The sequence below is a fragment of the Spermophilus citellus genome (genome assembly GCF_964194105.1).
Source record: "Spermophilus citellus genome assembly, chromosome: 14".
Classification (NCBI taxonomy): Eukaryota; Metazoa; Chordata; class Mammalia; order Rodentia; family Sciuridae; genus Spermophilus; species Spermophilus citellus.
The window spans coordinates 26,279,975-26,352,063 of NC_138194.1; the positions used below are offsets into that span (position 1 = coordinate 26,279,975).

At 38.5% G+C, this 72,089-nt stretch overlaps 1 protein-coding gene across 1 annotated transcript; it reads right to left on the reverse strand.

Moving 5' to 3' along the window:
• Nucleotides 1-27,978: 27,978 nt before the first annotated feature.
• ALKAL1 (ALK and LTK ligand 1) lies at nt 27,979-48,775 on the reverse strand (the record flags this gene model as incomplete). Its single annotated transcript, XM_081266238.1, has 4 exons — nt 27,979-28,049; nt 29,101-29,181; nt 31,584-31,637; nt 48,589-48,775. The coding sequence occupies 4 exons, from the start codon at nt 48,773-48,775 to the stop codon at nt 27,985-27,987; spliced, it is 387 nt and encodes a 128-aa protein (XP_081122364.1). The 3' UTR covers nt 27,979-27,984.
• Between the last annotated feature and the right edge of the window lie 23,314 nt (nt 48,776-72,089).

Here is a 72,089-nt window from a genome sequence, read left to right on the forward strand (position 1 = left end):
TAATTGGACATATATGGTAAAGAAAATAAGGATGGAATCCAGAATGTGCACAGGTATAGAGATTGTGATCACGGATTCGTGCTTCCTGGGGACAGCTTAGTAGAATGCAAAGTGACCACTTACTGGAGTTTCTATTGGGGGTGATGAAAACTCTCAGGCACTAGGGATTGGTGATGGCTGCACAATCTCATAAACATACTTAGTATCACTGAATTGTACACTTTAAAATTGTTATGATGGCAAATTTAGGTTGTGTGTGTTTTGCCTCAATTAAAAACGGGAAGAGAAAACCCCCTATTGGCTTCACTCAGGGACCACACAAACTGCTACAGGACTTGGTGGTAACCCATGTCTGATTCTTTGCCCTAGAAGTTATAACAAACCAGTGGGAATGTATCCACGTCCTCTTTCTCAGAAGTCGGCTGAGTGCACCCTAGATAACCTTTGAGGTCATAGGGCCAGCCTGGCCAGACACCACACAAAAGAAGTCAAAGATATTTGACTGTAGTGGTCAGGGATTAACAAGATGGTAATTTATGATAATACACAATTTTTTAATTTTTTTGTTTGTTCTTTTTAGATATGATAATACATATTTGTTAATAACAGCAAGGAAAACACACAGTCAATATCTACTTTGTTGCTTTAAAGTTTTACATTTCATTGTTTAGCATCAATACTATCCTTTCATTAATTCATGAGGAATCTGTTTTCTTTCTAGATGATAGATTTTTGGAAAGAAAGAACTTCTCACAATTACTCCCTGTATGGAGTAATACCTAGAACACAATAGATTTTCAATAAATATTGAACAACTGAATATATGACTATCTTTGCAATATTCATGGAAAGGAGTGTCTCATTCCTAAAGAAGTCAATGGATGAAATTTAGAAAATCTTCACCAAGAGACTACATCCTTGTAGTTGGGAAGTCTATAGATTTTTATGAATGAGAATGTCTACTTTTTCTTGACATTCAAGGACATATGGTACAGACTGCATATGTGGGTAGTGCTGTAGAATTAATGACAATAGCATTTATTAGAGTAAGTTCACATTTGTTTTGTTTTGTTTTTCTAAGCTGTAGGTGCTTTCCTAGCCCCTCTGAATCTTGTGACTAACCTCAATTTTGTTTGGTTTCTAATGCTTACAAAAGGCACTTAGTTATCTGTTTTTGTCTTGAACAGATTTACCGGGTTAAGTAAAATAGAGTTCTTTGGCAAAAGAAAAACAAAAAGAAAAATCAGAGAGCACAGACTGAGAGGGACATTTGTGAATTCCACTGTTTGTTGCTTGATTTATTGTAATCCCAGCAACTCAGGAGACTGAGGCAGGAGGGTTGCAAGTTTGAGGCCAGCCTCAGCAATTTAGTGAGACCCTGTATCAAAATAAAAAATAAAAAAGGATGGGGATGTATCTTAGTGGCAGAGTAACCCCGGGTTCAATCTCCAATACCAGGAAAAAAACAAACCCAAACACTCAAAGTATGTATATATGTATATGTGTGTATATATGTCTGTGTGTATGTGTGTGTTGTATATATGCATACACATTAGTATATATAATAGTAAATACATGGCATATACTTGTACAGATAATGTATATATATATATGTATATTATATATGAAATATTAATATGTACACAAACTTATTTATTATTACTAATATTGGCTCCAAATATTAGCAAAAGTGAATGATTCCTTGTGCTTTACACAGCTCGTTTAAACTTGTTACTATTTCAGGAGATTGCAATAAGCTGAAATTAGGATCCCACCATATAATAGAAGAAGCATCTTAGTATTGACTTTGCAGGGTCATGTTTTCACAGAATGAGCAAAACAAGATTTTAACTGCATTTGTTGTTGTGATGTTTTTGAAATTCAGCTAGGGAAAGTTAAGGTTGAGATTCATTGTCAGGCACTGTGCACACACCTGTAATCCCAGCTACTGGAAAGGCTAAGACTGGGGAGCTCAAGGCCAGTGAGCAACTTAGACCCTGTCTCAAATTAAAAATAAAAAGAACTGGGGAGGCAGTTCAGTGGTAGAGCCCCTCTGGGATCAATCCCCAGTACTGAGGGAGAAAAAAAGTAGGGATTCATGTATCTTGGGATTGGTGGAATGCATTTGTGAGGTTAGCACCACTTCTATATAAATAAATAAAGGGGCACTGCCTTGGTACAGTAGTGGCTTCTGGGAATACTTCCACCACTCACCGTGGCGACTCATGCAGTTGACGCAGGTCATGAGAGATGCTCAGACACAATTTTGTCTCTTACTCTTGTCAAAAAAAAAAAAGTGTCTCCCACTTGTAAGATTTTTAGATCAGACCAAAAGTGGCAATAAATTACAAATAGAATTAATAAATCGGTTCCTTCATTGTGTAAAGAAATTAATAATGTGAACATTGAAAACAGTTTACATGCTTTGCTGATTTGAATGATTTGAAATAAAAACCAGCATCTTTCTCTTTTTCTTTTGGTTCTGGGGATTGAACCTAGGGGCACTCACCCCTGAGTTACACCCCCCCCCCCGTCCTTTTTATTTTTTTAATATGTTGAGACAGGATCTAACTATGTTGCCCAGGCTAGCCTCAAACTTGCCTTAGCCTTAGCTCCTCCTGCCTTAGCCTCCCAAATCACAAAACACCAGCATCTGTGAGGATAACTGTAGTGGATAGAATAAAGGGACCCTCAAAGTTAACCCTGTCCTAATCCCTGGAACATGTGCATATGTTATAGTCCAAGGCAAAGGGTGATTTAATTTGCTAATCTGCTGACCTGGAGATAGGAAGATTACCCTGGATTTTCCAGATGGTCCCAGTGGAATCAAGAATGTCCCTGTAAATGAAAGAGGGAGGCAGAAGGGCCAGAGTCAGTGGAAGATTGGAAGACATCATGCTTCTGGCTTGGAGGAGGGATAAAGAAAGCACAGGCAAGACACACAGGCCCCCTTTGGAAGGTGCAAAGGCAGGCAAATGGATCCACCCTGGAGCCTCCAGAAGAGCCAAAGCCCTGTGGGTACCTTGATTTTAGCCTACTGAGTTCCATTTCAAACTTCTGACCTCCAAAAAAGTAAAAGAATACATTTGTGCTGTTTTAAGCCGCTAAGTTGCCTATAACCTGTCACAGTTGCAAAAGGGAATCAACACAATAAAATAAAACTTAAAATACTTCAACAGGGGAGCTAAGGCTGTGGCTCAGTGATAGAGCGCTTGCCTCACATGTATGAGAGGCACAATAAAAATAAGTAAATAAAATAAAAATAAACAAATAAATATAAATAAATAAAATAAAAATATTCTGTACATCTACAAATAAAATATTTAAAAAAAAAAACTTCAATAAGGGCATCCCTGGCCAACGGGCTAGGTTATCAATAGTTCCAAGAGCAATTACATTAGTCTCTGCACAGGAAAACCTGAAATACCTTGAAATCATCTCATATATAAAATATGGTTGATAGTTTTCTTTACTTTGATAACAATCCTGAGATTGTAACATTGAAATTTCTTAAACTTTTAATATTACATAAGATTAACATTTAATCTTAATATAACATTAACACTAATATTAACAAACAATAGTATAAAAACAATTCTTACTCAACCATTCTATAGATAAATTTCAATTTAATTTAAATTTTCTGTAGAAAATCATAATACATAATAATTTCATGTAGAGAGGCAATTAAAAGCAATGAGGGTCAAATATGGAAAAAATGACTATTAGGTATGTCAGGCAATTAATGAGAAGATGATGCTACTTTGCTGGATTTTCTGACATTGTGACATTGATCTGCTTTTTAAGTATTTAAATAAATATGTAAATTTTCTAAATAAATAAATATGTAATAAGTAAGTATGTAAATGTATATTCTAAATACTTCCTAAGTAAATATATAAATTCTTCTAAATAAAGATGTAAGATTTATTTTAAATAAACATATATATTTTCACCTCATTTTGTGTCTATAATTTTGTATTCTTTTTCCAAATTGTGTGTCAGGCTCCATAAAATCCAGATTCTCCCCGGACACCAGGTTCTAGGCTAAACCACAACATGGGGTGTCTCACCCTGCTCTTGCTCCATCGGGGCCTCTCTTTAAATACAAGGGACCTGGGACTTGGAACAGCCAGGCCATCTGTCCCTGGTGGTGCAATCATCTCAGAGGAGGAGTCTGCAGCTGAACCGGCCTGTAACTCCAAGACCTGGGCACTCTGTCACAGAGCCAAGGGTTTCACAGTGTGGTCCCTAGACCTGCATGCAGCCTCTGATCTCCTGGGAATGCGTTAAAACTACCTGTTTAGGCTCACTATACAGAGTTTAAGAACCATTCCTCTGAAATACAGCCTTGAAGAGCGACACCACACTTCGGTGCACACACCTCCAGTCCTCACAATCTGTCACGATTTCCCTGGTATTAACCAAGGGGCCACTCAGCGCTCTTAACAAATCTTACCCAGTCCTCGGTAGAATTATGCCTTCTGTTTGCTCGCTGAGGATAAAGAATCAACCGGGTAGCAATCTCTTGGCATATGTTAAGAACTGACGTTTTAACTAGAATAATATAGGAAGCTGTTCTGGTCCGGAACGTCTCCAGCTTTTCAAGAGCAACTCTGGCTAGGAGGCGCCATCTTGTGGAAGAATATGGGCACTGCATTAAAAAAATACCCGTGGAGTAGAGAAGTTTTTTAGTTTTGGTTTTGGTTTCTTGGTCTTTGTGGTTGTTTGGTTTTTCCTCCCATCTATCACAGACTAAATTTACTTTTGCAAAATGCAATGACATTTTAGAAAAATAAAACATAAAAAACACAAAACATGCAAACTATATTTTGGGATTCTAATTGCTTTGAAAGTTTCTAATGTCTCCTCTCATCTGTCCTCAGCTGGGGTCAATAACAATGTGCAGACCAGCAGGGGCCCACAGTTGGAGAGGTGCTGCACTACTCAATTACTGAGGAGTACAGTGTGTACTCTGGAGAAATATTGTCTTTGCAGAAAGAATTTCCTTTTTTCGACTTCAGAAAGAGCAAACATGCAGTGGTTCTGAATTGACCAATAACCCACGCAAGAGGTACTCTCACCCAATCACCAGGCACCCTTAAGAGTTCTGGTATTATTTAAACTTTTTAACTTGTTTTTTGTTTTGTTTTCCTCTTTTAAAGAGTTCATAATTCTTAAACAGTTGTGTTGCTGTGAGTTAACATAAGGACATTAAAAAAGAAAAATCTCTACATCTATTTTATTTCTTTTTATTATTTACTCACATTTAGCATTTTGGTAGCATTTAAACAATGCAGCAGTTTAAAACTGAATATAATGGCTAAAAGTAAAAAAAAAAAATAGGCATTTGGGGCTTTATTTTTTAAATCTAGTTGACCACTCAATTGGCTGATTAGAGACAAGCCATCCAGAAAGGAAGCAATTAGCATTATGGAAGGCAGATATAAACATCAATTTGTATCAATAGATGTTAAAATGATGTCCAGAACAATGAAAAATCAAAACTTGAAATAAGGACTTTTACTTAACTTGCCTAAAATGTGTTTGAAAAGATTAAAAGAAGCAAATTATAAGTAATCACAAGGAATGATTATCTAAGCAGAAAATTTATTATGACTCCAGAATTTATTTTAAGGTGAATTTTCTTCCTTTTTAATATCTCTACAGCACAAACATTTACGACTTCTAAAGTTTGCATCCTTAGCCAAGTGTGGTGGTGCATGCCTGTAAACTCCAGCAGCTCAAGAGGCTAAGGCAGGAGGATCATGGGTTCAAAGCCAGCCTCAGCAACTTATTGAGGCCCTAAGCAACTCAGCAAGACCTTGTCTCTAAATAAAATACAAAAAAAAAAAAAAAAAAAAGGCCTGGGATGTGGCTCAGTGGTTAAGCACCCCTGGGTTCAATCTCTGGAACAACAACAACCCAAAAATTGCATCTTTGTAAGATGACTAAAAGCTCTAAGCTATTCACCTATATTTAATGAGTTTTTAAAATTGTTTTCACATTTGCAGATTTAACAAATCCTTACCAAAGTTCTATTGCTTCTAGTTTTCAACTGTTTATAGATTTTTAAGGGATATCTAATTCATCTTATTTAATTAAATTAATTACAAATAGAAAAATCATTCAATGCTACTTGTTAACGCATTGTAAGAAGTTCTTTATTCAGGGCCATAGCAGTAGGTACAGACCCTTTCCATAGGGTGTTGCAGTGAGGGAAAGAGATTGGGCTCAACTCCAAATACAGCCTGGGCATGTGGGAACTTAGAGTTGGGTGTGGGCTTAGAGAACAGAAATTTACCAAGAGGAAATATCAGGGGTAAGAGATTCTGCCTGAACCAACCAAATAGGATTCTCATGGGAGACAGACCAAGGTGATCAGACATCTCCTGGGGAAGGTGGAGAATGAGGAACTGAATCAGATATCGAGAATGGTCAGGGTCATGGAGGGAGGTTTTGGTAAACTGACTTAGCAGGATGTTTTATAGAACTGGATTTTACAAATACACAGATGAACCTGGAAAAAGGTTCAGATATGTGATTAAAGTTCAGTCACACTCAGAATCTTTGCTAATGCCCCCTCTTGTTTAAGGAAGAAAAATGAATAAGAGAAAGAAAAATAAGACGAGAGCAACACAAATTGATTGTTGTGATCAGTGGCCTCTGTTCTTCAAAGACCAACGCTGAGCCACCTGTTGGGACTTGGTGTCAGGGTTTATCTGCTAGATTGCACTAGTAGTTATGCCTGTAATGAGGAAAAAAAGTCTATAAAAATAAAAGGAAAATGAAGATGGATATGTAGGACTCCAGTTTCTCAGTCCAGAGGACAACCAGTTGAGATTTTTGGACTTCAGCTTGAAGTATCTTCAGATGGTGGAGTAAGGGTGACAGTGACCATGTGACAAATTCCCCGTTTTGCAGGTTGATATCTGGTGATGGCATCAGGGGGGCCGATAAACTTTTTTGGTGGTGGGGAGTGGGGTATCAGTGATTGAACTCAGGGGCACTTGACCACTGAGCCACATCCCCAGCCCTATTTTGTATTTTATTTAAGACAGGGTCTCACTGAGTTGCTTAGTGACTCGCTTTTTGCTGAGGCTGGCATTGAACTCGAAATCTTCCAGTCTCAGCCTCCCAAATTGCTGGGATTACAGGCGTGTGCCACCATGCTGGGCCCCAATGACCTTTTGAGTAATCTACACAATAGCCTTGGGTGAGTTCACTTGGTGGACTGTTAATTGCTCAGAGAAATGGATCAGGTTGAGGCTCATCTTGCCCTGGATTCTTTCCCTACTTCATTCTGTTTTTCCTGAGTTCTTTACAGATTTCCCTGAAGCTCTCCCACAGTGAACCACAGGAACCCCACATTTAGGCTTTTTCTCTCTGTTAGCAGACCTGAGACAAAACTGCTTACTTGTCCAGGTCATTTGTGACTTTTGGTGTCTTCATATGACTTTTATAATTCCAGATCTTGTGTAAATTGAAGCTGAATACAGTTCTCACCAATATAGTCTCTGGATGCTAGATTAGGCAATAAAGACTGCAGAGAAATTGCAAGATGAAATTCAAGGGCGCAGAGGGAAGAGCAAGCACCCGGGGTGCTTCATTCTCAGAGATGCAGAGATGCAAAGATACAGAAGGGCACAGGCTGGGTCCAGTGCCCAGCTGGGACCAACTGTCCCTCCAGGCATTTCCCTTGTTGATCTCAGATTCTGCATAGTAGACTGCCTTCTAGACAGAGCCAGCCCTTGATCTCCCTCAACAACTTTTTTTTAAAAATTGTTTTGGGGTTTTGCTTTCTGTTTTTCTTTTGAGTACTGGAAATTGAACCCAGGAACACTTTACCACTAACTTACATTCTCAGCATTTTTTTAATTTTTAATTTTGAGACAGGGTCTCACTAAGTTCCTAAGGCTGACCTCAAACTTGCAATCTTCCTGCCTCAGCCTCCTGAGTCTTCCTCTTATTTATAGTGGCAAAATAGATATAATATAATATCATTTTTTTTTAGAGAGTGAGAGAGGAGAGAGAGAGAGAGAGAGAGAGAGAGAATTTTTTTTTAATCTTTATTTTTTTTTTTAGTTCTCGGCGGACACAACATCTTTGTTGGTATGTGGTGCTGAGGATCGAACCCGGGTCGCACGCATGCCAGGCGAGTGCGCTACCGCTTGAGCCACATCCCCAGCCCTAATATAATATCATTTTTAACTACTTTTAAGTATACAACTCAGTGGCATTAAGTATATTCCCAATGTCATGCAACCATCACCGACATCCATTTCCAGATCTCTTCCCTGGGCTGTAACTCTTACCTTTAGACAATAACTCCCCATTTCCCTTTCCACCCCCAAGCTCCTGGCAAGCACCATTCCACTTTCTGTATCTCTGCATTTGACTACGGGAGAAACCACACATAGGTGGAACCGTACAGTACCTGTCTTCTTGGGATTAGCTTATTCCACTGAACATTGGAGTTGTTTCCCTCCTTGACGATTGTGAATGATTCCCTTCTGTTTGGATGCCACATTTCGGGTGGCATCTGTTCATGCATTGTAGGGTTGGGCTGCCCATCATATTTTGAAGGTCCATCTTTAGGACCTCTTGCATTTGGAGTCCCACCTTCCATGCATGAAAGCCAGAACTCTCGGGCATGTGAACTTGGCTCTGCCAATCGGATTCATCCATGCAAAGCTATTGGGAAGGGGGCAAATAAGGAAGGAGGCTCAGTGCAGGATTTCCATTTGACTTGATTACAGCAGCAGTTCTGTCTTGGGGCATCTGCCAACTGGCAACAGTGTCTGTTGCCAGGAAGCACTCTCCCTGGGAACAGTGAAAACCACAGCTTCTAATCCAGGACAGAGGCAGTGTTCTGGGCTAAATTTCGCTCTCTGCAAATTCATATGTTAAATCCCAAACCTAAGAATGTGATTGTATTTGGAGGTAGGGCCTCTAAAAGGTAATTAAATTAAAATGACACTATTGGGATGGACTTTAATCCAAAATGCCTGATGTCTTTATAAGGAGAAGATATTGGACCCACACACAAAAAATAGACAACAAGGGTGTTCATGCACAGCGAAATGTCCATGTGAGGACATAGGGAGAAGCCACCATCTGCAAAACAAGGAGAGAGGCCTCAGAAGAAATCTGCTGCAGTCTGGCTGGGCACAAAATAACCGAGCCACCACAAAAGCCTTGTAGATTCAAACAGCAACTCTTTATTCCCGCACTCTCACCAGCACTCTACACGCACGCATGTTCTGGGAAAATCCACACCCTCCACCGGGCTCTGGGCTCTGCCTACCAAATACTCTCAGAATCCCTCGAGAACTCAATTGGGAACTCAAGGAGTGGGCGCCTGAGGCAGCAGGATATGCCCTATTCCCAGCAGGATCCACCCTAAACCTGGATCCACCCTAAACCCGGAGCCACCCTAATCCAGCAGGATCCACCCTAAACCTGGAGCCACCCTAATCCCTGAGCAGGGTCACCTTTCAAGCAAAAATGCCATGTCATTCCTACTTGGCTATGGCTCTCAGCAGAAATCAAACCTTGATCTAGGATTTCCAAATTCCAGAACTGGGAGAAAATACATTTCTGTTGTGTAAGCTTCAGTTCATAGCATTCTGTTATGGCAGTTTTGGCAAACAAATACAGGCAGAAACAGGACTGATTCCCTCAACCAGGAAGGACAGTACTGGTTTCCCATGTTCATGAAGACTTACCCCAGAGGCTACCTCCAGACTAACAGCTCAGTGGTTTATCTAAAATCGTTCTTTCAGTCAGGAATCACTTAAGGCATGCATCCTTAGGTAATTGTTTCTGTGAATCTCTGTAAGTAAAAACACTGATCAATACATACATATTAATGTATACTAGGTGGGGAAAATCTGGAGCACTTTCACTTTGGACTTTTGTAAAGATACAAGAGAGAAGTTTAAATTATGAGCAATAGGATTCCCACAGAAGACTCAGAAGGTCACTCCTTTCTTGGGACTTTGATTTTCTTTGAGGGCTCCTCCTACTGTCTCTGGCTTCCAAAGCCTATTTATTCCCAGACTTAGGTGAAAGGCAGCTATCTGCCCCCTCAGCTTGGCTCTTCTCTTGCTTCAATAAGGAAGAGCCTTTCCCATAATTTAAATCAAAGGGAATTCCACAAAGTAGATTAGAGCTGGGTGCAGCGGCGCAGGCCTGTAATTCCAGCAGCTCAGGAGGCTGAGGCAGGAGGATTGCAGGTTTGGGGCCAGACTTAGGAATTTAGTGAGGTCCTGAGCAACATAGTGAAACCCTATCTCTAAATAAAATATTAAAAAAGGGCAGGGGATGTGGCTCAGTGTTTGAACACACCTGCGTTCAATCCCAGGTTAAAAAAAAATTAGAAAATTGACACCCATTTCACAGCTCAGCTCAAGAATACCACATGATTTTTGTCTGATTACAAAATAATATTTTCATCAAAATAACTTATATGGCATTTTCATATAAAACTGATATAAGAATTCAGCAGAAATCCTAGATTGAAGAGAACTCATAAATGTTCTCCGGCAATCAGTCAGTTGAATTTGAATGTTTTCCTCCTTTTATTCATTTCTCCAGTTCATCTTTAGAAATAACCTAAAGTTCGGTTTCTCTATCCCAGCTCTATTGGACATAATTAGAATTTACCAACTATAAATGGAAATGTGATATTATAGTTGCAATAATGTTTTATTATCCTATCTTAAAAATTATTTTGGAGACTGGGTACAGTGGTGCATGCCTGTAGTTCCAGTGGCTCTAGAGGCTGAGGCAGGAGGATTCTAAGTTCAAAACCAGCCTCAGCAACTTAGTGAAGCCCTGTCTCAAAATTGAAAAAAAAAAAGAGAGAGAGAGACAGAGAGAGGGTTGGGGAAGTGGCTCAGGGGTTGAGTGCCACTGGCTTCAATAACTGGAACCAAAAAAAAAAAGAAAGAAAGAAAATTATTTTGGAGGATTATTCTTTTAATAATTTTTCTCGGGGCTGGGGATGTGGCTCAAGCGGTAGAGCGCTCGCCTGGCATGCGTGCGGCCCGGGTTCGATCCTCAGCACCACATACCAACAAAGATGTTGTGTCCGCCAAAATCTAAAAATAAACATTAAAATTCTTTCTCTCTCTCTCTCTCTCTCTCTCTCTCTCTCTCTCTCCCCCCCCCTCACTAAAAATAATAATAATAATAATAATTTTTCTCTTAACCAAGGGTTAACAATTAGAGCAGCAAGACAAGCCCTGAAAAACCTCTATGCCTTATTGTCTATGTATTTTCTCTGCTTTTTTTTTTTTTTCTACAATGGCAAAGTTTGAGTATTTGGGACAAAATCTGTATGTCCCATAAAACCTAAAATACTTGCTATGTGGCTCCTAATACAAACTATACAAAAACTGAAAAGATTACTTAGACTCATAATGTTAAGGCATATCAGACTATATTTTCATTTGAGTGAAAGAATATAAAACAATAAATTTATAAGTTTGTTTCTCTTGACTATTTCTTATCTTCATTAAAACTGTATTTTTAAAATGCTATATGATGAAAATGAATAAATTTTATTCACAGAAAATTTTTATGTAATTTGTTTACTAAACATGAGGCACTATGATATTATTAGAATTAGATTGTGATTACTTACACTTACATATTAAAATCTTTAAAAAAATGACTCACAACATTTTTAAAGGGAAGATAATGGAAACAAAAATGAAATTACTGGCAGTAAAGGAAAAACTACATAGATATACAGGGATTTTTCAGGAAAATGGGTTAACTATCAAGAAATATTGTTAGGGCGGAGGAGAACTGGGATTGCCCCAGAACGTGTGTTGAGGCCTGTGTGAGTTCGGGAATAAAGAATTGCTGTTTGAATCGAAAAAAAAAAAAAAAAAAAAGAAATATTGTTATATTTAATCCTTTAAATAAAAGCATTGCATTTTCTGTATGAATTATCTACCTCCTGCTAAAATAAATGGGAAGACATTAAATTGAGGGGTTTCTGATACCACAGGTTCCTATGTAAGCAAACCAAAGCCTAGCTCAGAATTTGCAAGAAAATGAAACTTAAGCTCAGCCCATCACGGGGAGCCAACTGGGCATTAGTTACATTGTCTTGAACTTCCCACTAAGGAAGTACAAATAACACCATTGCTTAAATTTTAACCAATCAAGTGATTTCCTTGCTCTGGGCTACGGATTGGGATGTACTTTGTCCTCACCAAACTCATATTGAAATTTGGTTGTCCATATAGCCATTTGGGGAGGTAGGTCCTTTAAGAGGGATTAATGTCTTTTTCAAGTGACTAGATTCATTTTGGGGGGAATGAATTAGTCCCTGTGAGAGCAGGCTGTTATAAAGCATCTGATTCCCTGTGTCTCCTCCCCTTCTCCACATACCTGCTCACTCTTCTTTTATCTCTCAGCACATGATCCTTCTGCTTTCCTGTAACACTAAGCAGGGGCCCCCATCAGAAGCATCTGTGTGTCCTATATGGACTTCCCCTCATACTTTGGTGGAGCCCCATACCACTTGTATTGTCTATTCATGAAACACTGTTTGCTCAAACCCTTTAAACTTTAATGTGACTCAGTTTCTCTTTTAACCATACATTCATATAGAACACATGGAGAACTGAGAATCTCCTGAAATGAAGTGTTTTCAGATACACTTTCCAGTGTTTCCAGGCACGTTAAAAATTGAAGTCAGAGTTTCCCCATGAGAAAATTGTGGGAAGTATTCTCACAACTGTGACTCATAGAGTCTAGAGGTAAGATTGGCTCCCTTCTGTAGGTACAGAGATCACCGTGTACTTAGGGATGAATGATCATGTCTTGTAATAGGGATATTGGATGAAGCCAGAGAGAATGTAAAAAGAGATATTTTCTAAGCTGTTTCAAAGGAAAAATTCTCTGGCTCTTGGGAAGCATTGGACAGTGAATGCATTACTGATCAGGGAATCTTGGAACAACCGTTGAGTTGAGAATGACTCTAACTACTATTAGATGACCTTGGTGCTGCCATTTATGAAAAGACAGTCTACTCCAGGAAGCCAGATTCTACTGTCACCAGGTGGTATGCTACTGAGCACTGGTTCTCAGAGGATGAGGAGGTAGTCTCCCCAGTTGCACTATGTAGATCTTGTACTATGTAGAGTTTATCAGAAGGGACCAACATGAGCTATTCAGAGAAATTTGAACCTCTTGTGGTAGTCAGATTTTCATTGATGTGACCAAAATAACTGATGAGAACAACTTAGAAGAGAAGTGTACTTTAGACTCATGGTTTAGAGGTCTGAGTCCATGGTTAGCCAACTCCTTTGCTCTGGGCTTAAGATGAGGCAGAACATGTCCTCCATGACAGAAGGACATGGAGGATGTGGCAGAGGCAAGTTGCTTACCTCATGGCAGCTGGGCAGGAAAGAGAGAGAAGAAGAGGCCAAGGACTGATACAGTTCCCAAGACCATGCCCACTATAACCTACTTCCCCTTGCCATAACCCACCTGTCTGTAGTCACCACACAGTAGTCTATGTGAACTATTAAATGGATTAATCAACTGATGATATTATAGTTCTCATGATGCAATCCCTTTACCTCTGAAACTGCTGTATTACTTAATGGATGAGTTTTCCATGGGACATCAGATCAAACCACAACACCTCTGTAGGGCATAAATAACATCTTCTTCATCTACAAATTCCAAAACATTGCCAGAACATGTTGCTCAGAATTCACTCAATAGATGTCTCAATAAGTTATATTAGGTACAATCACTGCCACTTGTTCTGTGAAAAACATCTAAATTCCCCCACCGTAAAAATACATTTCTATATTTAAGAATACATAATAAACGCTTCAACTTTCTACATTTGTGTAAGATCTTAAAATGGCAAAACCAGAAGCAAGATAATCCTGTATCTTCTTTTTAAGGTTTAATTACTCATTTAACAAGCATATATTAAGTACCTACTTTATGCCAGGTTTAATATTAGCACTGCTGAAGCAATGGTGAGTAGCTTCTGATAAATACAGCTACTGTCTGGTGGGGAGAAACAGATAAAGTACTATAATACCAGAATGTGATTTGTTATTTTGTGATTGAGAAAATAATAATAATAATAATAAACATCAAGGCCTCCACAAATTAAGACCTATCTAGTCTTAATGAAATGCTATTAAGTACAAATGGTTCCTTACTTTTGATGCTTCAACTTAACAATTTTTTGACTTGACAGTGCTGCAAAAAGCGCATTTGTTAGAAATTGAACTACAAGTTTTGAGTTTTGAACTTTGATATTTGCTGGGTTAGTGATATGCAGCAAGGTCCTCTCTCACAATGATGGCAACAGCTGTAGTCATCCATAGTCAGCCACATGATCACAAGGGGAAACCACCACGACCCTACAGTGGAGTGTCCGTTTTAGTTAGGAGGACTGGAGAGTTACGTATTTTAAGTATACTTTTGACCTCTTGTATTTCAACTTAACCATGAGTTTCTCAAAACATAACCCCACTGTAAGTTGAGGAGCATTTGCACAGATTCTTTACCTATATCACTTGAGAAATATTTTATATTTCTCTCAACTTCCAACACCTAAAAACTGCATTCCACTGAAAGAGCTCTCCCATTTATCACAAATCGGGCATCGTAATAATGACCAATCTTTGTAAATTTGTCAATATCAATGGGTGTGTGTGCCTGTGTTCAAGGACTACTCAACAAATATGTGCCTTAGCTTATTTAAGCTATTTAAATAAGGGACATATTTGCTGAGTAGTCCTTGGGGAGTTTAAAACGGGTAGCACATCAGAAATCACCAAGAGCCTTGCTCATGGGCAAAAATGGTGTTTGCTTAATTTGGCAGTGGCCAAGATTCTGAGACAAATCATTATGATTTTGATTCTCTGATTCTAAAAGAGGATAGGATACCATCTTCTTTTTCATAGATAAAAAATTCACATTGGGTTCCCAAGAGGACCCATCTGCTGCTCCCTTTGAATTTGGTATTCTCTTCGAATCCCTTGAAGTCTCTCTGGAAAAGAGAAGCCTATTAACGTCACTTTAAGTACAATCTCACTCTCATCCAGCTTGCCATGGTCCCACCTTAAGAATGAGGCCACGGATACCACTGGTCAACCATCCCTGTGTTCTTCCAACATACTATATTTTCTAAATTTTCCAAAGGGGAAACAAAAGTCTACTCTCATAAATCTTCCCTGTAGAGGAATTGAGAATAACATATGTAGACACTTCCTTGTCCAGTAGGTGGTAGTTAATCCCCACACCACCTCTAGAGGCCAGGATAGAGTAAGGGACTTATTTCCAAGAAATCCAGTATGGAAAGGCAAGCATCACAATTCTGCAGTGCAGGGACTTGGCAGACATTGTCTTCACCCAGTGAAAGGTTAACATCACTCGGTGACACCATGTGGATTTGATCCCTACCATGTGTAACAAGACAGAGCATAACCTCTGCAGTGTTCACTCCAAAAATCGAATCAGGAAGAAAACATCAGAAAAACTCAGGTTTGGTAACAGTTCACAGGATCCCAGCAACTACTTCTCAAGCCTGTCAATGTATTGATGAGAAACTGTCCTAGAAAAGAGGGTCTAAGGAGCCATGATGACTTCATGCAATATGGTAGCCAGAATTGAATCCTGGAGCAGGAAGGGGAGGTGCAGAGAAAGCCTGGTAGAATCCAAATAAGGTTTGGAATTAAATTAATAGTAACTAAATTAAATTAAATTAAACAGTAATTAAATTAATAGTAACTAATGTCAGGGTCTTCATTTTGACAAATTAAGAATGGAGGAATCAAATAATCTTTGGTGTTTATTAATCTAGTTATAACTTCAAACTTTCAATCATTATCAACAGTCAACATAAGATTTTAATGATGGGATCATGTGAAGGGTGTCCAGGAAGTCTATACTCCTTTTTGCAACTTTTATATAAATATAAAATTATTCTAAAATAAAATATTTATTTTTTAAAGTTTGTGCTTATAGAATTTGAATTGATAATTCAGAAATGATGAGATAACAAGAAAACTCACATAGCATAATCTATCCATAATTAATATATAGAAAATAGGGAGAGGGCTGGGGATAGAGCTCAGTTGGTAAAGTGCTTGCCTTGCATGCATAAGGACCTGGGTTCAATCCCCAGCACCACCAAAAAAAAAAAAAAAAAGAAAGAAAGAAAGAAAGAAAATAGGGAGGTATGACTAGATCACTAAACACCGGAGATATTTTTGCTCAGCACAATCAGAGCAGAAGAGCATCTCTCATCACTTCATGACTGCATTCATTTCTTTTTCTGGACATTTTACCTTTAGCCATACCTTGGTACATTATTGGCTGAGCAAAGCACCAACAATCATGATGCTTGATCTGGTCATGTTCAAATGCAAAGGTGAAACGAAAATACAAAGCAAAAATTACAGGTTGGGCATGGTGGCATATGCCTATGTCCCTGGTTATTCTGGAGAATGAGGAGGGGAGATTTGGTAGTGGGAGGCCAGCCTGGGCAACCTCATGAGACTCTGTCTCAAAATAAACAAAAATTATGTGTCTCATGAAAAAAAAAATGATTGGAGATTAAAAGTGTACTATGGTCCTGTTATCATTCAGAAGACAGGTGGCAACATTATCTATGTCTAAGCTGATGTGCTAGTTTTTTTGTCACTATGATAAAATATCTAAGAAAAAATCATTTAAAGGAGGAAAGATTTAATCTATCTCATGGTTTCAGTTGTTTCAGTCATGGTCAGCTGGTTCCTTTGCCAGGGGCCTGTGGTGGGCAGAACATCATGGCAGAGAGGGTGTGGTGAAGCACAGAGAGAGAGAGGGAAAAGAGCCAGGGACAAGAAGTATCTTTCCAGGCATGCCCCAAGTAGCCTCCTTCCTCTGACCATGTACCACTGTCTATGGTTTTCACTACCTCCCATTAATATCATCAAATTATTAATCCATCAATAAACTGCGGATGAGATAGAGCTTTACGGATCCAACCACTTCCCAGAAGCTCCACCCCTGAACATTGCCCACTGGGGACCAAACCTTTAACATATGAGCTTTGGGGAACATTCCAGATCCCAACCCATAACAGTTGAGTGTTCAGAGTCAGCAAGCGCTTTTGTCATTGAACTGACAGCTTGGCCCACGCTGTCACTGCACAGGCCACAAGGCTACGTGGAGACAAAGCAGAGGGTGATTTGGGAGTATGTGTAGCAGAGGGTCCTTCTTTGTGTCCTCTTTGCTTTAAGTGTTGGAAGTGGCAGGCTCACAGCATGTCACAACCTGGGTTCCTGTTTCTAGCTCCAGGTAGCTCCTGTAAGCCTTGAGTTCCACCAGTGCCTCCCCTCTGCTTACTCACAAGTATCTATTTCTGTTCATAGACGGTTCCCTAGATAACCAAAGCCTCTTTAAATCTTCTCTGCTTTCCCTTCACTCTCTCCCAGATACCAGTCTTCTGTCGCTGCTGTATCCTAGACTCACAGCTAAGATTTTCTACATGCTTTTGCCTTTTCTGGTAATGACTTTGACTTTTTTTTTTTTTGTAATGGAACTCATCCTCTCTGTCCAGACTGATCCATGAGCCCCTCTTCCAGTCAGATCTGTCCTGATGTTACCACCTGTACCTCACCACACAGAAGAGTAGCACTCTCTGAATTCATTGAAACCCAACTAGAAGGATTCCTATTATTTGAAACAATGCGATACTGTCCGAAGCCTATCAGTCTTACAGTCAAAAAATTGGGAGCAAATCCTAACTCTGCTGCTTATTCTCTGTATAAACTTGAGGAAGTTATTAAAAACCTCTTGGCTTCTGTCCTTTTATTTTCAAAGTAAGTCTGAACACTGATATCTATCTCATAGAACTCTTGCAAAATCAAATAACATAAGAAAATGCTCAATCTAATGTTTTGCATGTAGTATATATTCAAAAATAAATGGCTATTGTCTATGTTTTACTCTAATAAACTCCACAAAATAGTTTCCTCTAGAACACAGATCAAAATTTTCACTTATTTATTGATACGGCATATTTCAAGTCATTCCACAAATGCCTTAAAGCTGCCGAACGGGAATTCTAATTGTGGAAGCTGCTATTTCAATAACAATAACATAACTCTGAATGATGATGGAGGAAGACTCTAATTCTTTACAGCAAACCAAGTACATTCCATGAGTCCCTAAAGGCCCTTTGCATAGTGATGATAAATCAGTGATGCAGAGGAATTAGTCAAGTAAACAGAAGTCAGCTTCTCCATTCTTGCCCCTATGATAGCTTCTCCTCCTGGCATGTAATTCAAGCAAATACATTAAAAAGATATGTAATGTTTCCAAGAAGAATCCAGGAATGTGAGTGTACACCTGTAGTCCCAGCTACTGAGGAGGCTGAGGCAGGAGGATTACTCGAGGCCAAGAGTTCAAGGTCATGGTTTAGATCCTATCTAAAAAAAAAAAAAAAAGAAAGAAAATTTAAAGTTCTCAGGAGACAGAAGCTTTGACAGACTACTAGAAATGTGCACCTCCTGTGCACCTCAGTGGACAGCAGGGAGAAGCTCATTCTTTGATGGCAGCAGATGATTCAATCTGAGGGAGTCAGGTTTTCCCTGCCAGAAACCTTCTCTTGGGCTTTGTGGGGCTAGGGATAGAGCTCAGTGGCACAGCACTTGTCTAGCATGCCTGATACCCTGGGTTCCACCCCCAGCACTACAATAAAAGAAAAAGCCCTTTCACTTTGCAATAAAAAAACAGAAAGCGAGCATTTTTAATTTGAAAGTTGATTCTTTTTTTTTCTTTTTTTTTATTGGTTGTTCACAACATTACAAAACTCTTGACATATCATATTTCATACATTAGATTCAAGTTGGTTATGAACTCCCAATTTTACCCCATATACAGATTGCAGAATCACATCAGTTACACATCCACATTTTTACATAATGCCCTATTAGTAACTGTTGTATTCTGCTACCTTTCCTATCCTCAACTATCCCCCCTCCCCTCTCCTCCCATCTTCTCTCTCTACCCCATCTACTGTAATTCATTTCTCTCCTTGTTTATTTTCCCGTTCCCCTCACAACCTCTTATATGTAATTTTGTATAACAATGAGGGTCTCCCTCCACAGTGTCCCAAGTTTATTATTAGGGGTCCAGGAGTTTTCCTATTCTAATACCTGTCCTTCCTGAGGCCAAGATTTAAACCCATGACTTACATTAGTAACTCATACCCATAAATTATCTTTTTTAAAAAATTTAACCTAAATTGGATTGTTTCCACTATTTGAACACAGACACAAATCTATTTGATAAAATTTAAAAACTAAATATTTGGGGATGTTCTGCAAACACTAGGAATTTTTCTGTTTGGGGCAATAGAATCCACTAGGGGAGAGAAAAGCATTTAGCTGAATTTTTTTCCAATCCATAAAAAGCAAATTCATGCTTAATTTTAAATGACAACTAGCTCTATTTTGATCCAACAAAATATTCATTGTTGTTGTTTTTTTCCCAAGGAGTAAAAGGTTGATTGTTGAAAAGAGTTTGAGCCTTATTCAGACATGTTTTCAAAAATTCTGTTTAAAACTGAGTTCATAGCTTTACAAGGAGAAGCCCTAGCTGGGGATGTTTAGGTGTGCCTGACACTGGGATAAGGAGTTGTAGATGCTATGAGTTAAGGGTTGTTGTTCCATTTGCAGACTGGGAAATTAAACTTTAGAGAGACTAAGTAGGCTGCTCAGGATTACCTCACTGGAAAGTGGTGGAACTCAAAATGTAACTTCATGGCCACTGTTCCATCCTCCAAGTAGCTGTAGCTACACATTCACCAATCAGTTCCATGAAAAATACCTGTCACATTGGCATAGAACCTCCCTACCAAGGACATGGGAGGACAATTGACAAAGGGTGAACTACAACTAAGTATGGAAATGTTCAGTCTAAGAGACCCTTTTGCATCTATTTAAATTAGCATTTTGTAAATGACCATGACGATACAATGTTAGGCGTACATCTCATAAGCATAAAGGTTAGCTTGGGAAGACAGGCACGGAAAAAGATATGCTGTATGATTCCACGGATACTAGTTCAGAGGAAGACAAAGCTAATCCATGGTGCTACAAGTCAAGAGAGAAGTTACCCTAGGTCTGAGGGGATAACCGGAATGGGGAACAGGTGGCTTCTAGGATGCTGATCTTGGCCTGTTCCCATTGGAGTGCTGGTCACATGGGGGCGCTCACAGTGCACAAAGTATAATCATGCCTGTACTCTCCTGTCAGTATGTTATCCTTCAATTGATTCATTACAAATGAAGATACTGGACTTGGGATGTGGCTCAGTGGCAGAGCGCCTGCCTAGCATGTGTGAGGCCCTGGGTTCAATCCCTGGCCCTTTAAAAAAAGGAAGGAGAAGATACTATCTGGTGGCAGAATGCATATGAGGAGATTTTTAACTACACAACATACCAATGCCTGGTCTGAATCACATCATTCATTCATTCCTATCATTCTGGCCTTAGGAGATTCTTGTCCCTAAAGGATTGCAGTGATCTTCTGACTAGGGTTTGGTCCTGGGTCTCCCCCACAGGACTCTACTGGGAACTGTCATTTCAATCAGACTTTGTTGGCATGCCAAGGAGGAGGAATAACCAGCTCTCTATGCAACTAGAGTTAGTTATAATATTGTTATGAAACTCGTATTTCTTAGTTATCTATTCAACACTGAAAGAACTTGCATTTGAACCAGAGGTTAATAACAATTTCATATTGAAAGTAATATGAGAACAACGGATCAGCAGAGCACCTCTGCCATTTTTCTTAGGCATCCTTTATCCCAAAATCCAAAATCTGAAATGCTCCAAAACCCCCAATTTTTTGAGAAGTGGAAAATTCCATACCTGACCTCATATGATGGATCACAGTCACAATGCGGGTTCATTAAAAATATTGTACAAAATTACCTTCAGACTATGCATATAGGGTATATATAAAACATAAATAAAATGAGTCCCATCACCAAGGTGTCTCAGTTGATCCCCATATCAATGAGAAAATGGAGGCACAGAGGTTTAGTAACTCATTCAAGTTCATACAACTAGGATTTGTTTGTTTAAAATCAACCCAAAATTTCGCATGACAAACATAAACTTTTGTATTTATTCAAACACCTTAGTTCTTTCTCCTTTATTTTGGAATCCATCCCCTCCTACCTTCTTAGAAATCTGTGCTACAGACTTGCGCCTCTCATTAATATTTAACAGGACCAAACTTCTGACCAAGGACTCCTGGGACCTTGCATTATGCTGGCTCTTCTCATCCAGGTAGCTCAAGCTTCTTCAACAGCAACCTGTACTCATTGCCTCTGCTTCCTTATCTCCGCTCATTTCTCAACTCATTACCCTGGAACCTTTGCCCAAAAACTCACTGAAATTGCTAGCTCCTTCTTCCAGGGCTGGTCTTCAGGCCCTGTCTGGCCCTTTTTTGCATCTCTCTCTGTCCTTTATCTCCTAGACTCCAAACAGTTAAATCAGTGGTTCTTAACCTGCTGGACTTTATGAGTGTTTCTAAAAATTTAACGAAAGCCGTGGATCCTTTCCTGAAGGGTGAAAAATGAAGCATGGATGATATAAAATAACATATATAAATATATATATATATACACACACACACACACACACATATGAATATATATGCTGTCCCTTTGTATATGTGGGATATTGGTTTCAGAATCCTCTGAGAATACCAAATCTTTGGAATATTAAGTCCTTTTTTATAAAAAGACTTTATAAGTGGTATATTATGTGCATAGAAACTGTACATATTTTATATGCTTTACATCATCTCCAGATTACTTATAATGCCCACCATAATGTAAGTGCTATGTAAATAGCTGTCATACTGTGATGCTTAGGGAAAATTGACAAGAAAAAGCCTGTTACATGCTCAGTTCATGTGAAAATTTTTTAAAAATATTCTGTATGGGTGTAGTATTGGGGATTTAACCAGGGCCTTGTACTTTACTACTGAGCTCTACCCCCAGCCCTGAATATTTTCGATTGTCATTTATTTAAATCTGAAGAGGTATAACCCAGAGATGTGGAAGACTGACTGTACATTTATACATATGTGTGCATGTGCACATGTGTGTGTTCCACACACCTTCAGGGGGAATCACGGGTCCACTGACAGTGGAGAGCTTTGGAGAACTAGAGCTTATCTCTAGCCCTCATTAGGGGAGACGGCCACTGATCCGCTTCCTTTGTGTACACAAATACGAGCTTTAATTTGTTTAAAATTGGAATTGGTGGTCTTTTCTTTGTGTTGGGGTTCAACAGTAAGAATCTTAACCCAAACAGTGATTTAATCCCCTGCTAAGGATTAACTGAGTGGTAACTGAAGTGGTAGGGTGTAGCTGCTGAGGTGGGAATTGGGAGTGGTTTGGGAGTATATATTTGTGTATATAAGCAGTAGACCCTCTCTGCTTTCTGATCACCAGTATGTGAGCTGCTTCCCTCTGCAATACTCTCCAGCCATGATGTTCAGTCACACCTTGAGCCCCGGGAAATGGAACCAGGCTTCTATGGACTAACTGAAACTGTGAGCCTTGAAATACACCCTTTCTCCTCTACAATTTTGCTGGTCAAGTCCTTTAGTCACAGCAGTGGAAAAGCTGACTAAAACAACACCCAAATTGAAATATTCATCAGATGTCAAGTAATAGAGTTAAAAAGGGCTCAAACTTTTTGATTTAACTGGCCCATCATATTAAGTTTTCTAATTAAATGCCAATATATAAAAGTTGAGATATTTCTCGTAAAAACCCAGATTCTAGCTTTCCTAGAGAAATCCAAAGGAAGTCTGCATTCTAACATGGCAGCAGAGGCCAAAGCTAAAACCCTGCCTCCACCTTCAGACTATGTCTATGGCCCAATCAGATCATTCCTGTCAATCACCTGGCTTACAGGCATATGCATTATCACCTCCAAGTTTAAGTGGCTCTAGCAGTTTAAACACACCATATTTGTATCTATGAGTTGCATGAGTTGCATAACTATTTGCAAGGATAGAGGTGAAGCTGGCAATCTTATAATCCTGATAAACACCATGTTCTTACATAAAACATAAAAGAGTCTTGATGAGTTAACAATTGCTCAATAGTGTTTCATAAATCATTGTCTTTTTTCATGATGAGTTACCATGTGTTCTTTAACCTCATTCATTGGAGTACAAGGTAATTATTTATTATTTTATCACACAAAGTGTCTGCTATGAGTCTGGCACTGTTTTAGGCTCTAGGAATCCTTCAGAAGGCAATCTCTTCTCTTGTACACCTTATTCATTGTGGAAGGATAGATAAGAAAGGAACAGATATCATTAATGCAAAGACTGATAAATGATAAGAAGCAAATTATGCAAGGAAATGTCAGAGAAGGTTACTACAGATAGGGTTAGATTTTCCAATCAATCATAACATATGAAAAGTGATAAGACACATACACTGCCCACCCCTCAGAAATTAAAGCACACTTCTTCTCTCCAGGAGCTATCAAGGGCTAGCTGTAGTAATTATATCTTACTTTTCAAAGTAAGAGATGTAAAATAGAAACTGAAGTGGAAGGTTAGATAATTATAGATAGCTCAAAGCTTAACTGTTATCTTGCCTAAATCCCTTGGGTCCTAGTTGAGAATAACCCACTTAGTTCACCTAGCTCTAAATACTCTGGGGGAAAACATTGTTAACCTCCTGTTTTGCTGCTTAGATGATATCATTTCTCTGATGTGTGAATGTTACTTTACTAAGTAACCATGAAAATTTTATCCTGCTCATCTCTCAATCATTCATTTCCCCATGAGAAAATTTTCTCCATGGAAACAAATTTTTAAAATCTCTTTATTCATGACTCTCTCAACCTTTCTATGTTTAAATTAATCCAATGAGAAAATGAATGTCATGTAGTAAAATAAACATCCCATTAACTAGAAATATTTTTAATCAATCTGAGTGGATTAAATATATAGAGAACAAATTTATGGTGCACATTAGTCATCTATGAGAATGTTTAAATCTAATTTCATAGAACTGCACCTGAAATAATTGACTTTATTGAAATCATACTAATGATGAAGTCCATGGAGGGTATTTTCAGTCTCTTCCGAATACTTCTCACTTAAGTTTTTATTGTCATTGTTCAATAGTCTCTTCACCTTACTAAAAATAGTTCTCAATTCTTTAAGTAGTTATATGCAAAAACCACTTCACTTTTTTCCAAATGTAGTAAAGAGTTATAATTACTATGGTAAGTGCAATGAACTGAAAATATAGTATTTGTTTCATTCTTCATCACATAGCATCCTGGCAGGATCTCTCTCTCTCTCTCTCTCTCTCTCTCTCTCTCTCTCTCTCTCTCACACACACACACACACACACACACACACACACACACAATTTTTTAATGATAATTATTTGTAAATTTCTGTCCACGGGCCAAATAAAATAAAAGTGAAAATCGAGAACATAGCTTTATAATATTTGTAAATCCAAAGGTCATTTCTGAGTCTGCTCTTCTGATGAACAAAGGAGTATGAATGTTACATAAAAATACACACCACAGGCTGAGTGACAGAGACCAAGGGTGCTGAAAAGCAGAAGTGATGGCTTCCAGAAAGAACAGACACCTGTCTTCATGACATCCATACCAACAGGGCAAAGTGGCAAAAGCCAATGTTTGTGCGGCCTATGAACTGATAAGAAACTCATGCTTGGGGGCTGGGGTTGTGGCTCAGCTGTAGAGCACTTGCCTCACACGTGTGAAGCACTGGGTTTGATCCTCAGCACCACATAAAAATAAATAAACAAAATAAAGGCATTTGTCCAACAAAAGAAAAAAAGAAGAAAAAGTAAAAGAAAAAGAAAGAAAGGAAGGAAGAAAGAAAGAAAGAAAAAAGAAAGACAGAAACTCATGCTTTGTCTACTCTTTAGATGGATGGTATTTTCAACTCCTTTGTTGTAGATTTCCAAGTTTTTTTTTTCATTGTTATGTTTAAATGAAATTAATTTAATGTGTCAGGGCATTGTGTTACATTCTAAACAGAGTACCCAGTTTTCTCCATCCCTCCCATACATCTCTCTAGTCCAAGACATTTAGATTTCTTTCTATTTATAAAACAGTAATACCATATGATCTAACATAAAAGAGTAATACCATATGATCTAACTTAAATAACTAAATCTCTAAACACTTAAAAAGGCAAAGATTGTCTTGGCGTTATTAATTTAGAAAATACATATTCATATACATCTACATGTATAGTAATCATGTTTCAATAGGATAGCCTCTGCCATAAACACCTTTCATTAAAAAAGCACAAATTTTTCAAATTTCAGTTTTAATAAAATTCATATTCCAAATTCATGTAAATAAAGAACAAATTATTTATAAACGTACTTAAATATTATTAAATAAGAATTATAAAAGTGGGACTATAGATGTTGACAAACATTAAAAATCATACACAAAAAGCATCACTGCTTACTGGCACTCTTGGACATGATTCACATAATGTTCATATGGAATGTCAATCATATGAGAAAATAATATTCTTAGCAAAAAATAAAATAGAAGAGCATAAGTTTTAACATTCGATTTGCAAAATGTGATTTAAACTCTGCTTTTAAAAAACTATAAATTACTATTCCACAAAGATAAAGTAAGAAAGATTCCATTCTACAGTAGCACACAGGTGATCTGCTATTTCTGAAGGTCTCTTATTTTACTCAGGTTAATATCCACAAAGTAGAAATTTCATCTCTTTTTACATTTAGTATGATTCCAGGCACTTTTTCTTTAAACTGGGTTTGTATCCTTAAGAAATGCCTGTGAGAGAAAAAGAAAAATATTAATTACCTGCTTTCAACACACATAAAATTTATACTTTTAATAGTTACATGTTATTTTGCTTAATAATCTGTGGACTCTTAGGATTAGAATTTACAGTCTAATCCTAAAAATACAGACAAGTGTGTTTGTGGAGGAGGAAAAGGTCTATTAGAGACACAAAATGATTTCCCTATTAAAGTTTTATGATATGTAGAACAGCCCCCAAATGAACTTGATATCACCTAACTCATAAAAATTCCTAAAATTGATTTATCTGAAATACTGTGATTATAATATCTTGTGAAATAAATAATTAAAAATAATATCACAGATAATTGCAGAAGGAATAACTAAATCTCTAAACACTACAATGAATCATAAATATCATCTGCCCTCTCTGACTTTAGTCCCACAAAAATGTAGATTTCTGTGGAATATTTTATTTTTTATTTCCTTTTTTTGGTGGTGCTGGGAATTGAACCCAGAGCCTCAGGTATGCTAAGCATGTACTCTACCACTGAGCTACATCTCTAGCTTCATATTTTAAATTATGATATAGTACTTGTTTCAGGGAAATTTTCCATTTATTATATTGATTTAAGGACTTGAAGTTTACTTATTTACATAAAATATATTAAAAACCAAGAAAGAGATAAATATGCCTTGATGTAGGTCAACAGCCAAATGAATTTTCTTGATTTATTTCTGTTTTGTATTATCCAAAAGCTTTGAGACACATTGAGAGTAATCAACAGAAGCACCTTCCCACTAAATGTTAAAATGATCTAGCTCATTTTCTTAACTGTAGGCATTCAGAATTAATAGTGCTAATTAGTATTAATTTATAACGATAGTCTTTAAAATAAGAATAACAACAGCAACAAGTCATCCGAGTTGCCACACATACTAGTAATTTGGGCACTAAAAGTTATAGCACTTAAACATTATGTTTGGAATAACTATTAATTTCTGTAATTTAAGTTTCCATAAGAATTCATTAGAGCAACTTTTACAACACGAGATATCATTGTTCAGAAAGTGAGGTCAGAATTGTTTCAGTAATTGTCACAACAAACCTGTGAGATGTGTTAAGTAAATCCCTGTGAAATTATTTGGGATATAGCGAGTTACACTGGCCAGTGTGAGATATTCACGGAAACTTTTAGAATACATGTACTTCATGGTTTCCATTCACCATCTTAACAGACTGAGGAACCTGGTTCTTAAAGGGACTTGTCCATGGTACTGAAATGCTGACCAGAATATGTTGACTTCATACTACACTTGAAAAGAACTAATGAGAAAAAAATATTTGCAAAGAAATAAATGTCTTTCAGTATTTTGTATAGATTTTGGTTTTGTAAGTAAATGCTATAATTTACATGAATCTTTTTATGATTGAATTATTCCCTAGGGTTCCTATGGTAATTGAACTAGAATGAATATTCTGACTTACCATTTCATTCTTGTCAAATAGTAATCTAAAGCAGATAATCATTAAATGTTTATTATATTCTTAATCCTTTGCTTTCTCTTCCAATTTCCAATATCTTCTTACTCACTCTATGTAAGCCAACATTTTAACATCTATTTTCATTTTATTATATCTTTTGACCAGTTAAGAAAATATAGACCTGTAAGTATTTCTGTTCATCTAATATCTATCTGTATAATGTTTTCACACAACAATAAAATAACACCAAAACCTGTTGAGTATTTTTTTTAATTAGGGCTGGTAAGGTCGCCAATATGTTATTCATCTTATTTAATGTAATCACTACAGTGGACATTTTAAAATTATTTTTTTTATCAAATAGCATATTTTGATCAAGTTAAAGCACAGTGAAAAATCCAGATTAAGCTCAGTAGGTATGGATATGATCAACTCCCTGGATTCTTACATTGTTCAGATTGTTCAAATTTTGGTTAGACTTTATAGGGTTGGTGATGTAACTCAGTAGAAATAGAGCACATGCTTGCTTAGCATGTGGAAGGCCCAGAACCATCAATTTTTAAAAAAAAAATTTAAAAAGACTACTAAACAGCATAAGAAAAATACATAAGTACATACTCCCAGGGTAGATTTTCTAGGTCTGCGAGCAGAGTGGACTCACTGCCAATCTTGTTAGCAACCTGGCACATCTTTTGTAATCTAGGAGAAGGAGTAGAAGGTAGATTAGGTGTATAGTTACTATAAATATAAGGAAAATCATGTTAATCATTGTCATTAAATCACATAACAATATCTATAACTTAAAAAGCACTTAATGTATGAAGTGTGTAACATGGATTTTTTTGCCCATTAATTGCCCCAGTAACATAATAGAAAAGTGTGATTGATATCTCCACTTTAGAGATGAGAAAAGAGCCTCAAAGTGTTACTTCTCCCATAGCTGGGAAACAGTTGGGAGAAAGCCTGAGCTTTCTGCCCCACACTGCTTTATCTAGTGATTTTGCCTTGAAGCCAATGTGAGCCATTGGATGCAAGTTGTTTTTGAAAAACTTACAACAAATCTGACGCAACATCCTAAGTAAAATTAAGTATTTCTCAAGAAAAGCAATGTAGTTAATAAGAAACAAATTGCTTAAAATTTATTTTCTTTAAAGGAAAGTTTAGGCTTGGAAAGAAATTTAAAAACAGCCAACTCAGTTACCACACATAATCATACTTTGGATATTTTAAATGATAACACTTAAATATTACGTTTGGAATCATTAAGTTCGGTAATTTAAGTATCCAAAAGAATTCATTAGAGCAACCTTTATAACACATGCTATCAACATTCAGAAAAATCCAGCACCCTTTGTACAAATGACATGATATTAAAAATATTTACTTTAAAATAACTTAGGAGGAAATTTTGACTTATGCTCCATAATCATCTTACTTTTTTTTTCATTTATGTGAGAGAGCACTTTATTTATGCCAAGGAATTTGAATAATGATAAAAGGCTTCAATCCTAACAAACACTTTGGTCTTTAAGGAAATCTGCTATTTTCAGATTTGGATATATTCCCAGCTAGAATGTGATTTTGTTCTTATAGTTTTAACAGCACACACAAACCTTAAGTACTGTCAATGTTATAAATAGCATCTCTTGCAATGTTTAGTCTATTATGTCCCACCCGAAGACAGTTAAAGCTTAAATGACATGCATTTATTGCTGGATAGGATTAAAAAAAAACTGTCCAAGTGACTTACAGGCTGGCACTGAGCAATCCCTGGTATTGTGATACAGTCTGTGGAAATGTTTGCTACATTCAGCCGAAAATGTGACTGGCCCTAGAGGGCAGGAAAAGAATGCTCATTATAAACACAGGCATGTTTCCCAAACAAATTGCTAGCACTTTACAGATGGAAATAATATAACTGTAGTTTACATCTTGCTTGTCCTTAAAAGAACTTGCTGGAGAGTCCTTCCCCACTTCCCCGCAACCAGACTCTGTGGGAGGTAATGAGTTCTGATCTATGAAAAACAATATAAATTCATTCTGCATTCTCAACCTCTCACATAATGGAACCTTTGCTTCCAATAGAACCCTCTAGAATGACTGGAAGGTAAAAACACCAGATAGAGGAAAGAAATATGTAGAGAACAAAGTAAGTGGTTACAAAGAATATAAAATCAATATCCTTGATTTCTACTTTTCGTTCTCCAATTTTTTTTATTTAATAGAAATTTATATTTATATGCAGAGACATTTATTCCATTTTAAAAAATTAAAGTGATGTGTGTGTTTAATCTTAGTGTCCAGGACTACCATAAATTGGGCAAGACCTTGAGACTTCTCTCCATCTGTTCATATAAATTTCTGATAGACTTCATCAAAACTTTCATCCTTCCAGCTGGAATCTGCTTTTTATGGAGACTCCACAGTCAGGACAGTCATACTGAATACCTGACACTCATTCATGCAGTAGGCGGATCTTCACTTGATCTTCATGACACTCATATTAAACTTAGTTAACAAATATGGCCCTCAGATTTAATCAAGTGGGAAAACTACAAGGAAAAACTACATTTCTCCCCACATGATAAGTCGGAGATATAAAACAATAAAAGGTAGCTGAGATGATTAGGAACAGAAAGGCAATAGCGGTAACAAGGGTAGACTGTTGGTAATAAGTTTAGTGATTTTTCCAAAACTTGGGGCATGGGATGATTTGAAAATAATTCACAAAGTTGATATGAAGAAGAATGAAAGTGTCAAGAGAGAGCATTTTGTCTGTGCTTAAGATGTGGCTTATTACTGAGCATATCTGTAATCTCAATGACTGAGGCAGGACCATCACAAATTTGAGACCAGTCTCACAAATTAGCAAGACTCTATGTCAAAATTTAAAAAAAAAAATGTTTAAAGGGCTGGGGATGTATCTCAGTGACAGTGTCCTTAGGTTCACCTAGTACCACAAATTAATGAATTAATTAAATTAAAAATAAAATTAAAAAGACGTGGCATACGAGGGCTGGGGTTGTGGCTCAGTAGTAGAGTGTTTGCTGCACACGTGAGGCACTGAGTTCAATCCTCAGCACCACATAAGAATAAATAAATAAAATAAAGATATTGTGTCCATCTACAACTAAAAAATATTTTTAAAAAAAGATGTGGCATATGAAAGTCTGTCTCTCTTCTGTTCCAAAAACTTCTATTGTGCTCCATTGGCTGGGAACACAGTCCACTGTCCTCGACATGTGTTGGGCACCTGGGGTCCGGATATTTGTGGTTTGGAACACTGACCACAACCTAGCCCTGTCACCATGGTAACCTGGCTACCCTCCTGTGCACAGTGTCTTCCTTTTCCTTCTGCTTTTTTGCCGCTGACCTTTTAGCCCTTTGGTTGCCACTCATTGGATTATTACGGCCCTCAGCTAAATTTGCCCAGGAACAGAATATGCATAAAGAACTCGTCCATAAGGTGGACGAGTTCTCTGAAACTGATCTCCAGAGTCTCTTTCTGACTTCATAACCACACTCAGCAATTTGGTGGGATTCCACTGGACCAAGTGAGCCCACAAACATGCAATGTAAGACTGTTCACAATGATTCCAACCTACCTTTCCAGTCAGATATTTTCCCTTTGGCCAAATGCATCCATATCTAAATTCACCCATAGCCCATTGACACCATCTGCCTGTCCTTTCCCAAACACACTACAAAATTTTATGTCTTGCTCAATTAATTCCTACTGACCAGAATGTATGTCTCACCTTAGGAAAACTTTATTCATCTTTTAAAGTCCCACTTCAATATGCCCACTAAAAGCCTTCCTTGGTGGTTCTTAGCCAAATTATTCACTTGTTGTGTGTCCCTAAAACATTGTTTATACTTCTACTACTTATCAAAATCTGGTTTACATTATAGTTCATACAAGTTAAAAGCATTTATCCATGTCACCAGCTGGACTATGAGCCTTTTCTAGACATTTATCTTCATATCCCCAGTACTTAACATAATACGTTGCATACAATCTTCTTAAATTTCTATTTAGTTTGCAGTACTGGAGATTGAACCCAGGGGTGGTCTACCACTGAGCTACATCCTCAAGCCCTTTGATTTTTTGAGACAGGGTCTCACTAAATTGCAAAGGCCCACCTCAAACTTGCAATCTTCCTGCCTCAGTCTCCTGAGGAACTGCATATAATCTTCTTATTTAACTAAATCACTGATAAGTTGTATGCTTACCTGTGAAATGCTTTATGAATTTGTCTTTTAAGTTCAAATCTCTTGGGAATATTTCTGAAAAGAAAAAAAAAGAAGACTTTAGAATTTCTGAAATAATTTCCACTCTTTAAAAATATCCTTAATATGCTATCATTAAAAGGCACTAACCATATGAATCCATGGCAGTTATGTAACTGATCTCAATTCCACCTCTCCTGTTCTGACCATTCCCTGGCTCCAAAACTCAGTGGAGCTCACTGCCCCACCGCTCTACCAGAGCATATACAGACCTCTCTGAAGTGCACAGTCACAGATCAACATCTGACTTTCTGGCTGCCCCAGACCTGTTTCCCACCATGTTCTCCAGGCTCAGTAAATGACATCATACTTTACCCCTGGCTCAGACCAAAAACCAAGAAGTTATACTTGATTTCTTTCTTCTCCCAGCACACCATCCAGCCTGTGAATTCGTTTTATAGATTTCATATCTAAAACTTTATCCGAGACCCATGCACTCCTACCTCTTTCACGAACACAGGCTAGTCCAAGTCTTCATAGTTTTGTGACTGTACTTTGGCAGCTGACTCCTAACCAGTCCTCTCCTTCCTATAATCCTTTTTCCCCTGCAGCAGCCAGAGCAAACAAATTGAAATACACTTCAGGTCAGGAGACTCTCCCACTTAAAAGGCTTTGAGCTTAAAATAAAATAATATTTAATAATCAAACTACATCTCAGTCTTCAACTGTACTCACTAAAAATATGCCATCCAGAAAATGCAATTTATAAAAACCCTTCAGGAGCATATGGAAGTCATTTAGAAGGAGAGAGCATTTAAACTTGAACCTCAAGGTTGGTTGGCAGTTAAATATTTAAACTTAGAATGTTTTTGTTACAGATCGACTCCTGTGTGGTGTCAAACATACTATGAATATGAAAGGGAAGTGAACATTTGTCACCTCCCCATAGGTGAGTCTAAACCACCCCATTGAGGAGGTCAACTTCACTGAAACCCAGGAGGAGGGAACCTTAGAAATGAAGATGTAGGAGTTCTAGCCATCCTTTACATGCTGGGAGCTCAGCGGGGATGTGGGAGCTCCCAGGCTCCCTTCAGCCCTGGTGAGCTCAGGGCAGGATTGCCAACCTCAAGCAGTAGCTACAGAGATCAAAGCTCCCCTCTCATATAAGCACAAACACCTGCACTTGACAAACAAAACGCATACAGAATAATAAAACAGCAGAGCAAATCAAAGTATTTCTTTATCTAAATCTTTTGGTGTCATTTTTAATACTCTTCTAGCCGGAACAAAAATCTATATACCATACCTCCCGAAACCAAACACAGCAGGTCAACCTCTGTGACATCAGTACACTATGTGCTATTTGGCCAGGTGGCTACATTTGTGCTTTCTGAACGATAAGTCAGCTGAGTACAAAAAGTGCTGTGGCTAAAGTGTGTTCATAGACTTTAAATATAATTCAATTTCCAAAAACATTTTAGAATATCATTTTAATCTGTAGACACTGAGATAATGATGACATTCAGGTTTGTAAAAAAATTACATATTTTATGTGAATTTCCTCTCTTCTCCACCCTCATAACATATTTTGTAACTTCTATCCAAGCAGCTGTCACCTTCTGATTAGCATGAGAGTGCAGGCTGCCTGTCCATCTCCACTACAGAATTATGGGCTTCCTGAGGAGAAAGCCACTGTTGTGCTCACCTTTTATCACCTGAAGCCTGCTTTGCTAACAAGAGACCAGGAACTAAAGGCTGAGGGGGCTGTTACCTTTCAAATGGAAACAATCTAAGCTGCACTTGTGCTCAGAATAAGCTACCAAGAAAACCACCATTTTAATACGCTTGACTTTTAATTTCAAACTACAAACGTCATACAGGAAGGTAAGGATATATAGCAGATTGCTTTAACTTAAACTGAGACATGGAATTTGACACCTGAAGCAATGAGTAAGAGATAATTCGTTAAAAAGAGATGGGAAAAATGGAAGCACTGCTATGTGCTCAGGTATTTGAGAAATGTCAACGGGGGCTAAAGAGAGAGAAGGGGAGGGAAAGAGACACAAGATGCGGTTGTAGGTGGACATGAACCTCACAGTCCTTTACACACTTTGTACTTAACTCTGTGGCTGATGAGAAGACAAAAGGCTTTAGGCAAGAGAATGACATGGTCAAGCTTCATTTAAAAAAATTATTACAAGGGAGGAAGAAAATGGAGAATTAGGTCAAAGGATGCAAAGTTGCAGGTATATAGGATGAAGAAGTCCAAATATCTAATGTACAATGTGAGGACTACCGTTATGAACATTGTATGGGATGCAGAATAACTGCTCAGAGGGTACATTTAGATGTTACTACCAAAAAATAAATAAATAAAAAATAAGGGTGACATGATGTATGATGTGTCAATATGTTAATTTGCTTGACAATTCTAACCATTACTCTGTTACAAGTTTATCAAAATGTCATGCTGTACACTTTAAATTTGTGCAATAAAAATAACATCATACATGATTCAATTTTTTTCAATAAACAAATGTTAAGAATAAAATTTCAAAAGGTTGTGATGCCTGACATGCAGAGACAATTCAACAGTTTTCAATAATTTAATTTGTGTTGAATTGCACTCTTCTGTCCTTAGGCTGACAAATGACTCTCCATGAGCCAAATCCAGCATTACAGCTGTGCTTGTAAATAAAGATTTTTGGAACAAGCATGTCCATTTGATTACATGGTATCAGTGGCTGCTTTCCACTACTATGGTGCATGGAATCCCAGTGGTTTGGGAGGCTTAGGCAGGAGGATTGTGAGTTCAAAGCCAGTCTCAGCAACTTGGCAAGGCCCTAAGCAACTTAGCAAGATCCTGACTCTAAATAAAATATTTTTTTAAAAAAGTGCTGGGGATGTGGTTCAGTGATTAAGCACCCCTGGGTCCAATCTCTGGTTAAAAAAAAAAAAGGCAAAACAATTACAAAACAAAATATTGAAAAATGTTTATTATTTGTTTGTACCTTCATATAACTTAAAATCTTCCCATAAAGATAGTTCACTCTGATATGATAAATAATAAATAAATGGTTGACCCTCATTCCTTTATGAGGACATGTGTTTTAAACCAGTGTTACATGAGGTACTTTAATTGAAATGCTGCAAAGCTCCTAGAATTATCAATTCTTTTAAGTAAGGAGATGGGACTATTAATCTTTTTTAATATATAAAAACAGTTCCATTTAAAAAATAAGAACAACTACATTTAATATGTTATTACTGAGAGAATTACAGATGGAAAATGTGCTTAGAGAAAAATTCAAATGTATTAAATACAAGATAGGAAATGCTATTAACTTTTAAACATATTCAAGCAATACTGTTTAAAAGTACAAAATTAAGTGTATTTAAAAATGGAAAGGGCTAGGGTTGTGGCTCAGTGGTGGAGTGCTAGCCTAGCACATGCGAGGCCCTGGGTTCGATCCTCAGCACCACATAAAAATAAATAAATTAAAGGTATTGTGTCCAACTACAACTAAAAAATAAATATAAAAAAAATGGAAAGTCACGAAACAGATATCTTTCTCTTTTCTTATATAGTCACATAGAGGGTATACGGTTATATACTTGTAAATGTATAAATACGTACTTGTACATATATGTTTTTATATCATGCCTCTTCCATTAAGGTTAAAATATTTAAATAAATGAGTGCATTATTTAACTCTCTTTTTATGTAACATTTTATGAGGCTTATGTAGGTTGTAAATAACACACAAGGTAATCAAGTAAGTTCAAATGGGTTCCTTCTTGTTTTCCAATTTGTTGTTATTTAAAGTATATTCCGCTGATCAGCAGCATCAGCATTTTTAGGAAGCTTGACAGAAATGCAGACTAGGTGCAGACCTAGAGCATCAGACCTTGTTTTCTTATTGTAACACAGTTTATTTGGTATAGTCACATTTGACTTCAAATTGTCTAAACAGACTTAAAAATCATCACTCCATAGACTTTTTTTAAAAAAATGAGTCTTACCATTTCAAAAACAAAGAGATAAAAAGCCTTTTACATTGGATGACTTTTTTTAGGTGCAATCCGTTATTAAGAATGACAAGCAAAGGACAACAGGAAACTGTCTAGCAAAAAACATAGAACACAATGCTAATACTATTCTTGATTGATTAGGCAGCTAGAAGCCAATCAATACACTGAGCCACTGGAAAACCCCAGAGGGCTGTTAATCTAATAATAAATGCAAATAACCCTAGAAGCACAATGTCCAAGAATCAAAATGTTGTCATTACTGAGGCCAGCAATAAAGGACAGAGAGTAAGTTTGAAGGCAGAAGCACAGACTCATTTAAGTAGAAATCAAGTTCGACAGTCCTGTAGCAGATGATCCTGCACATTGTGGTTATGTGAATTTAAAAAGTAAGGAACAGGGCTGGGGATGTAGCTCCATGCTAGAGTGCTCGCCTAGCTATGTGTGAGGCCCTAGCTTGATCCCCAGCATTCCAAGCAGCAAGGGACGGAATAATGATGGAGATATATTTTGGAATCAGTTGCACAGAGGCAATAGTTGAAACTAGAGGTGTAGACATGATCACTCCACAGAACACTCCACAGGCAAGAATGGATCCCTGGGGTGGCTGAAGAAGAGGAGGTCAGGGGAGAAGAAGCAATCATCAGAGAAGCAGGGAACAAAGCAAGAATAACTGTGGAAATAAAGAAATCACTTAAAGAAGGCAAGGAGGGAGACGGAGGGCATCCCAGAGGCCAAGGAAGATTAAGACTGCCTGTAGCCTGCAGTGAGTGGGCTGAAGATCAGGCAGCGCCACAGGCAGGAACAAATAATGAGGACTGGTACACAGGTAAGGTTCACAAAGGAGGTCAGAGTTGGTCCTATGTACTCATCATGAATTTGTATTCTATACTCTGATGCTTTGACATCTGGGCATTGCTGACCCTGGAGGGACTGTCTCTTCTAATATGAGGGCCAGTTCCTAGAGAGGGCAAAATACTCACCTGCAAACTTGCCTTTCCTAGGTCAACCAACCGACCCAGCTCCCACACCCCAACCTCCTCTACTGGGCTTTCAGACTCAGGGCCACTGTCCCGCTGCCCTAATCACTGCAGGGCCAGGAACCACCCCTTAGCACCAGAGTCCACTGAAAACATTCCAACCAGCTGATCCTAAGCCTTCTCGTGTTGCCTACAGAAACCACAATAGAAACTCCTACCCACACTTTTCTCCACTCTCTACCTCATGTGTCCTGCCTCCTGTTTCTAGGGACTCAGGAAGTGAAATGTCTTCCTCCGTGACAACCATTTTCAGTCTGTGTGTCTTGTGATATCTGAATAAAACAAATCCCAGCTATATTTTAAAACATAGGTGATGGCAGATACTGGGAAGAATGGTCACCTAATCACACGTGTCTTATATTCTCTGGTAACAATGCAAAAAATGATTAAAAGAAAACCTCTCTCTCCATATAATCTTCTATAAAAATATTTCTAAATATGTTGCTTCCTAAATGAGGCAACGGAACTCTTTGAGCAAGAGTTAGTTTGCCAATATTTCAAAATGCCTTATTGGGAGTGTTTTTGAAATGTGCACTTAAATGACTACCTGTGCTGTGTTGGGATATGTATTAAAGATCTGAACTCCAGCTAGGATATAGGAAGGTGGGAGAACCTTTCATAGGCAGGGCTTAGTGGGGAGTCTTTTGGAAACTGGAGGTATGCCCTTGAAGGTGATAGAAAGATCTCAGCATCTTCCTTATCCTCTTTTGCATCCTAGTGATGAAGTGAGTAATGTGCTACTTTGTTACAGGTCCCAAAGCAACGGGGCCGATCAATCTCAAACTGAAACCTCCAAAACTGTGAGCCAAAATAAACCTTTTTTTAAATTTTTATAAGCTGATCGTCTCAGGTATTTGTTACAGTAATTGAAAGCTGACTAACAAAACCTGACTACTGTATGTTAAAAATTTTTGCCAGTTTTTAAAATTAGCTAATTATATTGAAAACATAATATGTAATCACAGGAAATATTTTTTTTCCTAAGATCGAAATACATGGGGATTTAGAAAAAAAAATGTATGAATAAAACCACAAACAGTAACAATAATAAAACTAAACTAAATTGAAATTGACAATATATAAGATAAACAAGTATAATTTTACACATTGTTCACATAACCTAGCCTATGTATTAAGTTTCTTTCTTTTTTTTTTTCTTCTGAAGGATCTTTCGTGTTTTTAAAAACCTAAGGACTCCTGCTTACTAGGCACATGCTTCTCCACTAAGCCACATCCCTAGTTCCTGGAGTATCTTTTATTTTTACTCTACTGATGAAGAATTTTCAAGAACTTGCTTTTAACACTGCATTAATTAATGTATTAGTACCAACTAATTAGTGCAATAATTAATTTCTATACTTTAGACTTAAAATTCAAACTGTAAATCTTTCCCTGTATAAACAGAACTTTGTTTTCTAATCTTTGAAGGAATATAGAAAATAGTCACAGGAAAAAAAGTTAGACAAACAGATAAGACTCCAAACCCAACAAGTGAATTGTGTTTTTTCTTTCTTATCAGTAGGCATATCTTCTGGCAATAGAAAATCTCTTATAAACAAATATAGGCAAGCTCCAAAGTGGCCATGATGGCATTCAGGTTTTCAGATTCACCACTGCTCTCACACCAGTGCAGGACTTCCTCAGAGTGAGAAGCCACCAGCCTGTGCACCTACAGACAGGGCCCCTGTCAGGTACCTCACAGGCATCCGGAGTGGCCCTTCCCTAAGACACTGGAAATGCACCCTGTCCAGAGGCCACAGCCCCTTGGCCTCAGCAAGTCTAGAACCCAGGTTTGCTGTCTCTACAGACCTACATTCTGGAAAAAAAATCAATAGTGTCAATAGTATTATAGTATTTGGTACATCAATGGAATTTTTATCAAATAATCAGCCCAAAATAATTGTCTTTCAGGACTGAAATTGTTTCATAGCATTTGTTTCCTTGTTTTCACACAGGTAACTACAACTTCATAAAGATGATTTGTTTTCCTTAAGTTGGCCCATGTCGTTTGTCTCAGGTCCACCATGTGTGAAGCCGACAGGGTGAGCAGTTAAAATGAACGGTAACCATGGATTCTCTAAAATTCAAGCAAAGCTGAATGCTTATATATTAAGTTTTTAAAAATGTTCACAGAGGGGCTGGGGATGTGGCTCAAGCGGTAGCGCGCTCGCCTGGCATGCGTGCGGCCCGGGTTCGATCCTCAGCACCACATACCAACAAAGATGTTGTGTCCACCGAAAACTAAAAAGTAAATATTAAAATTCTTTCTCTCCTCTCTCTCTCTCTCTCTCTCTCTCTCTCTCTCTCTCTCTCTCTAAAAAAAGGATTTTCTTTAAAAAAAAAATGTTCACAGAAGTACAAAATGTGCACAAGGGTTGCATTCTTAAGGACAGCATTCAAATTTTAGATGAATAGGTTGACACTTTGCTAAACTCATCTCTAGATATTTACTTTTCCATTGAATGACAGGGTGCCTTGTCACCTAGAAGATGGTATGTCACTGTTCCTCAATGACTCCCTTGCCCCATCCCTCTGCCTCCTCCAGTTCATCTTGCCTTCTCTCCTTCAGCCCAACCCTTCTTCCCAGGGTCCCCCGAGGTAAGAGACGGCTGACCTACCTGCAGAGATTGAAACAGTTGCCCCAGATGGAACCCTTCAAAACCCAGTTCTGTGAAATTCCAGTAAGGCTAAGTTAAAAAAAAAAAAAAAAGTTTGAATAATAGCGGTTTACATTAAGTTTCCTTTCCGGCAGGACTTCATAGGCCATGCTTCTGAAGCTGGTAAGCCAGGGAAACTTTTTTTCACAGATTAACTTTCAAAACACACTGAATCATGTAGCTACAGAGCAGTGGCTGCATGCTGGGATGAGGAGACAGCAGACAGTGAACTGCCAAACTAGAAGCTTGGCCAGTGTTGAGGGGGGCAGTCAACCATTCTCTTTCTGAAGAAACATTCTAGAAGATTCTGATGTACCACCTTTCTCCTCCCTGTGTTCCCCAATTTAAAAATTGGGTGGTTCCGAAAGTTCAATGTACATGATAATTCTCAAAAAAAAATTGATGAACTACAGATCCACAAACTGCATTCACAGATATGTCATATCCAGGGCCAAGTTCAAGAATCATATTCGAAACTTGCATGTGGTTCCAGGATCCTCAAGTTAAGAATCATTCCTCTAGAAAATATTAAGGGCCACAAATGTTGTATTGTCTAAATATAACCAAATGCTAAGAAAATTAGTTTATACTTATTCATCCTCAGAATGGTACAAATTAAATAATAAGTTGATAGGTCTGGTTTGGCTTTGGGCAAATAAAAATTAAAATCTTTAACTTTCAAAATTAAGTTTAAAAAAACCTCAAAGTTTATTTAAAAAAATTCAATTCCTTACTCCTTTTCTCTTCCAAAATTCCTCCTAAATATCAACTTTATACTGTGACTTGTGTAGGCCAAGGGCATTCAAAAACAATTAATCCTCAGTCCTAGCTTAAAGGAACTCACATCAACACAGATAAAGTAATATCAAACTAATATGAGTTACAATATGAAGATGTTATAGGAGAAAAATACAACTTGTTTTCAGGGAAAAAAATAAATCATTACTGAAAAAGATAATCAGGAAGACTATAACTTCAATGAATCACATTTTAATAAAACGTTGATTTTATTAATGCATAATAGGCTACACATTTTAAATATGATATAAATATTATAGCTATCATTTCCTGACAGCTTGTACTGATAGATTCAGAACGAAAGCTATAATAATGAGAAATTATACCCCTATCTGATTCAAATGCATGTCAAGATCATTTTACTGTCATGTGTAACTAATTAAAACAAAATAAATAAATAAATAAATAAATAAAACAAAAAGTAAAATAAATAAATATATAAATAAAGTTATAACAAATGCCTAAACTTCAGAACATGCTAAGTCTTAGTCCCCCTTATCCAAGGTTGCGGGGGGTACGCGGCAGGATGCCCTGAGGATATCTAAAACTGCAGTTAGTACCAAACCCTATGTACAGTATTTTTTTAACCTATTATACATACCTGTGATAAAGCTTAATTTACAAATTAGGCACAGTAAAGGATTAATAACAATAATAACAAAATATAACAATCATAACAACATAATGAGGATAAAAATAGTAATGGAAATATGGCCTCTCAAAATATCTTACTATACTATTGCTTTTTTACTTAAAGAAAGAACTTTATATCTTCTCCTAGACATATCTGAATTGTCAGCATCACTACTTTTGTGCTTTGGGTCACTATTTAAGTAATAAGAGGGTTATTTGAACGTAAGTACTGAAAAACCACAACAGACTATAGTTGATCTAATATCCCAAATGTTTGAGTGATTAATGGGAAGGTAGCATATACAGCATGAATACACTGGACAAAAGAATGATTGATGACATGGGTAGACCAGAGCAAGTCAGCATGAGATCTCATAGCTATTTAGAATGGTAGGAAATTTAAAACTTGTGAATTGTTTATTTCTGGAATTTTCCATTTAATATTCTCAGACCTCAATTGACCACAAGTAACTAAAATCTTCAAAGAAAAGCAAAGTATACAGACAGGGCTGTACTTCTCACTATTCTGGTACTTTCTACAGTCATATACATGAAGGAAACATCACCTGGATTTATTTGTCTACATTTCTACCCAGCAACAAAAATCTTAGAAGTCTGCTCCAAAATGCTTTAGAATTTATTTCCAGCACTAAACTGAGGCCATAGGGAGAAATTAACATATAAAAGTTTTTTTTTAATTTTGCCAATGCGTGAGTGGTAAGTAGTTTCCTATGATTCTGCCACTCCAGGGAGGGAGAAGCCACACTAGGTGATTCCGTCAACTTCCTGCACAGAATTTCATCATTTGGCAGCTATATAAATGAACTCCTACAGGCAGGCAACAATTACTACCAGAAAAACTGTGAATGGGTAAGAACTCATTCATGTAAGTCACCTCTGGCTACTTCCTATGTTTGTGATCATAGAGACTCTAACTATCAGGCCTGACAGACCTCTGATCATAGCACCTGTCAAATATACTACGTGGTGAAAAATCATATATAATCCTTCTGCCTTGACTTCCTCCCATGCAGACACTTTTCAGTTAAACAAATAGCTTCAATAATTCAGCAAATAAAATATTTTAAATTTTTAAAGTGGAAGGTAATAGATATGTTTGTTTGAATGTAGTAATAATTTCCCTATATATAAGTCTACCAAAACATCAGAGTGCATAACTTAAACATATACATTAAAATTTTTTTGAAGTACCCACCCTGGTGATATGCAAAGTAGCCAAAATAATTATTTTATTCATGTGAAGTAAATCATTACCAATATGACTGAGTGGATATAATAGTAAAAGACTTGCAATAGAGGGAATTTGGGTTTGATGAATAAAATTCCATTATTATGCAACACCCAGCAGTATTCAAGTACATATGGGTTTTTTTGTTTCGTTTTGTTTTTTAGATTTTGCCAGAGCTGTGGTATATTTGCAAAGTGAATTTAGGGCTCAGATATTTTTTAAATAAATGCAGAGACATCACAAAAGAAGAGGGTAATGATATTGGGAAGTATATATTTGTTCTTTGTACCTGCTTCCTGTCATACAGCTGCTAAAATCTTTGGAATCTCTGAAGCAACTGTGTCTTTTTGCATGACAAAGAGTTGATTGAGGGATGGCAGCCCTTATGTAGCTTTAGGATGGGGACTGGTCACCAGAAACACCAAGGCAGGATTAGAGGATTGGGACTCAGCCCAGGGATGGAAGAGAGGCTGAAGGAAGAGTTGGTCAACAAGAACCGGTGATTTAGTCAATCATGCCTATGAAACCCAAAAGGAAGGGTTCTGAGAGCTCTGGATAGCTGTTCATGTGAGATTCATGGAGGACGGCTCACCCTGGAGAGGGAACAGCAATGCCACACCCCTTCCCCACATTCCTCATTCCACACATCTCTTCATCTTGGTATATCTTTTATATATAGAATATATATAGGATATCCTTTGTATATCCTAAATAAATTTTATCCAATAAATATAAGCAAAATGCTTCCCTGAGTTCTGTGAACTGCTCTAACAAATTAAACCAACCTGAGAAGGTGTTGTGGGGACCCCAGTTTGTAGCTGGTGGATTCCATCAAGGAAGAAAATCAAAATGGAGTAGCACTGGTTCCAGAGCACTTAAAATGGAGTTGGGAGGCCACAAACAGATCTCAGAAATACCTATAGCTGAACCTTTGAAACGGGCACTTCCTACTCATCCTCACATATATCCTCAGAATTCCATCAGACCAAGCTGAACTCTGCCCAGGGCTAAACTGCAGTTTCCTGAAACACTGTCGACCACCGATGACCTGAATAATGGACCCCTTCCCCCAAACAACTCACATCCAATCCCTTTCTTAGAAGACAGTTTATCTTGTGCCAGTACCAGTTATAATGCCTGACTCAAAGGTGATGTAATTCCCAACCCCCTTCAATTTAAAGCTATAGATAGTTGCCATTTTGGAAAACCTGGGAGCACATTTTCCATATTTCTTTAATCTGTTTTTTTTCCCAATATTTCAATCCTCATTAGCCCCAAATGAATATAATTTTCATTGTCCTCAACTAGGTTTTTATATGCATTCAATAGTCAAAAATGTCAGAGGCTCAGACTTGGTAGCTGTGTTTGAAGTGAGAATAGTTTTGAGGATTGAGGCCTCAACCTGTGGGTTCTGACCCTATATCTAGGTAGATAATGTTGAAATTAAACTGGATTAGTCAGGCACAATGCCTGCCTATAATTCCCGCTATTTGGGAGGCTAAGGCAGGAGAATCATAACTTGAAGGCCAACATGGGCAACTTAGTGAGACCCTGACTCAAAATTTAAAAAAATAATAATAATTTCAAGGTCACAGAAGCCTTCTGTGTTGATTGTAGAGGTGTGGGAACAGAAGAAAAACCTTTTGATTTTCCTCCAAGGGAAATAGATAGAACAGTATTCCATATGAAAAGATGAGAGAAGTGCATTTTAGAACAGAGCAAAATATCAGACGCAAAGCCAGAATGGCATCTGTAAGGAGCAAGTACTAAGACTGTCACTGGCACAAAGGCACTGGAGGCAGCCCTGTCAGAGCCAAAGGACAGTCACAAAGTGAGCATGGATATCCTGCCTTCAAATGGAATTAGAACTTTCTTGGAAAATGAAGAAACCACTGTAGATTTGTGACCGCAAGAGGTCCAGCTCCATCCACACTACTTATTAAAATGTTTATTTGCAATTGTTCAAAATAACCTCACCAAATTAATTTTCACAATTTTTCCCTAAGCTCCATGTCAGTAAAGTTTTACATTAAAACAACCATACAAATCTGACTCCAGAAAGTCTACAGAAACAACGTCAATGTTTACTGACATCTCTTGAAACGAGGTTGCAAAAGGAGATGCAATAATACATTAAAACTTTCCAACAGTTCCCATTATGGTTCCCTCTCCCCACATCTCATCTCTTCTCAATCTCCTTGAAACCTCCTTTCTCTTGGCATTAGGGCCCATTTCTCAGCCTCTGATTTTCTGTGTTCTGATGGGTGAGATTTCCAATGCCCCTCCTTTTTGGGGCAGTGCTGGGAACCAAGTACAGGGTCTCATGCATGCAAACCCACTGAGACACATCCCCAACCCATCTAATACCCTTTTTCTTCTGGTAGTTTGAGGTAGAATTCCTCCTCTATTCCCTCTGCTGATGAGATGCTCAGAGAACAGGACAGGGGGGAGGGAACAAGAACAAGAGGGTGGGAGTAAAGGGAATAAAAACCCACACTTCCTAATTCTTATCCCAATAAAAACATAATGGTGGGGCTACTAAATAAGTTAGGGAGACAATATTGAAGGTCCTTATAACACTCTCATGAGAGCTTGGAGTAAGATGGCAGAAAGGACAATGAAAAGGATGACCCAAACTCTAGAACTTGGCAGGATTTCTCAGCTGACCTAAACTCCAAGAGCAAGTTAAAAAAAAAATGGTGAACTTTACAATCCCAAGCCTATCAGTGACTGCCAATGCGTGTTGAGTGGCTGAATAAATGGCTGGATATGTGTATGAACAGTGAATGCATTGTGGAGAGGAAGGTCAGCCAAGGATGGTGAATTGCATGTGCTCCTGGAACCCAAAACTCACACCTCCCCCCCACCCCAACTACAACCTTGAGAGTAACTGCATGTTGTCCACATCTTGACTCCAGTTTTCATATTTACTGCTCCCTCGGCCTGCTTATGATCCTCTCACCTCCAGCCTTACCTGTGAGTGTAAAGAAGTTGCCTGAGAAGGAAGAAAGCACTCTACACTGTGATATTGTGAAATATTCGTTTGGACTTCCTGGAATACAAATCCTAAAGTCCTTGAAATCTCTGAAGTGATAATATGCATTTGCATGCTCCTGAGTTGATTGAGGGCTGGTAGTCCTCAGGTAGCTTCAGGATAGGGGCTAGTTGTCAGAAAGACCAAGGCAGGACAAGATGATTGGGACTTTCATTCTCTCTCAACGCCCAGGGAGGGAGCAGAGGCTAAGGGTAAAGTTGATCACCAATGGCCAGTGATTTAATCAATCATGACAAGGTAGTGAACTCTCCATGAATTGGTAAACATGTTTCCTTGACAGCCACTTAGGCAATTAATGGAACCTGAACAGGGAGTAGCAGCAACACTGACTGGTAGTAGCTGGTCAGTCAGAAGCACTGGTAAAATGACCTGGGGCTTCACACAGGCATCTGACAAGGGGTTCAGTTTTAGGGACTGGGTCTTAGACCTGAGGGATCTGACACTGTCTCCAGATAAAAAGTGAATTGGATTAAAGGATACTCAGCTGGTGTATCCTGCAGAATCAACTGCTTGCTTGGTGTGGGGGAAAACCAATACATCTGATGTCAGAAGTGATCTGTGTTGTGAGACTAGTAGGAGAAGAAACTGAGCCAGAGTTAGTTTTTTCTACTTTCATGCAGAGCAGAGATTTCAGAACCCAGAGCATGTACATGATGGTGCTTATTATGCTGAAGAATCCTGGGGACAGAATTCCAGACCCATCTGGCACAGGTGAGAGGTCCTTAACCTCCAGCACCTGGGAGATGTTTCCTCTTGAATAAGCTAAGACACCTAGCACCCTTTGAGCATTTCCTATGAGACCTTCCAGATGGGTCCTTGTCCTCTCTATATTCATGTGCTTGTTTGTCCCTGATCCATGTCCAAATGTTCCTTTCACTGGAAACTTCAGATGTAATGTGCCACCCTTGTTCTCCCCATATGAATAAAGTGCCATAATCAAAGGTTGAGACCACTACAATCAGGTAGAGAAAGCAAGGGACTTTGGGTGACCCACAGGTCACTTTCTATCAGACTATATTGATTTTTAAAACTTTAGATTGTTGCCGGTCACAGTGGCACATGCCTATAATCCCAGCAGCTTTGGAGGCTGAGGCAAGAGGATCACAAGTTCAGAGCTAGCCTCAGCAACTTAGTGAGACACTATCTCAAAATAAAATATAAAAAGGGCTGGGGATGTGGCTCAGTGGTTAAGCGCCCCTGAGTTCAATCCCCGGTACAAAAAGAAACAAAAAAAAATTTAAAAACAACTTTAGATTATTACCACATTTTTTTTTTTTTTTTTTGGTCCTGGCGATTGATCCCAGGGCTACTTAACCACTAAGTCACATCCCCTCAGCCCTTTTTATATTTTATTTAGAGACAGAGTCTCACTAAATTGATTAGGGCCTGGACAAGTTGCTGAAACTGGCTTTGAACTTGCGATATTCCTGCCTCATCCTTCAGAGGCACTAGGATTACAGGCATGGGCCATCATGCTCAGCATCAGTTTGTTACCACTTTTAACTTGGAATAAAATATTCTGTTTTCTTCCTCTTAATTCACTTCAGTAAGTTTTCACTGTCTTTAACCAAAAAGACTTAAATGAAACACAAGATCTGAATTAATGTATTTCCATAAATGCTCTGTGGTTGCGACTTTCTCCCACTCCTTTTACATTCCAAACTGACACGGCATCGTCTGAGATAAATACTTGGGTGAACAATGATTGTAAGTGGAAGTATATGATCATGTGTGGCAGCAACATGGTATGTTCCTGCTGTGGTCACTATCCCCACTCCACCCCTTCTTGAGGGCTTTCTACCTGCCAGTGAGACTGAAAGTCTCCGCCCAGGTCCTCCACACATTCTTCTCAGATCCATCTCAGCCTCCCCATCACCTCCCTCTGATTCACTCTGGGAATTCTGCAGAACATTTTGCTCATTCAGTGTATGTATGCTCAAGCCTTCCCCTCCCTCCACACCCTGAGTGTGCTGGAAACAGCAGACACCTAGTTGCTGGTTGCTCTGGGTAGCCTCAGCCCTCTACATAATGACTGCCATGTAAAGACAGGTGGCCATTTGTGGAATGAATAAGTATACATATGATGTCATAACTCTTATGAAAGAAAAGTAGAGCTGGATATGGCGATGCATACCTGTAAGCCTAGCTACTCAGGAGGGTGAGATAGGAGGATCAGAAGTTCAAAGCCAGCCTGGGCGATGTAGTGAGACTGTCTCAGAGTGAAAAAAAAAATTATTATTATATTATTATTATTTTGGTGCCAGGGATTGAACATAGGGGCATTCAACCACTGAAACATGTCCCCAGCTCTTTTTAGTTCTTAATTTGAGAGGGTCTCACTAAGTTACTTAGGGCCTTGCTTTGTTGCTGAGGCTGGCCTTGAATTCCCAATCATCCTGCCTTAACCTCCTGAGCTACTTGGGACTACATCATGTGCTACCATGCCTGACCTCAATATGAAATTTTAAAAAGAGCTGGGAATGTAGCTCAGTGGTAGAGAACTTGCCTAGCGTGCATGAGGCTCTGTGTTCAATCCACAGTACCGCGAAACCAAGCAGGGTACTAGAAATCCCTCTTGGCTTTCTTAAAAGTTAAGTATGAGGCAGAAGAATCCTTGCGAACTATGGCATGACCACCAGGTGGAAGATGCACCGTGGGCTTGGTTTTTCTGGGTGCAGGCCACCAAGTGGCTCTGGAGATGGAACCGCTTGCTTTCCATTTCTGCCAGCAACTCCACCTGGCTTGGTTTTTGCAGGATGTGAACTGAGTCACTTTAAATAGCTTCTCTCTTTTCCCCTCCTCACCTTGCTTCCTGCCACTCCCATTCCCAACATCAGCCCAGCTGCCCCTGACCTATTCACTGGGCTTTTCTCTTTTCATTTTCAGTCACACAGTCTTCTGAACCTTTGGGTGTCTCATGACCCTATATAGTGGCAGTTTTTTTTCCCTTGTCATTCCTCCCACCTTCTTAGGCATCTAAGTACAAAGTGTCCAGTGTTGATTTGGGAGCTGGCAGCATTTGCCACCCTTCTAAGCAGACTCAGGAAAGGTCCCATTAACACCAGCCACAGCAGCCCATGGAAAGTGGTGTTAATCACCCATTTACTATGGCCAGCTTGAAGGGGAAGGAGAGGAGCATTCCTGCATAATGGGTCTCTGAGGGCAGTCAGGTTAGTTAATTCTCAAAACCCCCAAAAGACCCAGAAAGGAGGCTCTGACAATTACATAACCTCTCCACTATCCTTGGCCCATGGGACTCAAACCCAGGTCTTTCATCTGCTGTATCAGGTTATTTCCAAAAAGGTTTCCACACCTGGAAAGGGGCATATAAAGACGATGTCTTTGCCGGACCAATTTTGTTATTTAAGTCTCAACCATGGTAAATCTAATAAGCCCATCACATCTTTTTCCCCCGACAGGGAATCTGCAGTCTGTTCTCTGTTGTGCTTGATTCAGGCTTCGAAGAGCAAATGTCTTACCCAGTTCCAACGGTACTCCACACAGACTCAGGCTCCGGCAAAGGATGGGATGGGACGCGACGACTTACCTGAGCTCCTGGAGGCGCTAGGAGCCGGGCGCGTCCCCGCTGCAGGGAGGAAAAGCAACGGTTTGGGCTCGGAGACGACAGGAGCTGCTCTGCGCCCCCGGGGCCTTCCCTGGGTCCCCGGCGGGGACAAAGCCAGCGCCAACAAGAGGAGCGCGGGCAGCGGAGAGCCTGGCTTAGCTGGCCGCATGTCCTTTGCGCCGGGAGAAGAAGTGCAAAAGGCACAAGAGGGATGCTGAGGCGGGTTCGGAGGGTCTGCAGCCCAGGGCAGGGCCAGTAGGACTGGGATAGCGGCCACCGAGGTGATCGGACTCCGCGCAGCCGGCCTGTCCTGGTCTGTGTCCCTGGGGCGTCGGGCTGGAGCGGTGTCCGGACTTAGACTTTAGCGCAGGCTGAAGTCTAAGCGCTTCGGGGGCTCGGGGCGGGGACCGGAGGCGGGGCGGCGCCTGGGGACCTCGGGGTGGTCCCCGGGGATGAAGGCGTGTCTCAGAGTGCGGGACCCTCGGAAGTCGGTACTGTCAACCCAGGGTGACACAAGCGTGCGGTTCAGCATGGTCTTCTGGGCTTTCGACGAACCGTCTCCCAGGGACCAGGCTGGACCTCTTGGCCACGGCTACCCTGGGAAGGGCATGGGGTTTGGGGAGAGCTGGCCATTTGGTCGCATCGGAAGCCCTCGCCACACTCCAGGAAGCCCAATCTGTCTGGGGGCCTCTACCCCTGGCGGGAGTGAAGCTGAGAAACCAGATCAGAGACTGCAGGAAGGACCACAGAGGCTTAGTTCTCTTGGCCTCCCTGGGTTTCTTCCCCAGAGTCATCCGTTTAGCGCTTCTGCAGGTGAAATGGCCAAGATTCACCATGTAGCCCAACAATGCAGACGGCTGGGTTTTTTTTTAACTTTTTTTTTAGAGAATTTTTTTAATATTTATTTTTTAGTTCTCGGCGGACACAACATCTTTGTTTGTATGTGGTGCTGAGGATCGAACCGGGGCGCACGCATGCCAGGCAAGCGTCTTTTCCAAAAGTTTTGCTGGTGCTGACAATTTTTAAAAAATGAGATTAAGCCCATTCCTTCTGACCAAAGTGAGCATTTCTGATAGAACTGTGCTATGAAAACGATGTGGTCTACTCACTTCATGCTACTTTACTGCTTTAGGTTAAATATATTGGGATATGTTGAAATTGCTTGTCAATCAATTAGTGATCATATTGTTTTATTTATTTATTTATTTTAATTTATTTATTTTATTTATTTCTTACATACATGACAATAGTGGAGTGCATTACATTCATGATTATCCATTCACAGCACGATTTTTTTTGTAACTCTGTATATAGAGTATGTTCACGTCAAATTATGCCATACAAAGTGGCAAATATGTGAACTATAGACAGAAGGAAATGTCCAAAGGTAGCCGAGGTTCCACCGTGCATCGCAACTACGTCAAATTTATTTATTCCTTTCTTCTTATTTATTTATATATTTATTTGTGGTACTGGAAATTGAACCCTGCACACTTTACCACTGAGTTAAACCCTGGGTTCGATGAATGGGTCTATCTATCTATCTATAGATGTATGGATCTATCCATCTATCTATCTATGTTTACTTTTTATTTTGAGACTAAGTCGCTGAGGCTGGCCTGGATTGCACAATCCTCCTGCCCCAGCCTTCAGAGTTGCTGGGATTACACTCATGCCACTGTGTCCTACTCAACCTTAAATTTCTCCAATATCAAATTTCTCTACAAAGTGATCTTGTCTTTCATGAACTGAAAAATAAGCCTAACTCATTCGTATAGTTTGTCTGCTTAGCATTCTCAGCAGGCTCAGGAAAATGGAGAAGCAAAGCAAGCCCTATCACATCATGCCTTTTAATGAAACTCCTGAGGACGCTGGCCTACAAGTGAAGATGTCCTCTCCCCACCACTTTACTATTATAGTAGCATAAGATTCTGGTATTTCCTAAGGGAACACATGGCATATAAAGATGGCTTCCACTTAGGAAACAAGGAAGAGCTTAAGAGCAAAAAAGATGAAGTAAGTCTGAAGGTCCTAGTTAGGTGGAATAAACTTTTCCTCCACCATGTGAAGTAAGAAAACATTAGAAATTTATGGACACTGACAAAAATTCTAAAAGTTAGGGTTTTTATTAGAAATATAAGCTGGGGACTGCTCTGAAAACATGCCATCTGAAATGCTGCTGAGAGGACCCATACAGAAATGGACCCCAAGTCACCCATCAGGGGAAACAACCTGGAAGCTGGATTGTTTTCCCATATACTGAAACCTAAAGAAAGTAAACAAACCAGTGAACTTTTCAGAGCTTGGCAATTTAGGCTTTACTTTTTGCTACAGTGTTATCCATGGGAAACTGAACAAGACATGTAGCCTGAATTTTCTCTCTGGCAAAGTGAAGAGACTGAACTTCAGAGGTTCTCTGAATGTATGCTATGTAACAGAGAGGCTTATGGCAGAGATGGTGTGCAAAGAATGCAAATTCCAGAACTGAGTATATTGGCACATGTCTAGTTCCAGCAAACAGCACAGGAGTTCAGGGCCAAACTCGACCTCCATGGGGGGGAAAAAAATCACGAATCTCCACATTCTTAGGGATCCTGTTCCATAGGAGGTGCCCATGAATCTGTAATCTAGGTAGTTCTGAAATTCAATTTTATTCTGTCAACAAAATTATTTAAAAGTAACTGGGCATAGTGGCATATGCCTGTAATCCCAGGCACTCAGAAGGCTGAGTCAGGAGGATTGCAAGAGGCCAGTACCAGACTTGCAAATAACCTGACTTTTCTTTCTTTCTTTCCTTCCTTCCTTCCTTCCTTCCTTCCTTCCTTCCTTCCTTCCTTCCTTCCTTCCTTTCTTTCTTTCTTCTTTTTTTTTTTTTTGTACCAGGGATTGGATCCACAGGTACTTTACCATTAAGTACATCCCCAGTCCTATTTATTTTAAGGCAGGGCCTCACTAAATTGATTAGGGCCTTCCTAAATTTGGTCTTGAACTTGCTATCCTCCTGACTCAGTCTCCTGAGCCACTGGGATTACAGGCATGCATCACAGTGCCCTGCAAGACCCTGGCATAAAAATTGAATTAATTAATTAATTAAAAGGGCTGGGGATGTAGCTCAGTGACAGAGCACCCCTGGGTTCAATCCCCAGTAATTAAAAAAAAAAAATTTTTTTTTGAAGGCAAATTACAAGCCAGGCACAGAGGAAAACTACGAACCTACAGTAGTGGATAAAATAGACAAAATCCTTGCCTGTGTGAAGCATTGGCTTCAGGGATCTAGTTATCCAAAACAATGATTTTTTCACAAATAAACAGGTTGCCTATAGCTAAGTTACTCTTTGCTTTTGATCTGTGTTTTTTTCTTTGTCCTTCTTATCGTCTCCCCTTCATGCTACTTGCCTCAGCTCCTTCTAGCTAGTTCCAGGGAAACAATGTTTTTATGTTCATGTAGATACCTACTCAGTAGTACTCGTTGCTGGCTTATTATCTAATGTATAAACAAGGGATTAACTATATGAAAAATGTACTTAGTCACTAACATTTTAAATAGTTCAATGTTTTAAAAAGTGTACAAGCTAAAAGCTATTTTTTTAAGCCTTGACATTCAAGGTACTTGTTTTTTTTTTTTCTTTATAAATTCACTAATAAATTGAACAAATGAAGCGTCCCTAAATATTTACCACCCGTGCTCTCTGGACTCAGTCTTAGTTTGCACCAAAAAGACTGGAATCATCCATATTAGTATGGAAACCATTCTGGTGCCTCCCTCTGGAAAACGGTGACGAAAATTGAAATTGGCCAGCACACCAAGTCCATTCTCTTTCTAAGGCAAAACCAAGACGAAGAGTAGAAGATTTGGCACCGTTGTTTCTAAATGAAAGCTGCAGCTAGTGGCACCTGGACCCATGACACACTTCCACATCAAGGTCAGGTCTACCATCAGAAGACTGAAGGAATCTAAAGACCAGTAGGAGCTGGCATTTAAGACACCTCTGCCCTATAGTAAATGGGTGAGTCTATGTAACCACCAATAATGATAATAGCAACAATAGCAAGGTTAACTTTCTAAATAATGCAATACAACCCACCCTATTAAACATTTCAAATTGCAAACACAAACTTAATGTAGTTGATTGTCAGATTGGATCTGGAATGTCCCCCAAAGGCTCATGTACTCAGGGCTCGGTCCACAGCTGGTGGCACTATTGGGAGGTGGTAGAAACTTTCAAAGGTGGGGCCTAGTTGGAGGAAGTAGATCCCTGGTGGTGTGTGACCTGGAAGGGGATATCTTGTCCCCTTCTCTTCTCTTTCCCCCATCTGTCTCTGAACTTTTCCTCTCCTTCTCTCTCCCGGCCAACAGGAAGTGAGTAGCTTTGTTCTGCCATTATGTTCTGCCTCACCACAGGCCCACAGTGATGGGCCTTGTGACCCTAGACTAAAACCCCTGAAACCATGAGCCAAAACAAATCTTTCCTCCTTGTAAATTGTTTATGTCAGGCATTTTGTCAGGGAAACAGAAAGCTTATTAACACATTAATTCTCTTCAACATTTCAGAAAGCATACAGAGTTTGAAAAGGCACGATTATTTTGAAAACTTCATTGCTACTTCTACCCCAATTAAAAAAAAAAAAGTTTAGATTCTCATTTATATTTTGCAGTGCTCAGGAAAAATAGGACTTCTTGTACAAGCATTTTACTACTGATCTACAGCCCTGAGCCCCACCCTAAATTGTTGATAATATTAACTTAATTTTTTAAAACATCATTATATATGTCTATACATACTTTGCACATTCTTGAATAGCAAGGTTAACTTTCTAAAATAAAAAAAAAGACTAAAAGTATTATTTTAGGTCAGTCTATATTATTAATTTAGGTCTATTGGTTATAAATGCTGGACCATGATTCAGTTATGAATGTGAAAAACAAAACAATGACACAAAAACCTGGGAGACCTCCCAAGATTATTGAGCCATGTTGTGGAATTTATGGAACCACGCTCCACCTTATGGTAATAAAAACCATATACCTGTATCTTTCCTAAACTTACTTTTACATTTTGCTCTGACTTTTTTTTATTGTTGTTGTTAACTACAATCTCTTTATTTATTACTATATTTTTTATTTTGGTACTAGGGATAAAACCCAAGGGTGCTTAACTAATGAACCACATCCTGCCATTTTTATTTTTATTTTTATTTTTTTATTTTGAGACAAGGTATCCCTAAGTTGCTGAGGCTGGCTTTGAACTTGTGATCCTGCCTAAGCTGCTGGGGTTACAAGCGTGCACCACCACGCCCAGCTTTTACAACTTTTAAAGTAATTTCTTTCACAGCTCTTTTACTGTCTGTATTCATGGAGTTCTGCACATGCACGATTGTTACTTATTATTTTATGTTCCGATTTGTCTCATACTATAGACCAAATAGAGTGAATTAAGCAATCGATGGCATTTCCAAAAAATAGGATTTTGAAATCACATATATTTTCCTTTATTATATCACATAATTTCCTCCTTTTGGGAATCATTAAGAATTCATACTAATCTTCACAAAATTCTTTATTCCTTTTTGTGGTTCAAACACAATTTGACCATTCAGAATCCTACAAGGTTCTCCCTTTCTCTTTGGCAGTCCACAACATGGGTGAGGACAGGCTTCCCTCTGCACAGCATCAAAGGTGTACAGGCATATCTAGACTGAACTGGCCACTCTCCAGGAGATTTTAGTGGAGGTGAACATCAGATTGTTCCACAAGAAGAAACATGAAAGAGTATCAAATGTCTAAGTTTTAAAACTAACAAAGCCATATGGTTTTGTCCAGTTTAACTTCAACTTTATTAAATACTTTCTTAAAATTATTTTTCAAACACATTTTGAATTTTCTCTTCTTTTAAAATATTCTTTTTTAGCTATCAGCTCCTCAGATAAATGTATTATATACTGGATATATTGCATTTGTCTAGTAGAATAAAGAAAGGAAAAGAGAATTTGAGTAAGATTATATGGAATTAAATAAGCATACTTACGAACTCACTTGTTTACTATAACAAACTAGTGTTATTATAGCATGCAATTTTTTACAGGTAACTTGAAACTTTGTGTTTAGTATGCTAAGTGATAATTATTCTGCATTAGTTTTATAATTTTAGAAAACATCCGTAGTGCAGCACCCAAATGAAGAAAGTATGTTTAGGTCCAGAGAGATTAGTAGATTGCTTTCTCTATATATAATACTCCTTGTCCATATTTCACTTTTAATCAAGTCCAAGAGAGAAGAGATTTTACAGTATATTAATTCTACATGTGTCTCTTTAGGTGATTCCCTGCTGATAATCTCTGCCAAAAGAAGCAATAGAATGGACTTCATAGAAAAGTTGCTTTGGATATTACTGTATCATGGATAATTGCTCCCACCCTACCCCTCCACCTCCCACCCCTGCCAAAAAGACTGTATGTAAAAATGTGATCCCAAGAGTGTCAATATTGGGAGGTGCCGTGGAGTTTTAAGGGAAGAGACCTAGTGTGAGATCCTTAGGCCACTGTGGGTGTAATTTTGGAAGAGACTGTGGGACCCCACCACCCTCCATCTCTATATCATCTATCTATATCTCTGTCTCTCTGCTTCCTGGCTCTAGAAGTGAGCATTTGGTCCAACGTGTGCGCCTGCCATGATGTGCCATCTTTATCAGAGGCCCAAACTATGGGGCCACCTGATCTTGGACTCGATCCTCCAGAAGCATGTACTGAAATAAACCTCTATTGATCTCATACATAATCCATCTAGGGTACGTCACTGTGGTAACATAAAGCTGACTAACACTGTTACATACACACACAGATGATAGCACCATAAAAAGTGGCTGCTCTGGATGCTTGGGAGGATTTTCAAGATGCTATTAAATTATGTCAGAATTATAAAAAGCTCAATTTATAAATTGTGCACTTCCTCTCTTACATGTTCAGACTCAGATACCTTTACATCACTTCTGATTCTGAATTGGCTAAGAGGCATACTTCCCTGAAGCGGGAAGAAAAAGATAATATTTATAATTCTACAGCAAGTACATCACAGTGCATTCCATTCATATTTTTGAGCTGAGGTATTCATATACAAAGTCTAAAAAGACGCAAATAGCTTTAGTCTTAGACAAATGTTTGAATCATCACAAACTTTAAAGAGTTTTTGCTACACTGAGTACAACATAAACCTTCAAGTGATAGGAAATAATTTTTTTTAAAAAAAGCACAAGGTTGGAATTCAATTACAAATATGAGAAACTTTTATATGTAAAATGCTATTCAGGACAAAATTAAATTATAAGATATCACCCTAATAAGGAAGGGGAGACATGACAGCATATGATGAATGACCAAAAGGTGACACAATGACAATAAAAACTTAAGAGATAATAGAAAAGAGAATAAGGGGACCATTTCAATAATTCATGTCTTCAAATGACAGAGATATTGAACAGTACATTATTAAAGTGATGAATAAGATAATATTTATGCTTTTATTTTTTATTTTATTTTATTTTATTTTTTAAAGAGAGAGTGAGAGAGAGGGGGACAGAGAGAGAGAGAATTTTAACATTTATTTATTCTTAGTTCTCGGCGGACACAACATCTTCGTTTTTTTGTATGTGGTGCTGAGGATCGAACCCGGGCCGCACGCTCGCTAGGCGAGCGCGCTTCTGCTTGAGCCACATCGCCAGCCCCAATATTTATGCTTTTAATATGTCTGATTACCTTAAAATAGATCATTGACAATGCTCTTGAATGTTTTAACAATTGCTGGGCTCTGCTTAAAATAATAAGAATTAATCATAATACACGACACCAGGCACTTAATGATGTTATATATTTTTTAGCTGCTGTTAGCCCAAGTTAGAATAAAACACAAGAAGCAGAAGAATGTGGAAGTTTTGAAAACAGGCCCTGAAATGAGTCTACTGGATTCAAATCCCTTCTCTACCAACACAGCAGCTGTGTGATCATAAGGGAATCTTCAACTCTTCTCCAAGTCTCCATTTCCTCCATAATAATCCACCCTGTTTGGGTGATTTTCACCCTCCATGTTAAAGGTCATTCAAAGTTCATTTAAAATAAACCCCAAGACAGAAGTTTCAGGGAAACCAGAGAGCAGCTGCCATTTGACTCCTACTGCATTGAGGCTTGCACAAATAACTCCTCAGGGTTGGCAGTCCTCTGATAGTTGTTGAGAATAACATTTTCATTTTTTAGATAGATCTGGATCTTCCACTTGGAATAGGTGGCCAAGAAGGGCTGTTGCCTGCAGAAAGTATTTCAAAGAGGAAAATGTGTTTTGTTTTTTTTTTTTATCACCTCCATGGTATCTCTTACATCTCAACTAAGTACAGCTAGCCTAAAGTTGACATCAGGTTTTCGTTTTGTAATTTTGGTTTTGTTTTGCTTTAACCACCACAGGCAGAGGTCTAAAGTTCTCTTAACTACATTGGACCTGGGGACTTCCTTTTTAGACATAGTCAAAACTTGCCTCTGGAGTCCTCTTTCTGGATGGGTCACACACCCCATTACAGTTTCAGTCTGTACAAGTAAAATTAACCCCTTCAAAATCTAGTGTGAGGTCAGTCTGGGCAACTTAGAAAAAACTCCATCTCAAAATAAAAATAAAAAACAAAAGGAGTGGGAATATAGTTCAATGGTAAAGAGCCGTGGGTTTGAAAGGGTAAAGTTTCTAAGCTGGAAACCTTGAATTGAAATGTAAAAGATTAGGTACTATTAAGTTCCTCTGTTACACCCAGATTCCTGAGATAGTTAAGACAACGCCCTACTGGCCATTCAGCCTAGGGCCCTGTGCAGTTCGTCACAGGGCCCGAACCAATCAGTTTGAATGTGTACCCAGTTTAGAAGTGACCAATCACCCCTGCCCAGCCTGTTCCCGCCAATGAATGGACTAATCATGTATCAGAGTTGTTGTTCAATTTTCCCGCGCCTCATGATGATTTGTTCTGATGTATGCAAAGCCCCCCACCCTCTCCAAAAAGTGTACTTAAGCTCTGCTTGAGCTCTGCTCTGGGCTCCGGGCTGCTCTCCCTTCTTGAGTGAGCATGGAGTCCCAGCGCGCTGGAATGGATCCAATAAATCCCCCTTGCAATTGCATGAAGCTAGTCTCGTGGTCGCTGACCCTTACAGGTTCAATTGCTAGTACCAGAAAAAAAGAATTTCTCTCTTTAACCACACGTTGCCTTTAAACAGAGATATCAGATAACATATGCTACCTCCCAAACCATATCTTAAGCTTTCCTTGCCTGCAGCCCAGGCACTGAACTTTTCTTTCCCTCTTTATGTTGAACAGATCTCAATATGTATTTCGAGACAGGCTGGGTAAGAGAGAAAGCAACACCATTCTTTGCAACACACCGCTGTGCCCGTTATCTATGATTTTGCTCTTACTGGTTCATGTTAGCTATGGTCAATAGCAGTCTGAAAATATTAAGTGGAATAAATCCCAAAATAAACAATTCCTGTTTTTTTTTTTGTTTTTGTCTTTTTTTTTTTTTTGGTACTCGGAATTGAACCCACAGGTGTTTAACCAATGCCACACATTCCCAGCACTCTTATTTTTAATTTTGAGACAGCTCTCACTAAGTGGCATAAGACCTCACTAGGTCACTTAGGCTGACCTCAAACTTGAAATTTTTCTGTCTCAGTCTCCAAAGCCACTGAGATTACAAGTGCACACCACCGCACCCTGCCCACAATTTGCATTTTAAATTAAGTGCCATTCTGAATAGCATGATGAAATCTCAAGTCATTCTGGTTGGTCCTGCCCAGGATGTAAACTGTCTCTTGGCCCAATACATCCACTCCTTACACACAAGTGGTCTTAGTAGCCATTGAAATGCTCAGACTGATATTTGCAACATCTTAGTGCTTGTATTCAAATACCCCTATTTAACTTTAAAAGATCACAAAGTGCAAGAACAGTGATCCTGGCAATTTGTGTATGGCAAAGAGAAGCCATAAAGTGCTTCCTATAAGTGGAAAGGTGAAAACTCAATAAAGGGGAAAAATCATATGCTAACGTTGCTAAGATCCACAGTGAGAAGGAATCTTCTTTCAATGAAATTGTGAAGAAGAAAGAAGAAATCCATGCTAGTTTTGCTGTCTTAATTAAGACTGCAACAGTTACAGCCGCTGTGTGTGAAAAATGCATAGTTAGGATGGAAAACATTAAATTCGCAGGAGGAAGACATGAATATCTTAATCAAAGCATTGAGTCTCGCTTCATCTCATTGTTCAGGAATTTTATCATCTCACATCACAAGAAGAAGGGTGAGTATAGAACAATAAGATATTTTGAGAGAGATATCACATCCACATAAATTTTGTTACAGTATATTGTTATTGAAAAACAAGCCCCTACCTCAGAGCAAAGCCTGTCCAAGGAAGGGGCGTGACCTTTGACCTTGGAAAGACCCACAGAGCACTCCTAGGCAAATACCCACCCTGCTGAGCTGCTTATCTACAAATAACAGGAGAGATCTAAGGAGCCAGGTGTCCCTGACTCAGTCAGGCTAGGTGGGGACCCATAGCAACCCCCTAGCAGCCACCAATCAGCATGAGACAGGGAAATACCTGGGATGCCAGATGACCCTCCCAGTAGTTCATGGTGGTTGATAACATGTTGGGAAACCATGTAGTTCAGCAGTACTCCCCTCATGGCTTAAACCAATTAGTTCAAACAAACCCCCCTCTTGTACTAACCAATCACCCCTACCCAACTTGTTCCCGCCAGTGAATGTGCTAATCATGTTTTATAATTTTCCCTCTGTGTGTGATGATTTGCTAAGAGATGCTATGATGTATGTGAAGACTCTGCCTTCCCCAAAGAGTGTATAAAACTGGTGCAAACCCTGGGCTCGGGGCCTCTCAGCGTCACCAGTTGCTGTGTGCGCACAGAGGACTGAGCTAGCTCGCAAAAAACACCTCTTTGCTGCTTACTTTGATCTTGGTCTCTGGTGGTCTTTTGAGGGTCCCGAATTTGAGTATAACATTATAATTGTTCTATTATATTATCATTTTTACTCTCTTATTGTGCCAAATTTATAGACTAAACTTTATCATAGGTATGTATGTAAAGGAAAAAGCATAGTATAAGTAGGATTCAGTATTATTTGTGGTTTCAGGCTTCCATTGGGAGTTTTGGAATGTATCTCCACAGATAAGTTGGGATGTGTCTACTGTAAAATGTTCTCTTCCCTTGTGAGGCTGTGTTAAATTGGGAAACTAATTTACCAATAGGTGGCAGCAGTGACTTAATTTCTGGACAGATTTTTAAAACCGAAAAGTACTAAATTAAATGCCTTATTTCATTTTGCATTCCTGTAATACGTTTTCTATCCACCTCCAATTCCCTTGCCACCTCCACCCAGTTATGTCCTTCTCTTGGAGAGGAGGACAGCCCAACCTTTCCTGCCCTCCAGTTTTATTGGGGGTCCCAGAGAGGTTTCCAGAGAGTCTGCCCAGGTCCACCTCTTGACTTTTGACTGACAGCTGGATTGCATCAGACTTTGAAGTCCTCACAGCACATGGTTGTACCCCATGGAGGGGAGATTTGACATGTTAAAGATCCGAAGCAACTCTGGGTCATTTTGGCTACAATGGCTGGCTCTAATGATCATATCTCCCTGAATTCTGGAATCTGGTCTGTGTAAAGGAAAGTCCTCCGCCCTCTTCAGGTAACTTGTGCTCTTCCAAGGGGAGGGAGGAGCCTTTAGGGCCTCATTTCCCTGTTTGCTTAGGAATGTAGCATATGCTGTTGACTTACACCAGGCAGGCTGCAGGTAAATTGCTTTTTAAAAGAAAGCATGTGAGGTCAGCACAATGGGCATGGTTTTTAAAACTATCCCCCTAAAAGCATGTTTCCACTGCTCATATCTGTTTATTGCCTATCACTAGACCTAAATATAAAATATAAAACTGTAACTTGTAGACAAAAACATGTGGGTTTAGTGATAAAATTTTAGATGCATCAACAAAGGTATAATCCATGAAAACACAATGATAAATTGGACTTTATTAAAATGTAAAACTATGGCTTTCTGATAATTTTGAGAATGAAGAGAAAGAAAAGAATGCAATATTGGTACACTAGGAGAAAATATTCATAAAGCATATATTTGGTGTACAGAACACTTCAAACTCAACATAAGAAAACAACCCAATTTAAATTAAAAATAGACAAAAGATCCAAATAGATATCTCACTGAAGGAAATAATCAAATGGCAAGTAACCATAAGAAAAGTGGCGAAACAGCTGGGCATAGTGGCACAGGCCTGTAATCCCAGTGACATGAGAGGCTAAGGCAGGAGGATCATAGTTCAAAGCCAGCCTCAGCAACTAAGCAAGGCCCTAAGCAACTTAGGGAGACCCTGTCTCAAAATAAAAAAGGTCTGGGTGGTAAAGCATCCCTGGGTTCAATCCCTGATACCAGAAAAGCTTCAAAACATTATTTGTAATGAGAAAATTACAAATTAAAACAATGTGAACACTAAAACAAACCTATCCAAACAATTAAAATCCAAAAGGTTGACTTACCAATTGCTTCAGCAACAGGAATTCTCATTCTTTCCTGGTTGGAATACAAAATGATCCAGCCACTTTAAAGGACAGTTTGGTAGTTTCTTACAAAACTAAACATAGTCTTAACATGCAGTTCAGCGATCTTAACACCTGATCATTTATCCGAAACTGATTTGAAAGATTGTGCCACCACATTTGCATGTAAATGCTTACAGCAGCTTTATTTGTAATTGTCCCAAACTGGAAGCAGTTTAAGATGCCCTTCAGTGGGTCAATAAATAAGTAAAATGTGGTCACCCAAACTATAGAGTGTTATTAAGTGATAAAAATCAAATGAGCTATTAAGACACAGAAAGACTAGAGGAAAAGGAAATGCATGTTACCTACCTACTGGATGATTTCAATTATACGACAGTATGAAAACTGTCTTTTTTTTTTTAATTTTCAATATTTATTTTTTAGTTCTCGGCGGACACAACATCTTTGTTGTTATGTGGTGCTGAGGATCGAACCCGCATGCCAGGCCAGCGAGCTACCACTTGAGTCACATCCCCAGCCCTGAAAACTCTCTTGATAATAAAAAGATCAAAGATTTCCAGTGGTTATCTATGTGTGGGGAGGTGTCAAATAGTTGAAGCACAGGGGGCCTTTTAGGGTAGTGTATTCAAACTTTCAAAAATCACTTTGAAGGTTGTGACTCCAGATGGAAATCTAGAATGTAAACAATCTAATTGTCTCACAAATGTATGACACAACATTCCCCAAGACAGGGGTGGAGTGAGGGTTGGGGGGATGTGACAACCCAAGTATCTCTGGAAATGACTGAAGTCTGAAAGACTAAAAGCAACAGAAACTGTCCATAAACACTCTACTCTAGTTGAAAACATTGCTTCTCATGAGGTTACAGGGTAGGAATTTGACTTGACTTTGTTCCAAGGAGTACAGTAGGGGGATGGGGGAAAGACTCATTTCACAGGGGAGAAACATATGAAAATGACCTTAGCCTGATGATCAAGGTCAACATCAACCGTGATGTCATGTTGATAATATGTGCCCTTGATATGATATGATTAAATTTAAATCTGTGGTCTTCCTCCCTAAAATCTGTGATCTCAGTCTAAAACAGGAGAAAAACGCCAAACATCCCAATTGAGAGATACAATACAAAATACCTGAACAAAACTGTTGAAGTCATAAAGCCATGAATTGGCATGAACATACTTTATATACAAAGATATGAAAAATTGTGCTCTATATGAGTAATAAGAATTGTAATGTATTCCGCTGTCGTGTATTTTAAAAAATAAAATCAATTTAAAAAAAACTGCTGAAGTCATCACAAACAAGGAACTTTTGAGAAACTCTCACAATCAAGAGGTGCCTAAGGAGACACAATGACTAAATCTGGAATTCTGAATGGGATACTGGAGCGGAAAAGGGACATTAGATAAAGACCAAGGAAATGTGAATAAAGTAGTTTCCACAAATAACAGTTTTTCAATATTGGTGTATTTATTGCAACAAATTGCCATACTAGTGTATGATGTTAAAAATATACATATACACTGGATGCAGGGTATATGAGAACTCTTTCTACCACCTTCACAGTTTTTGTGTAAAAGTTTAATTTTTAAAAGGCCTGGATTATATATAATTCTAATTATTTCTGTAGGGGATGCACTCTCTGGATAAGAAATGGGTAAGAATCTGAAGCATTATTCTTGACTTTATAATTGTGTTCCCCAAAACTCACAATAACTGCTAATGTTGTCTGTCATAGCATTTTTTATTGGTTCTTCTCAGTTATGCATGACCTAGAATTCATTTTGAAGCATGAAATATGTCTTATTCTAATTAGAACCCCATTCTTGTGGGTGGATACAATGGTGGAATTCACTTAGGCATTTTCATATGTGTAAAGAGAAAAATTATGTTAGATTTATTCTACTGTGTTTTCTATTCCTACATCCCCTTCCTTCCCTTCATTCCCCTTTGTCTAATCCACTGAACTTGTCTTCCTCCCCTCCCTTCCTTTATTGTGGTTTAGCTTCCACATATCAGTGAAAACATTTGACCTCTGGGTTTGGGGACTGGTTTATTTCACATAGCATCATAGTTTCCAGATCCATCCATTTACTGGCAAATGTCATAAAGTCATTCTTCATTATGGTTGAGTAATATTCCATTGTGAATATATACCACAATTTCTTTATCTAGTAATCTGTTGATGGGCATCTAGGTTTGTTCCATAGCTTAGCTATTGTGAATTGAACTGTTTTTTTTTTTTTTTTTTTTTTTTTTTTAGTGAAAGAGGGGAGAGAGAGAGAAAGAGAGAGAGAGAGAGAGAGAGAGAGAGAGAGAGAGAGATTTTTAATATTTTATTTAATTTTTTTTTTTAGTTCTTGGCGGACACAACATCTTTGTTTGTATGTGGTGCTGAGGATCCAACCCGGGTCGCACGCATGCCAGGTGAGCGTGCTACCACTTGAGCCACATCCCCAGCCCTGAACTGAACTGCTTTAAACATTGATGTGGCTCATCACTGTAGTATGCTGATTTTAAGTCCTTTGGGTATATGCTGAGGAGTGGGACAACTGGGTCAAATGGTTGTTCCATTCCTAGATCTTTGAGGAATCTCCAAACTGCTTTCCAAAGTGGTTGTTCCGATCTTCAGCCCCTCCAATAATGTATGACCATTCCCTTTTCCCCACATCCTTACCAACATTTGTTATTATTTGAATTCTTTTTTTAAAAAATTGATTCTTCTTAGTTATAAATGACAGTAAAATCCATTTTTATTCTTGATAGTTGCCATTCTGACGGGAGTGAGATGAAATCTCAGTGTAGTTTTAATTTGCATTTCTCTAATTGCTAGAGATTTTGAAAATTTTAAAATATATTTGGTGACCATTCATATTTCTTCTTCTGTGAAGTGTCTGTTCAATTTCTTTGCCCATTTATTGATTGGATTATTTGTTTTTCTGGTGTTGAGTTTTTTGAGTTCTTTATATATCCTGGAGATTAATGCTCTATTTGAGGTGTAGGTGGCAAAGAATTTCTCCAATTCCGTAGAATCTCTTTTCATACTCTTGATTATTTCCTTTGCTGGGAAGAAGCTTTTTGGTTTTATGCCTTTCATTTGTTGATTTTTTAAAAAATTTTATTTCTTGTTGCTTTAGAAGTCTTTTTAAAGAAGTCAGTTCCTGAGCCAATATGTTCAAATGTTGCTCTTACATTTCCTTCGAGTAAGTACAGGATTTTTGGTATAATTCCTAGGTCTTTGATTCACTTTGAGTTGAGTTTTGTGCAGGGTGAGAGATAGGGATTAAATTTCACTCTGTTGCCTGTGGATTCTCAGTTTCCCCAGCATCATTTGTAGAAGAGGCTACCCCTTCTCTAGTGTGTGTTTTTGGTGCCTTTGTTGACTATGAGGTCACTGTGTTTACATGTTTGTCTCTGCGTCTTCTATTATGCTCCATTGGTTTTCTTGCTTATTTTGGTGCCGATACTATGTTGTTTTTGTTACTATATTTAAAGCCTAGTATTGTGATGTCTTCTGCTTCATTTTTCTTGCTAAGGATTACTTTAACTATTCTGGGCTTTTTATTTTTCCAAATGCATTTCATGACATATTTTTTCTATTTCTATGAAGAACATCATTGAAATTTTGATGCGAATTGTACTAAATCTGTATAGTGCTTTTGGTAGTATGGATATTTTGACAATATTGACTCTGCCTATCCAAGAACATGGGAGGCCTTTCCATTTTTTAAGTTCTCCCTCAATTTCTTTCTTTAGTGTTCTATAGTTTTCACTGTAGAGATCATTCTCCTTTTTAGTTAGATATATTCCTAAGTATTTATTTTTTAGGCTAATATGAATGGGGTGGTTTTCCTAATTTCTCTTTCAGCTGATACATTGTTGGAGTACAAGAATGCAATTAACTTATGGGTGTTAATTTCATATCCTGCTACATTGTTGAATTTATTTATGAGGCCTAGAAGTTTTCTGGTGGAGTTTCTTGGGGGGTGGTCTTCTAAATATAAAAATCATGTCATCCACAAATAGGGATGTTTGAGCTCTTTTTTTCCTATTAGTATCCCTTTAATTTTTTTCTTTTGCTTAATTGCTCTGGCTAGAGTTTCAAGAACCATGTTGAATAAGTGGTGAAAGTAAAAGTGAGAATCCTTGTCTTGTTCCTATTTTTAGATGGAATACTTTCAGTTTTTCTCTATTTAGAAAGATGTTGGCCTTGGGTTTCTCATATATATCTTTTACATTGTTGAGGTATGTTCCTTCTATCCCTAGTTTTTCCAATGTTCTAAAAAAGAATGGATACTGTGTTTTGTCAAATGCTTTTTCTGCATCATATTGAGATAAATCCTGTGGTTCTTGACTTTGTGATATATTACACTTATTGATTTTTGTATGTTGAACAGAATCCCTGAGATGAAACCCATTTGATCATGGTGTACTATCTATCTTTTTAATGTGTTTTTATATGCAATTTGCCAGTAGCATTTTGATATACTTTCAATAGTTCTCAAACGAGGGTCATACTCTCCCTGCCCCCAGGGGACACTAGAACTGTTTGAGAGTGAGTTGGATTGACATGTTGCACAGAAATTATTACTGACATTTAATGGATATAAATAGGGATATTAAAAAACTCTACAAATCAAAAGTCAATCTCATGGCATAAATAATTTTCCCACCTCAAATGCCAATTGAAATTTCATTCAGAAACACTTGAGTTGGGATTGTACTATTCTCATTTTCCAGGTACATGAATAATCATATCATGGACTAAATTTTACTCTTGCATATTTCTACCATCTTGGTTTGGTTCTTCTTTTTACATATTTTTAATAACTTTTTACATATTTTTAATAACATATTTTAAAAAACTTTGATTTTTTATGTGGTGCTGAGGATTGAATCCATTGCCTCACATGTGCAAGGCAAGTTTTGCTCTACCACTGAGCCACAACACCAGCCTGCTTTTTACATATTGTGATTACTCTAATATTATCATTTTCTTCAATTAAGTTCTATGAAGAAGCTTCAAATCACCTCCATGTTACAAATTGGTAACTAGAGAAGCACAGAAGTTTGTGTCACCTCATGAGTCAAAAGACAACCTTAGGGGTTGGGGCTGTAGCTCAGTGGTAGAGCACTTGCCTAGCATGTGTGAGGCACTGGTTTGATTTTTGGCACAATATGTAAATGAAAAAACAAGTAAAGTTTCATTGACAACTAAAAGACAATCCTATCCTAACCTTCTGTTTGTCTTTTGTATGTGTGAATACAAATGAATCTGTTTCTTCATTTAAAGAAATATCTGCAATAAGAAACTGGGTCTCCAGCTATCCCTCTCCTTGGACTATACCCAAAGGACTTAAAAACAGCATACTACAGGGACACAGCCACATCAATGTTTATAGCAGCACAATTAACCTGTGGAGCCAACCTAGATGCCCTTCAGTGGATGAATGGATAAAAAAATGTGGCATATATACACAATGGAATTTTACTCAGCAATAAAAGAGAATAAAATCATGGCATTTGCAGGTAAATGGATGGAGTTGGAGAAGATAATGCTAAGTGAAGTTAGCCAATTCCCCCCCCCAAAAAAAAGACAAATGCCAAATGTTTTCTCCGATATAAGGAGGTTGACTCATAGTGGGGTAGGGAGGGGGACATGGGAGAAATAGAAGAACTCTAGATAGGGCCGAGGGGTGGGAGGGAAAGAGAGCAAGCAGGGGATTAGCAAGGATGGTGGAATGTGATGGACATCATTATCCAAAGTACATGTATGAAGACATGAATTGGGTGTTAACCTACTTTATATACAGAGATATGAAAAATTGTGGTATATATATGTAATAAGAATTGTAATTCAAAACAACAACAACAAAGTACATGAATAAAAAAAGAAAAAGAAATTGGATCTCACATTGATGATTCCTTCTAGTCCACACTCAAATGGAAAAGGAGTCATTTATATAAATTATCTCATTCTTCCTCTTTCTTACTGAAAAGAATGTGTAGTTTTGTTGTCAAAAAGGCAGATTTGCATTTATTTAAAGTTAACCAAGGGCTGGAGATGTGGCTCAGAGAAATAGTTACTTGCCTAGCACGTTGGAGGCTTTGGATCAATTCCCCAGCACAGCAAGGAAGAAAGAAAGTTAATCACATTCTGAGGGAAGATATAATTATGTAGTTCATCTTCCTTTGTCATTAATTCTTAAATCCTATAGTATATTCTTTCTCCATTAGTTGCAGTCTTTTGTAGACTATCCCTCAGGTTGGGTTTTCTGATTCCTCTTTGTTCGTGGATTTTGGCAAGAACACCACAAAAGTGCAAGTGCATCCATCTCAGAGCATCTTATAGGGAAGCATTATAGGTACTTCCTTATGGCTGTTATATTCTATCACTTGGTTAAAGTGGTTTTGGCCAAGTACCTCCTCATTCAAGTTATTGATTCTTTCTTTGTAACTTGTAGGTGTTCTTTGGGAAGAGACTTCTTGACCAGTTATTTTGTTTCTTCTTCTTCTTATTATTCTTCAACCCACTAATTTTAGCATCCATGGATGATCGATGATTACTGTGTGCCTACTAACTTGTGAGTTTCCATCATTATCAATACTTTGACATTTATTAATTGGAACTTTACTATAAGGCAGAACCACACCTTCTTCCTCATTTATGTATTTATTCACTTATTTATGTTTACTCAATTCCTTGTTTATATTTGAGAAGCTCTGTTCTCCTCTCGTTGACCAATGCCTTTTGAACTTCTAAGACCAATTACTCTTTGCTACAGCTCTGGGACAGGTGAGTAAAAAAAATTCCTTGCTCTCGAGAGCACTCTAGTTTGCTATTCAGACTCAGGTGAGTCAGATTAACAGAATTTATCTTCCTGAAGACTGCTTTATCAGGTTGAGTTGATCATAAAACTTCTGGTGTTGTTGACCAGGAGCTCTCAAATTCTAACAAACATACAAATCACTCAGGAAGCTTGAGAAACATGCAGAGACTGGCCCAGCAGAACCAGAGGGAGACTTGGGCAGCTGCATTTATTCATTTATTGTTGTGGATCCTCAATGATGAAGATCCAAGTGGTCAAGAACCACACTTGAGAAACTCTACTCTGGGTGTGGAAGCTCTGATCGAGGCTTTTTTTTTTTTTTGGTAATGGGGATTGAACCCAGGGGTCCTCAACCACTGAGCCACATCCCCAGCCCTTTTTTATTTTGAGACAGAGTCTCAATAAGTTGCTCAGGCTGGCTTTGAACTTGGCTATCCTCTGGCCTCAGCCTCCCCAGGTGCTCTTGTGCACCCAGCTGAGAAAAGCTTATTTTGGCTGACAGTTTTGGAGACCTGTCTCTGTCGATCCCACCATCTCCGAGGAGTGCCACTCTGAGGACCAAGCCTTTAACTCATAGGCCTTTGATGGGGACACCCCAGATCCAAACCATGGTCTGTACATGTGTACAATTTTGACTTTTTATCTAAGAAGGAGCTGAAGTTCAGTGGAATCAGAAAAGGAGTCTGTTGGACGTTTTGTGATCACAGAGACCAGGATTTTGAAGCGACTTCTCTAGTACCGAGCATGTGAATCGGGGGCAAATCACTTAACAAGTTCTGTCTTGTCTTCCTCTTCAGTAAAATAGGGTAGTGCTCAAGCTCACGAGGCATAGACGAGGTTCAGTGAGATCATGACTCAGAAAGCTTTTGTTATTTCAACTAGAATAACTCATATCAATGTTTTTGTTATCGTGAGGCATGAATGGACTTCGTTGATTGCCACTCTTAGAAACAGAGAATTCCCCTTCCTTGCTTAGGGTTCTCTGAAGAAAATAGCCCATTCTACTTAAATGATAAAAATATTTAAATATGACTCGAATCATGGCAGAAACATCTTTTCCCCACATCCATGGGTTATCAATCGACCTTCTATTTCTTGTTTTTATTTTATCTGTTCATAAACAAAAGGAATGTTCATGTATAATAAACTTTGAGAAGCATAACTTGAGCTTTATAGATAGAACTGTTATTTATTGCTTTAAATAAACCATTCATGTGATGGTTTATTTCTCATGAATGGACCCTGTGCCACAAGTTAAATTAATGAATTTTTTCTGAGTGAGATCAATGGTGCGGCTGAAAAAAAAAATCGTCAGGGGGGAAAAGTCTCTAGCCCTCCTGTTCTGCAGAGCGTGTTAAGCCTACTGTGAAGTTTGTTTAAATTTCTCTCTTCTGTCTTCTTAAACAGTCTTAAATATAAAAGCAATTCACACCCTTTAAGGAAAAAAGGTACCTTATGCATCTGCTGAGCTCCTTGTAAATCTGCCGAGAGTAATTAATATGATTACTTAAACCCAACTGTCCAGAGGGGATTTCTGGCAGTTTTATGAGGGAATTAGTTATTTTCTATTTTATGGCTGGTCTTTTTCCTCTGTGCTATTGAGCACTGGTCCAGGGCTTCTCCCAGCTGTCCTTGGCAGACCCAGGCCAGGCCAGAGCTGGTAGGTGCCTCCACATCTGCTGCCCTGTCTCAGCCTTACCTCATCCACAGTGAAATCCCTAGGTCAAGTCAGCTCACCCGAGGTGGCTTTCTTCCACACTCCCCCTTTTCACCTGAAATTTCTCCTCAAGGTGATTGAAAGTAGATATAGTGATTGTGAAAGTATATAGAGAGAATGCGTTCTGTTTCTTTAGCAAATTATAGCTAAATAGACCTCCTCATTCATTACACTCAGCAAGTGTTTCTGTGCCACCCGTTACTTGCCAATACTTCCTCGTGAGAGCCAAGGTTTTTAGTTTGAGACCTCTGTTTCTTTGATCTGCTTACACAGTACCTTTACTGTAGAGATTTATATTATTCGCAACTCTTGACTTTCCCCCCATTTGTTCAGATGTGTTTGTTTTTAATTTTTTATTCCCCCTAACTCTGTGCCTTGTATTATAGCCTTTCTTTAAGAGTCAGGAAAGCTGGTTGCAGTGGTGCGGGCCTGTAATGCCAGCAACTGGGGAGGCTGAGGTAGGAGGATTGCAAGTTTGAGGCCAGCCTACAGCAATTTAGTGAGACACTATCCCAAAATACTAGAGATATAGCTCAGTAGTAAAAAAAAAAAATCACAAGTGTAAATTACCTGTCATTTTTTTAAGTTTTTTTTTTAAAGAGAGAGAGAGAAAGAGAGAGAGAGAGAGAGAGAGAGAGAAATTTTTTAATATTTATTTTTTAGTTCTTGGCAGACACAACATCTTTGTTTGTATGTGGTGTTGAGGATCGAACCCAGGCTGCATGCATGCCAGGCGAACGCGCTACCACTTGAGCCACATCCCCAGCCCAAATACCTGTCATTTTATATGTGTTGGATTTCCCCATCAATTTGCCTTCAGTGGCTTACTTTTTAGCCCTCAGTTGATTCTGGAATTGTATCCAGAGTTTCAGTTGCACTCAGTGGGAGACCTAGGCAGCAAAGATTTATTCCCTTCTGGTTACCACCAGAAATCAGTTTGGAGTAACCTTTAATTTATTAATTTGAAACACTTGCAGATTTCACTGGGCGTTGAAAAGCAGTACATAGAAGTCCCACATACCATTAACCCCCTCTGTCCAGTGGTTATATAACTATACTTTACATACTTATACCTAACTTTATATAGCTAAAGTACTCTATTGAAACTGACATGGGTACTTGGTATGTGGATATAGTTTTATGGCATTTTATTCATGTGTAGATGAATAACAGGATGAACACAGGATCAAGATGCAAAACTATCCATCACTACAAAGGTCTTCATAATACTCCTTTATTGCCATACCCAACCCCTCCTTAACTCCAACTCTGGAAGCCATTCATGTGTTATCCATCATTACAAATTTTTTTTTCAGAAATGTTACATAAATGTAATAATCAAAGAGAGATCAGTAGAGGAAAAGAAGGACCAAGAGGATGGGAGATGGGGAAGTAGGAGGAAATGCTGAGGACTGATATTGGCTAAATTCTATTTGTTATATTGTGTATTGTGTGTATGTATAAGTAACAGCAAATCTCATCAGTATGTACTGATAAAATATGTAGGGAAATGTTATGTAAATGGAATCATGCAGTAGGTGATCTTGAGTGTTTGTTTTCTCAATCAGCATAATATCCTTAGGATCTATCCAGATTATGTTCTTTTTTGTTGTTGAATATGGATGTACCAGTTTCTTTAACCATTATCTTATTAAAGACATTTACAAAACTTTTTTATTTTTCCCAGTACTGGAAATTGAAGCCACTGAACTTCACTCCCAGCCCTTTTTTACTTTTTGAGACAGGGTCTCGTGAAGCTGCCCAGGCTGGCCTGGAACTTGCAATCCTCCTGCCTCAGCCTCCAGAGTCACTGGGATTAACAGGTAGGCCCCACTTATAAAAGAATCTTCTGTGAACATTCATGTGCAGATTTTTGTTTGAATTTAAACTTTCATTTCTCTGGGATAAATGCCCCGAAGTGTGATGGCTGGGGCATATGGGTAAGTACGTGTTGCTTTATAAGAAACTGTCAAACTATTTTCAGAGTGCCATTTTACATGTTTATCAGCAATGCATAAGTGATCCAGTTTCTCTGTACTCTTGCCAGCATTTGGGTTTTGTCACTTTTAAAAAAAAATTTAACCATCTTGGTAGGTGTATAATGATAGCACATCATAGTCTTAATTCCATTTCCCCAATGGCCAACGATATTGGACCATTTTTCCATGTGTTTATTTGCCATCTGCATATCCTCTTTGATGAAATGTCTGCTTATGTTCTCAGCCCATTTTATAATTGGATTGTTTACTGGTTTATTGCTGAGATTTCAGAGTTCCTTATGTAATCTAGAGATGAGTCTTTTGTTCACTATGTGGTTGAATAT